Here is a 72,089-nt window from a genome sequence, read left to right as displayed (position 1 = left end):
ATATGAGTGCTTGTTGGACAGTAAAACCCGAGAAAAACCACCATGGCCACCAACCATGTTGGCTACCATCGTTAGCCGTTGTTGTTTCCTCCCTCTTAGGCCACTACCTTCGCCATACGCCACCAGGTGGGTGGTAGGTTTCATCCTCCGAGAAAAAGTCATGTGTGTGTGTTTTTTACCGAAAATTTAAAACTGAAGCCATCACTACCACCGTGAGGTGGTAGCTGCCACCTCCAACCACCGCCTGCCGCTACAATGGTGGCTGAGAGTGGGTGTGTGTGTTATTTTTTGTAGGTGTTTATTTGGATATTGTTGTATAATTGTATTTAGTGGCCGCAATAATCAAGGAAATTAATAACCACCAGCGTGAAGTGGTGGCTGCCACCTTTTGTCGCCACCAGCCACTGTGTTAGGTGGCGGTGCACATTGTGAGATTGGATTGCTAGCTTCGACGCTTAGACATGATTTGCATTTAAATCATAACCACCACCACGAGGTGGTGGCTGCCATCATCAACCACCACCGCCCAAGGTGGCAGTAGGTGGTGGCCGACTTAATAAACATTAATTAACCTAAAAACTTAACAAATGGACTAATTGGAATGCGATTGGGTTGGAAACCCTAATTAGGGTTTAGAAAACCCTAATTTTTGGATATGTTAATTTGGAATTGTCGGGACCTGCATGTTTGGACCATTGGATTGGAATTATGAATTAATCCTTACCATATTGTATGTTTGACCTAGTAGAGTGAAGGACTTAATGGGTTAAGTTCTTGATGGGCTAAGTAAGAACACTTAACCCTAATCGTCATTTTATGTGAACACCCTAATTTTGCTTGGGCCTTGGCCTTTCTATTGGGCTTTGGTGATTGGGATATTGATGGGCCATCTAAGAACAAGTATATAGACTAGAATATTTGGATAGGTTTTAGGGTAAAGCCCATGCAAGGGTTTGGGCCCAATTTGGAAAATTGGGCCATAACCAGGCCTTGATGATTATAAGACATTGGACCATCGGAATGCCAAGTATTGGGACTAGAATAAATGGTTAGGCCTTAGGGTAAGACCATGTAAAGGTTTGGGCCCAATTTGGAAAATTAGGCAATATGTTGGGCTTTGGTTCATTGTTTAACTTTTGGGCCTTTGGATTGGGCCTTGGGCTTGAATCAAGCTAGGTTGGGGACAAAGTAGTCTTTTTACCCCAAGCATGGACTTATGGTTATGCACTGGAACCTAATTATTAAGTGGGTGTTGTTTTGATGTTGACAGTTCGGGAATCTGTCATCTAGTAGCTAGAGTTTTGTTTGCTGGACTCCGACAGTGGGAGGTTAGTTACCTTCCTGTATGAGTGAGTCGAAGGCACCAATGTCGGCCCACTAGTAGTTGTAGAAGAGATGATTGTCTTTGTGATAATTATCTGTCTTGCCACTATCTGTTATGTTTTATGTGCTTATTTGTTATGATATTATGTGGTAGTGGTAGGGATGAAATAGACCTAGTATCCGGTTGAAATAGAGAGAAGGGGAGGCCAGCACCCAAATATGCTCGACAGTATCCAGTTGAAATAGACCGAGGGGGAGGTCAGCACCCAGATATGCTCGGCAATATCCGGTTGAAATAGACCGAATGGGAGACTAGCACCCAGATATGCTTGGCAATGTATTTGTTATATGGTATGTGGTATGATGGGGTAACTCACTAAGCTTTGTGCTTACGATTTTCAGTTTTGGTTTTGGGTACTTCCTCTTCAAAGGGAAAGGAGTCGGCATAATCGCAGCACATTACACTACATTTTCCGCACGGGAGATCTTTTGGATTTATACTCTGATGTTGTTTTACCATGACATGTTTTGACTATTGATACATGGGTTCTGATATGAGTTTATATTATGGATGTTTTCACACAAAATGTTTTTAATTATTTAATTTTAAAATGAAATTTTTGGTCGTAAATTTTGGGATGTTACACCTTAACCTTTTGGTAAAAGACAAAAAGTTTTTTTTGTCCAAAAAGTTGTACATGACTTAATAAATCATATCATATGATATATTATGTTACTTGCTAATGAAAATTATTATTTGCATGAAATAAATCATTTACAATTTAATTATAAGAGTTTTGTTGAATATTTATTAAAATCAATTTATAATAAATAATCAATTATATCAAGTTGTTTTTAGTATGACCTATTAGTATCATATGTTATTTAGCAATATTATTTTAATATAATTTTTCAGCATACTAGATCTTTCAAGGAGATGGTGGTAAAGGCGGTGAGGGTGTTGAAGATGGTGACCATCGGAGGTCGTGGAGGCAAGCGGCTAGGGTTACACAGGAAAATAAAGTACAATTTTTGGGTGACTAGTGGTAAGGCATAGAGGGTGTTGAAGAGATCATTAGATATGGGAGGAGATGTTGTCAGAGACATGTGTGGCGTTGGTGGTGGTGAGCAACCACCAAGTTTTTGTTAAGAAGGTGACCAATTGAGTAGGTGACCGGCTAACCTGATAAAAAGCCCTAAGTGACAAAATTTATCTAAATGTTAGGCATTAATGAACATAAATTTGAACTGTGGACATAACCCAACTGTTTTGTGTAAAATTTGGGGCTTTTATAGCAATAACCCCAAAAAATATTAAGCACCAAATGTGCAAAAAGAATATTAATGACTAAATGTGTACAAAGTAAGAAATATATTATCCTATTACGTCATTTTTTCCGGCTTACCTTGAATAGACGGTCATAAGGACTAAATATATACAATTAAACAAGTTGAATGGGCAAATGCGGACGAAAAAATAAAACTCAATGACCAAATTGGTTCAAATGGAAAAATATATTACCCTTTTAAGTTATTATCTCTTCAAAACAAGATAAATTATATTTTCGTTGATAGCTCGATAGCTCCCAAAATATTTCCCTAAAGATGTCGTTTCTTCATTTGCATCTTCAGCTCTCTGGCCAAAAGTAAGGGTCTGTAACAACGTTGCATGGGAAGTTGCTAACATTTAATATTCAGCCAACAAATAAAGGTTACTTCAAAAGTTATTGATATTCTTTTGAAAGAAAAAGCATATCCATATGGTGCTCATGTAAATTCCAAATTACTTACAACTTCATTTATATCTGATATTTGTGTTGTATATTTTACCTCCTAGGCTAAAACAAACTACCACCAAAAAAACCATTCAATAAAATTGTTTAAAAAATATACAAAAAAAACACACAACACACTCGAGAAGAAATTCAATTTAGCCAACGATATCAATGTGAATCGGGGGCATTTACGTCTTCTTTTTTTACAAGCTTGCCTGATTTTGTCCTTTCAAACAGTCTCTCAACCAAATCATGCCAATTAGGACTTCTCTCCACATCATCTTTCTGCTTCGATGCCAACTCATCAGCAGCTTCTCCTTCTTGATGTTCTTCACTAACTGCTGACGTGGACACTCGATCCTCGTTATCCGCCACGTCATCAGTGGTCTTGACAGCATGTGGTATGTTGAGGCTCACTGCTCTTTCTAATGCATCTTTATGTTCCTCTTCAATTGATTGCAGCCTACTGAATTTTTGTACCTTTGGTGCTGTTGTAATGCTTTCTGAACTGTTTTTGTTTTCCTTCATTAACTGCATTTTTTATACAATATCTTATTTACATGTCAAATGACAAAAACAGCCTTCTAACAGCATAATGATAATAACATGAGGGTAATTTGGTCTTTTCACATACTTGCACAGCCTTCTCTGCTTCTCTTAGAATCCAGATGATGGCATGATCAGATGTAGCATGTGATGATAAAACAATATGTTCAAATCTTCCATCAACAGGAATTGCAGTTCTCACCTCTGGAGGGTATCTGCCACATCTGTTTACAAATCCAAAACATGTAAAGATGCCATGAATTTGAAAGGTATGAAACTATTAACTGATTTACTACAACAATTCAAGGATAGAAGATCGTAGAAGTAATGAAATAGAAAAGTGTTAAACCTGCAAAACTTTCTTTCAACAATGTGGTACATTCTTCCTGGAGCATATAATCTTCTTGGATCTCTTAACTTCCTACCTTCTGGTATGAATGTATCCCTCAAGCAAACCATAAAGATTAAACATGGCAAACTGTTGAAATCATAAAAGAAAAAACATGGATCAACATTACGATCATCATCATCATCCATAAACCAAAATCAAAGTTTCACAACTTACCAGAAGATCGACTTGAAGATATCTTCCAATGGTGTCGCTGTTCTTGGTAAAAAATCATCCTAAACAAACATAACCAGCGGTTAGTAAATCAAATTCGATTCAAAATAGGCGATAACTAATTTCATTAAAAATCGCACCTGTAAAACAACTGAGTAGATAACATCGGCGTATTTCACGGCCAAATTAAGCGACATAGATCTCGCCGGAGCAAGAGCATAACACCGCACCAACTCCCTTGGTATCCCGCCGAGCATATCCCTATGATTCACGACTATCACTGTCATCAATGCCGCTACCCCTGACCCAAGTGAATGACCCACAAATATCATCTTGTAACATGACCCATTCTCAATCCACAATCGTTTCAGATTCTCAGACTCCTGATTCAACAACCAAATCGCCGATTGTAACAACCCATGATGCACATATCCACCATCGAACATCTGCATCCCTAATCGATTGTTGAGTAACAGTTTGTAATCGCTCTCTTTCTTCAAATTCAACCCTCTAATTGCTAATACGATTTCACGACGATCGTGGTCGAGATAAATCAAGTGCGGAGGCGCGTGGCCGAGTGTTTCCTGGTAAGTAACACGCTTGACAACGTAATCGGGGTTTAAACGGTATCCACCAAGTGGAGGGCATTTTGGGTGGTGGAGATCTTCTTCGTATACGGCGAGGATGACGCGGCATAGGTGTGGGACGGATTCGAATTCCTCGACGGTGGCTGGTGGCCAAGTGGCACTGTCGTCGCCGCCGACGTAAGTACACCGCTTCCATGCCCATCGAAGACAGCCTAAAGCAAAAAAACACTCAACTCCACAGCAAACAGACATGTAATTTCTATTGCAAAATCCAGAAAAAAAAAAATGGGGGAAAATATTACATGGAATTGGAGAATTGGTAGTGGAAGATTTGGGTGACGATGAAGAAAGGGATTTTGTTACAGAGAATCAGCGCTGTTAGATATGGAGTAATGGTTGTCTCAAGTAACTCTCACGTGCTTGTGTGTGCAATGACGGGTTGTACGATAACTTGAATGTTGGCTTTTTATTTGGGAAAAGAACATGTCGGATTTTCCTCTTTTTTCTTTCTGGATAATATGTTCGAGAAATTGAATTTATCAATTAACTTATAATTTTAAAAAAAAAAATTATAATTTAATAATGAAGAATGTATAGATTATTATTTCACAGGATATTCAAAAGAAAAACGTAACTCTAATGATAGGTAAGAGAATTATTACAGAGCGGGAGATCTATAATAAGAATATGATAAATGTTATTTTATGTTACTTAAAATACATTATTTAAGAATATTTGTTTTATTAAATTTGTTTATTACTCATCAACGATCATATGACAATATAATGATATTTATGGTAGAGCATAACTTTTCTTAAATTTACAGCTAAGTATTTATTAAATATATTCAATGAATTGCTTTTTAATTGAATATTTTGATTTTTAATATCTATTTCTGGGTGTGTAGGCAAGAGAAGAACGTCAGGTGTTAGGATGGAAAAGTTTTTAAAAAGGCTTTTATTGTGAATGTTTTAGATTATGATAAATAAATTATAGATCAGGGTAAATTACACCAATCGTCCCTCGTGTAGGTGTCGAAAAACACATTCAGTCCTTATTTTCAAAATTTAACTCAGACGGTCCCTTATTTGTTTTAAACTTACGCGTATCATCCCTATTGACATGAAAAGACTAATTTGCCCCTAGTTATTTCCTTTATCCTTTTTTTATTTCTTTATCAGTTTACATTATATATATATATATATATATATATATATATATATATATATATATAATAAAAAAAGGGTAAACAAATATCTCTCCCTCCCGTTCAGTCCCTATTTCTGCAACAAATCACCACCACCACCTATCACCGCTGACTCCCCCGACACCACCACATATCAGCGTCACCACCTGGGATACCACAACCTATCACTGCAAACATCTTCCCTTCCCTTTCCCTAATTTTCTTCTACCTTCGTCCCTCTTCTCACTCGTTCTTATTAACCATCCAAAACCCCAAATCAGTGTACAAAAATTAGACCCCAAACAACCATCCTTATCGTCGTTCTCTCCCTCTGCCTTAAGAACACCAACAACCATCGAAACTACCAATTTCAATTTATCTGCTTCGTGGTGAAACCCAATAATCAAATCGATCCCTCCACTACTCTAATCGAATGTTATTTCTCTGAGCCACAACCATCTCCATCGAAACAATAATTCAATCTTCGAAACCTTGAACTACTGACAAGATTTAATCAACACAAATGAGACCCAGAAACAATGACAGTCACAAGTTCACACCATCTCACTGCAGTCAAAGTCCTAACCTATATTCATCTTCAAAATCGAAACAAGTAACCGATTGAAATCAAGTCCAAGACAAATCCATCGAAATAAAATCAAACCAAACCTGAAACAAACCTCAAAATCAAAATGAAAACCTACATCAGTTTCAATTTCTAGATTTGATGACGATGAAGAAGGAGGAAACCCAAAATTACATCGAAATCAAGTATTTCTCTATCTTATCATGCTACATCTCCATCTCACCCATTTCCTATGGTCTTCTTTTTTGCTTTCATTGAGTCTGTGTCTCTCAACCTATTTCTCTCTCGGTATCATGCTATATCTCCATCTCACTTGACCTCTATCTCGATATCGTATCAGAACACATGTGTGTGTGTGTGTGTTTTGGGTTACTCTTTTATCTCCGATCAGTAACAATAGCATGAGGGTTTAGAAGTGAAGGGGTGGATCATGGATGGATTGGAAAAGATGAGAGCAGGTATCGAAGAAGAATGGGGAGAAAGAGTGAGTGATCGATCGGAGGAGGTAGTGGTATTTTCCACTGTAACTGAGAGAGATAAAGTTTATAGAGAGTTGTTATTTTATTTTCTTTGTTAATTTATAAATAATAATAAATAATATTAGAATAATCAAAAAAATAAATATCCAAGGGCATTATCGTCATTTCAAATGAGGCACGGACTACATTCGCAAGAAAAAAGCATATCAAGGACGAAGTGTGCAAGTTTTAAACAAACGAGAGATGGTCTGAGTTAATTTTTGAAAATAGGGACTGAACATGCTTTTTGGCATGTGCACGAGGGACGATTGGTGTAATTTACCCTATAGCTTATTTGTCTGTTTGAGCAACCTATTAAAATGGTAATTGATAAGAAATTGAATTTGGTCATGCATAATTTTTTTTTTTTTGAAACAGAAAATATACTAAACTACACCAAAATTATTTCACTTATGTATACTGCAGGACTTGAATCGTCAACCTCAAGAATGGATGGCAACATTAGATACCATTGGGCTAGAAGCCTTTTGGTTGGTATCCAACTTATGTTTACTTATTTTCTAATATAAATTAAAGAATAAAATGGATGTTTTTTCATTGCATTAAAGTTTTTGTTTTCTTTCTTGTACCCTATGTCATTATACAATAATACATAGATATTCTTTCATAAAGCTTTGTTAAAGAGTTATTCCTAAAATGATGGGAAATTGACTAATATAACCTTTTTTTGGTGTTTTTTTTAAATCTAACTTTCTTTTTGCAAAATAACCATATACTCCGGAATCGGCCATTTCGGACTCATTTTCGGATGTATTGCCCATTTCGATGCCTCCGGATTGCCCATTCTGGATTATCCGTACATGTTTCGGACCTAGGATTTGAATTTCAAAATCTGGAATATAATTTGAATAATCCGGACGCTCGACTTCATTCTTGATCTTGTTTCGACATTCTGAATCGATTCTGGCACACGAGTCCAATTCCGATTCCAACCTCCGACACACAACTCCGACATGGAAGACGACCATTATGACCCGGTTATTTTACGGGTATATGTTCTTCACTTCAAAAACCTATTTTGCTTGTTTGTATACCATGATTATTCACCAAGAACTACCGATCTGGAATGCGTAGAACATATTTGGAATGAACTGAAACCGTTCCGGAGTGTTAATTTAGTAAGTCATTGCAATAGGACCAACCCAAAACTAGTTTATATGCTTAGGTATTGCTACTTTAGATCGAAATGTGGTGCTCTGGTACTTAAAAACTAATTGATATGGTCTGGAATAAGTCTGGAACACGATGAACTATTCTTGAACTGGTCCAGAATATTGGTCAGTTTTCGTTCCGGCATGAAGTGTTAAAACATTTTTTATTTGGGCAGCACAACAGGGTTTTTGATGTATTCGTTACACGGTCATGTAAAACCAAAATCAGTGGGCAAATTCTTGAGGCATTCAAAGACAGACCGGAATGCGTGCATATGCTCTGGAATTCATGTTTTGGGAGGTAGTTAGACATTCCTAATGTAGATGGGGACCATTTTGCTTCTACCTTATGTCTTTTTCCACGAATTTATCATGGACCCCCAAAGCGAAATAGGTGAAATGGTTTTTGAGATTAGTGGTTACGAGTTGTCTTTCAGGAAGAAAGAATTTTGTCTTATCACGAGCTTCCGGTTTAGTGACTATTTTCCTACTTCTGTTTCGGCATCACCTTCCATTCCCATTTCTTTCCTATGGTCGCAGGTAAAGTCTCAGTGAAATTAGAAGATGTGATTAAGGTGTTTAAAAAAGTCACTTAATAAATTATCGGATAAGGATGTGGTCCGTGTATGTCTCATCTATCTGTTAGAGAAGGGTTTCAACGGTCGGTTGAAAAAAAAAAACAGTATGTGTCAAAGGAGTATTTCTCTTTGCTATCCAACCTTGATGAATTCAACAGGTATCATGTTGTTATTTTATAACTACATATTATAATTAATTATGTTATTACTAATATTTTTTTCTATTTTTTTACAATTTTAATAGGGAATTTTTTATGTCGCGGATATCCATAGGGGTGATAATTTGGGATCAATTTTACTCACATCTAATTATGGTATTCAATAAGGTTGACAAGCATCTACATCTAGTTGAACAGAAAGAAAAACAACCTGAAAAATGACATACACCATAAACGACTTTTTATACACTTTTAAGGTAAGTACATGAACAGTTTTTTATTATTATTTATTGTGTTTACTAACTTTCTAATAAATGATTATTTTAGATATGGATTCTCAAGACTTTTCCTATGAGCAATTTGTTTGGTACCCGACAACAGAATGTGATCCATCAGGTTATTTCATGGTCGAAATTCAGGCTTTTACAAAACCCTCAATGCAGCCAGTTTCTAAAAATTGACGACGTATGGTTACTTACATATTTTTAAATTTTATTTTGTATGTATAAGTTATGTTTATTTATTATTTTATAATTTAGTAGCAATATATAAACTTATACAGAAATTGGAGACCACAGAAGCTGAGAGTCATGTTGAATGGTGGATAGCTAGTTCCGTGTGGATCGATCCCCCTGATTTTCCCAACACAAAAGTTCACATGGCACATTCCCTAACACCATCACCCAAAAACTTCCCTACCCATGAGCCTTGAGAAAAGAAGCACTTATAGATGATCCATTTCATCCGGCACCACCATCATTGTTGACTGTCGAACCATCAACTCACAAGGACCGAATTATTAGTAACTTGCAAAACAAGATTTGTCACTTGCAAATGGAGCTTAGTGAATGGCGCAAGTAGTTAAGGACACGGATAAGCGTTTAGCAGAGCATGATGCTACTTTAGCCATGGTTCTAAAACTTATCAATAAGACTCCCGAAGATGATGATGGTACCTCGAAGAGGGTGGAAGTACATTGTTAATTATTTCACCGTTATGGGTCCTTATGTTTTTGCATCGTTTACAAGTAAATATTATCGAACCGTATAGGCACTCGTCGTGCCAGATGCTCGTACCACATACTACAATGACGATGACGATGACTTATGGATTAGGCACACCCATACAACCACTGAATGACGGCCCTGAGCAGCTGTCTCCATGTATTCAATCGTCAAATGTAAAAGAGATTACGCGGGATGAATACAAAACATCGTCGCTAGCACCTCTTAGGTGTTCTAAGCGCCAAAGAGTTATGTACATACGATATAAGTCCTCATAGATACAAATGAAGAGGAAAAGTGTTACACGATAACAACCAACATCATTGGACAATCTTTTAGGACCTACCATACACATTGTATATAAAAACGGGATGGTTCATTGCGTTTGGTCATAGTTATTTGACCGCTTTGTTGTTGGTGATTTGTTATCATCATTGTTATTTAAGTATAATAGGATTACTTTTTTGACTAAAAATGATATTGATAAATATTAAACAAGTAGGGAAGGTCTAGAGTACACACTTGTTTAAGTTTGATCAAGTATCAAAGTATATTGTCATTTAGGGGCGAAGCCCCTAAATAAACGGGGGTCCGAGGGCAGCGCCCCTGGCGGGTTCCAAGGGGCAGAGCCCCTTAATTGGGTTATATTGTTGTATTAAAAATGTATCAGAAAATCCAAATTTTGAATATTTGACCCGGTTTTGACTTTGCATTAATCCTTATACAAAACCCGGATTTATAATAGTTTTTACTGTTGAGAAAAAACTGTTATATGACAGTTTTGACAGTTTTTCAGATAAGGAAGGTTTATAACCAATTTTAGTCACTTTTCTGGTACTCACAAAATTACACCATCACATTCTCTCTTTCTTTTCTCTCTGATTTTATCCGAGTCTTATCCAATTGAGGATTTGGGAGTACCACCCAAATATTCGATTTGAAAGTGATTATCACGATTCTCATATTTCTAAGTGCCACTAAACCATATTTCTGACATTTGCTACGATTAAGTTTTATAAACGGTTATATGTAGATAGTCATGGAGGATAGTGGTCATGTGATGTAAGTAATATAATTATGTGCTCATTATATATTGTGCTTCTAATAACAATATATACTTTAATACAAAAAAAAACTGGCAGCACATCATGATGTGGATCTCATTGTCACAAGAGCGTAGAGCGGATGATGCTTGGTGAACGGTTGTGTCATCGGCTTCCAACACTGATACATTTGACTGGAGTGACATGGCTGACGGATCTGTTTACCAAGTTTTAGTAGACTGTGATATGGTATATTTGTGTTTGGATTACATTACCTGAGTATGTATATTTCTAACCTTTTTTGTAGCTTTACATCCCAATCAATATACCACATGCTCATTGTTGTTTGGGTGATTTAGATTTGAAGACATTCAAAATGACTATATACTATAGTCATTGGAAGGGCCGCTACTGTTCAAAAAATGATGATTCTTTTACAGGTATGAGAGCCCGCATCTATAGATTGCTAGTGGGTGTCAACTATTGGGGTACCGGACCAACTGATTCAATTTCACATGAGAGCTTCAGCATGACCCTAGAAAAGGCCCTATATGTACCACAACATATTGACAACATAGAGGATTGTGGGGGCTTTTGTGTTGGTTCCTAGAGGCGTTGATCACCAGGAAATCGATTTTTATAACATGTAAAACCGGTCCATGGGCTATGGTTTATCGAAAATGACTGGCGAAAATTTTTTGGGGTACAAGGTCAAAGATTATTTGAACATTGTATTTTTAATATCACTTAAAGACACATTCCTTTAGTTTATGTATTTATTAGTTGTTTGTTGATTTTAATTGCATTTTTACATTTTATAAAACCAAAATTTATGCATTTTATAAAAGCAAATTTTATACATTATATAAAACCAAAACTTATAATAAAAGAAGAATCACATGTTACATGAAAAAGCAAATAACAAAAAAAAATTAAAATGTATTCCGGAATCATACTCTGGAATTCTGGAGACCTCTCTGGGATAATGTGTTTCGGATAATATGGTTACTTAAAATGATTGTATCTAGAGGAGTTGTATCATTTATAAGGGTTAGATTACTCAATTTCCTTAAAATGATCATATTTAGAGGAGTTGTATCATCAAATCATCATCATTTTCAGATTTAAATAAAATAACCATGATACATGTAAGCATATCAACTAAATTTGTGGGAAATGCATTCTTTTGACAAAAGGTAAGTACAATAAACATCTGTGGGTTTGATTTATTTCTTAAAGAGGAGGGAGTCCTTCCCTCCTAACTCACTCAATTTACTGTCACATCAACGTCACATCAATTTTTCTCGCATCTCTCTTCCATCTTTCTCAACCCACAATACATGAGAATTCTATCTTTCCCAACTCACTCAACCCACTCAATTTTTAATTTTAAAATAAATACACACTAATTAAAATCATTCAAAATTAATTAACAAAAACATTAAAAACATACAGAACTAATCCATAAAGTAATTAAAACATACAAACATAATTTGGTACAAGTTTTAAAGCATGAGATACAACTAACTAATAGATAAAAAAGAGAAAGCTAGAGAGAGTGTGAGAAAGAGAGAGAGAGAGGAAGCAGTTTTACCAACCCGCCGAAGAAGAACAAATGTTTGAACCCACTTGACCCGCTTATTGAATGAATTGTATTTTGGAGGTACCATTGGTACCTCCCCCCTTTTTGTGATGACTCCTTCCTCCAATTGTGATCAGTCCAAACTTATTGGTACTTCTTTGACGGTTCGAGGAAATTAGGGGAAAGCTCATTGGGAAGTGGTCAAGTGGATAGTACAACACTTGAAGGAACGTTTGATGTTTGTCTGGTCTATGGTGTCAATGCACGACATCTGGACTTCATTGGATTGATAGAATCGGACCATGAAAGTGATTCAAAGATAAGAAGATTGATTGGTCTCGTTTAGAGCCTTCTTTTAAATATAGAGAACCCTATCATGTTCTATGACAGGTTATGCATTCAAAAATCTTGTGCCAAATATTATTGGTGATTGGTCTCATTCAGATGATGTTTAAGTCAAGGTGGAAATTATAAAGTGTAACTTGAACATTTGGAGCATACATATGGAGCATTTGATTTCAATAGAGCACTTGGAACTCAATGGAGCACTTGGTGTTCATGGATAAAGAGCACTTGGTGTTCATGGATAATGTGACAAAGGAACGGATCATCTGAGAATGGAATGGATCATCTAACAAAGGACAGGGTCTTTAAAATTGGGTATGGAGCACTTGAGAATGGAATAGAGCATCTTGGTGCATTGATGTGTTATCTATTATCTAGAAGTGTCATCCTATGCTTGGATGTGCCACTTTGGAGAAAAGTTGTGCTACTTAGAAGAAAAGTGTACCACCTTGAGATACAAGTGTGCCATTTGTAAAAAAAGGAGTGCTAAGTTGGAGGTAGGTGTGCCATCTTGGAGGAAATCTGTCACGCTTGGATAAGGTGTGACATTCCTTGCATAATATATGACATCTTGGTGCAAGGTGTGCCACTTGTGTTCCTTGATGTGCCATGGTATCTCTTGATGTGTCACTTATGTTATGATATTCACTATGATTCCCAAGATTGTCCAAGGATGCTCAAAAGTTGATGATGCTCAAGGATTATTACATGATGTGCCGCCATAATAGTTGATGTGTCATGGTGATCTTGATTTGTCACTCTTGCATCAAGATGTGCCACTATAGATCTTGATGTGCCACTCTTGCATCATGATATGCCCTATAGATCATGAAGTGTCATTATGATGTGCCACTAGGATGAATGTTTCAGAAGTTATTGCATGACGGATTGTGATTGTTGACACCATTCATGGGCCTATGGGCCATTGGACTTGGCCTATTATCGTTTTAGGTCTGATTTCTTCATTATAAATAAGGATGTCTACTAAGTCATTTGAAGTGTCGTTTGTATCCTTAGTGAGTAGGTCGAATCTATGTTGAGTTGTACTTACAACCTTTGTTTGACAACTCTTTAAATAAAGAATATTCCCCTCCTACCCGTAGACATAGGTCACTTAGAACAAACCAAGTAAATATCGTGTCTTTGTCCATTTTTGGTTTCGTGTTTTATCCGAATTACTTCCTAATAATAATCATCAGAACTTGGAAAATGACATATTTATTCTAAGTTTTGATTAGTATCGTCTGGTTTTCCTAACATACATACATATATATATATATATATATATATATATATATATATATATATATATATATAGAGAGAGAGAGAGAGAGAGAGACAGAGAGTTAGATTCTGAAGAGAACAATTATATAATAGAGAACGCGATAACAAATCTAGACAATATATTTTTTGCCGCAAAACTCTCCCGCATACCGGCGTGACAAAAGAATGTAATATTCATATTTGAATATAAACCAACTACACCGTAACTACCATTCGGTCAGATATTTCTTTTTGCCGCAAAACCCTCAAACGTACCGAAAGAGGTGTTGGTGACGATGACGGATATTCACATGTAAATAAGTATTTTCATATATGAATACATATGTATATTCATATATGATTAAGTATATGTCTATTCTCAACTGATTATACATATATGAATATACTTATATATTCATATATGAATATAATTTGTTCCATCGTCCCGGTATGCTGGAGCGCTTAAGCGGAAGATTTGAAATATGTGATAATAAACATACCTTTATATTCACAAATGAATACCTAAACCTATGAATTCAGACTCCACCATTTTTGACTTGTGTTGTCGCCATCCACGAACCACTTTCACAGTAGGAGAATGAAAAAGTTGATGGGTTTTAAGCACTATAACACTCATATGGTGCACATGCAACCCTAAATGCTTTAGATCTAAGTTTTCCCTAATTATACATGCAATTTCAATTTTCCAAAGTATACATCCTAACTAGCATATGATTGAGGATATACAACATAGAAACCAAGTTAAATGAATACCTCTTGATGTAGCTAGTAGTTCTTGGCCTTTGAAAGCTTTAGCACCTCAAGTGTAATGCCTCTAATGTGTCACAAACACCAAATGCAAGAGGAAGCTTATGAGAAGAGGCTATATAGCTCAAAATCGATTGTTACTCTCTTAGAATGTATGAGCATCAATTTTAGGGGCTGGGGGTTGCTTTTATAGTGTGGCAAAGACTAGGGTTTCATCCATGCAAACCCTAATGCACCATGACCCTTCATATTTCTTAGGCTCCATGGGTTAAAACTTCATGGACTATAATATAGGTTTAGCCCATCCTAATCAACCATGCATCATTAGGCCATACTATAAGTACCATTGATTTACTTAATCAGTCCCTGTAAATTTAATCAGTCTCTTTTGATCATTAAATTAATTCCAAATTAATTCTTGATCAATACTAATTAAATAATATGATTTCTCAATTAATATATTATACTTTAAATATATTAATAAATCACAAATAACCTCTTTCTCAAAAGTTCATCCTATCAAATTGCTCTGGTGAAGGCAACCCAAAAGGATCATGCTACTATCGGGTCAAGTACATACCAATTATAGTTATGGGCTTAGCCACCTAATCCGACAATTTCCCACGTAGATAAGTCTAATAACTATAACTGCCAATGCAACTTCAAAATCCGATTAGCAATCGTAGCTCTCAAAAGCCGCTGTCGAACTCTGATCTAGTCAGTGACGCGTCCTTTAGATAAGGGATCATATATTCCTCTGTTCTTCAAGATATCATGCGGACAAATGCGTGGAACATAGTCATACTTATTGTCCTGCAGTTTGTTTCCCGATTTCTGATTTGTTTAGCATAGAACATAATTGAACACATCAATTGAGTTCTGACCGGGCCCGACACATAAGCCAAAACAAAATCATCGAGGGGCCCAAGATATCGCTTTTAATCCTCTTAGGATAAAAGGAACAGATAAACTTCGACTTATATGCTTGTACTAACTACTAGTTAAATCATGCACAATGATACGGTTTATAACATCAAGTTACTGATGCATTTTCATACCATCAATGCACAACCAACTTGTAGTCAACAACTCATATATCTTGGTTTGAAGATTATATGATATTATCGTCTAACAATCACTCATGATAAATTCCATGAAGTGATTCATGTGAGTGTGAGTGTAGCAAACTTTTGCTATGTCTAACACCTTAGACAATCTACAAGCCAATTCATGACAGTCTAACCTCATAACCTACTTCCAAAGTATGATCGACTGTGGATAGTTTGAATAATCTTATTATTCTGGAAGTCAAAACATGCAAAGTGAAAACAATAGTAAAAAATTGACACAAGATAGTAACTTTACTTATAAATAAAACTCCTTTTATTCAATCATCAAATGTTAATTACATTTTAGCTATTACACGTTTCTAAATATTTAACTAATCACTAAAAATAATATCGTCCTTCAGCTCGATACTCTTAGCATGCTGCAAATGCTTAACCTTACGCGGTCCCTTCGTAAGGGGATCTGTTGGGTTATCCTCTGACGATATCCTCTTAACTACGAGGAGTCCTTCTTCTACTCAATGTCTTAAGAAGTGGTATTTTCTGTTAATATGCTTGGATCTTCAATGATCTCTTGGTTCCTTGGTTAAGGTGACCACCCCTTCATTATCGCAGAAAATCTCCACATGCTCCTTTATGGATGGTACAACTCCAAGGTCTCTGATGAAGTTTTTCAACCATATCGCCTATTTCGATGCTTCGCTCGCTGCTATGTACTCTGATTCACACGTTGAATCAACCATGGTCTCCTGCTTGGAACTTTTCCATGTTACTACTCCTCCATTTAGGGTAAACACCCAGCCCGACTGAGAGCGCAAATTATCTATGTCGGTCTGAAAACCGGCATCACAATACCCTGTCACTCTCAAATCATCACTCCCACCTAGGGTAAGGACCCATTCCTTAGTCCTCCGCTGGTACTTAAGAATGTTCTTTACTGCAGTCCAGTGAGCTTTACCAGGATTCCCTTGATATCTTTTGACCATGCTCAAAGCAAAGGCCACATTAGGGCGAGTACAAGTCATAACATACATGATCGAGCCAACTGTGGAAGCATAAGGTATTTGACTCATCTCTACTATCTCAGCCTCTGTATTCAGACTTTGAGTCTTACTCAATTTGGTATTGCTCTGGATAGGTAAGTCACCTTTCTTGGAATTCTCCATGTTGAAACACTTCAACACCTTGTCCAAGTAGGTACTTTGACTAAGTCCTATTAGTCTTTTACTCCTGTTTCTTAATATCCTTATCCTTAGAATGTAAGCAGCTTCTACAAGGTCCTTCATAGTGAAACACTTCCCAAGCTAGGACTTAACCTCCTTCAAGGTTGGGATGTCACTTCCTATGAGCAGTATGTCATCCACATACAATACCAGAAAGCCAACTATACTCCCACTAGCTTTGACATATATACAGGACTCATCTTCGCTTCTCGAAAAACCAAACTCTTTGACTTTCTCATCAAAACAAAGATTCCATCTGCGAGATGCTTAGTTCAATCCATAAATAGATTTCTCAAGCTTACACACTCTATTAGGGTACTTTGCATTGACAAAACCCGTTGGCTGAAATATGTAAACATCTCCAACCAACTTTCCATTAAGGAAAGTGGTTTTGACATCTATTTGCCATATTTCATAATCATGAAATGCAGCTATGGCTAACATAACCCTTATAGATTTAATATTCGCTACTGGTGAGAAGGTCTCATCATAGTCAACTCCAGGAGTTTGAGTAAAGCCCTTCGCAACCAATCGCGCCTTATATGTGTGTACTATCCCATCCATGTCGGTCTTCTTCTTGAATATCCATTTGTACTCAACTTTCTTGCGACCTGGTACATTGCCAACCAAGTTCCAAACTTAATTGTCATACATGGACTGAATCTCGCTATCCATCACCTTTTTCCATTTAGCAGACTCAAGGCCTGCCATGCATTCCTTGTAGTTAAATGGCTCATCCAAATTTACCAGTGTGCTATCACTGATAAACACATCACCTTCAGTAGTAATATGGAAACCATAAAACTCAGGTGTCATCCTAACTCGAGAGGAACATCGAAGAGCAAATGACTCGTCAATAGGTTCACCAGAAGTTTCCTCTTCTGGTTGAGTGCTAGTGTTTGCAATTCCTTCATCACTTAACTCTTGAAGCTCTTCAAGGTCAATTTGCCTCCCACTGTCCTCTTAGCATATGATTTCTCTCTCTCGAAAAATCTCTCTCCTTGAAATGAAGACAACATTGTCACTCGGTCTATAGAAGAGATACCCAAAGGATTTCTGCGGGTAGCCGATGAAAATACATCGCTCACTACGAGGTTCGAGCTTGTCGTGATTCTCTCGTCTTACGAAAGCCTTGCAACCCCAAACCTTGATGTGTGCTAACGAGTGAACCTTCCCTACCCATATCTCGTGAGGTGTTTTGGTAACCTTCTTAGTAGGGTCTAGATTAAGGATATGTGTGGCAGTCTCTAAAGCATACCCCCAGAATGAGATAGGTAACGAAGCTCGACTCATCATGGAACGAACCATGTCCAACAAGGTTCGATTGCGCCTCTCAGCCACACCATTCAACTACGGTGTCCTAGGTGGCGTCAGCTGTGAAACAATTCCACATTCCTTAATATAGTCATGAAACTCGATACTAAGTTACTCACCACCTCGATCGGATTGTAGCAACTTTATCTTCATGCCCAATTGATTCTCCACTTACTGCTTAAACTCTTTGAACTTTTCAAAGGTTTCTGACTTATGCTTGATTAAGTAGATATAGCAATATCTGCTGTAATCATCAGTAAAAGTCACAAAGAAGCGGTTAGCATCACTTGTAGCGTATCTGAAGGGTCCACACACATCGGTGTGTATGAGATCCAACAAACCCCCACCCCTTTCACAAGTACCATTGAAGGGTGACTTGGTCATCTTTCAAAGCAAACAAGATTCGCAAGTTTCATATGACTTTAAGTCGAATGACTCCAACACACCAGCCTTTTGGAGTTGGCCTATGCGCTTCTTGTTGACATGTCCAAGACGACAATGCCACAAGGATGCCTTCTCCAAACCATTGGACGAATCAATATTCAATACATTATTTCCTAAGTTATCTACAACCATCACAGTTTCATATATACCATTACAAGGCAATGCTTTAAAATATAATACACCATTATAGAAAGCATTTATAGAACCAATTTCATTATCAAATGAAAATCTAAAACCTTGTTTATACAAACCATGAAAAGAAATAATGTTTCTCGCCATATCTGACGAGTAACAATAATTATTCAAATCTAAATTTAACCCACTACTAAGCAATAAATAATAAACTCCAATCTTGGTCACATGCGACACTTTCCTATTCCCCATGATTAAGTTTATCTTCCCGTGCTTCGCATCCATACTTCCTTTTAGTCCCTGCAAATCAGAACAAATGTGAAATCCACAACCTGTATCAAGGACCCAATAATTAGTATGTGATGAGTTATTAAATAGAATAGTGTAAATACCTATGAAGGTGGGATTTATCTTCACATACTTAATGTTCTGCAAGTATTTGGAGAAGCTTCGTTTCTAGTGCCCTTTTTCATGACAATGGAAGCACTCTGCTTCCTTTGGATTGGTATAAGGATTAGCAGAACCAGCTTTGGTCCCACTGGAAGAGGATCCATCAAGAGACTTTCCCTTGCGGATCTTAGAAGGAGACTTCCTCTTCTTCCCTTTCCTATGTCCAATTGCTAGAACAAGGTCAGCAGCAGTGGGAGTAGGTACAACAACCTTGCCTTTCAAATTGCTTTTTGTAGTTCTTAGTAGGCCTTGAAGCTTGCTCACAGTGACTTCCTCCTTGTTCATATGATAATTCATTCTGAACTGATCATAACAAGAAGGCAAAGAATGTAGGATGATGTCAATAGCAAACTCTTCATCGAAGTTCACATTCAACTTCAACAAGCGGTCCACAAACCTCTGCATCTTTTGCAAGTGGGCCGTGATGGACTCTCCATCCTTCATTTTGGTTGTGATCATGAAGGTAATGATCTCATACCTTTCCTGCCGATCACTTTGATGGTACATTTCCATCAAATCTTGGTGCTTCTCAAAGGGCCAGAAGTCCTCATAGGACTTTTGAAGCTCAGCAGTCATTGTAGCAATCATAATGCACGACACCTTTGTCGTGTCCCTCTCATGTACCCTGTATTCCTCGATTTTCTCGGGAGTAGCAGTTTTCTCATCAATCTCCTTTAACTCTTTATCGAGGACACATTCCTTGTCCTCGTAGTGAAGGGCCATACGAATGTTTCGAATCCAATCGTTAAAGTTTGACCCATCGAAGATAGTTCTCCCAACCAAGTTCATGAGGGAGAATTAGCTAGAAGGGTTGGAGCCTGAAGCATTATTTGGGATAGACATCTGAAAAGGAAAAGAACAAATTTATATTAGATAAGAGTCCTTAATATAACACTCAAACGAAATATTAAGGCTAGGACCGAACACAATATTTTGCAATTCGGAAGAGGGATGCCGTAACCCAATTGCAAAATATTTGAAGGTAGGTAAATGACGATTTACCAATTTACACCATGAAAAACAAAATTGATTATTAAGTTTTAAATTGGATTGAAATTCCTAGATTCTTTTGAGATTCATTGAACTTTTCAGTGGCATGTTTAAATCTCGATTATGCCCTTCAAGTTTGTGACTGGGATACCGAGGATCACAAACAAGGTGTGAATAACCATACAAATTGCTTGGTACTCTTGATGTCACTTATCATGTAACGTCCCAAAAATACGAGCCAAAAATTTCATTTTTAAAACATATACTCAGCAAAACATTAGAAATAAAACGTTCACCGATTATATCATTTCATAAAAGATATCGTATGTCTGGAAAAACATTTTATAAAACATAATAATGTCAGAGTACAAATCCCCAGGAAGATCTCATAGTGCGGAATACAAGGCATGTGTGTGATGTGCCGCTAGCTCCTTCCCCTTCGAAGAAGAGGTACCGGAAACCAAAACTAAAAACTATAAGCACGAAGCTTAGTAAGTTCCCCCATCATACCACATACCATACAATCACATATCATACATACTGTCAGGCAATTCTGGGGTGCCCGACCTACCTGGTACGGCGATTCTGGGGTGCCGACCTACCCGTGTCAAGCCGTTCTGGGGTGCTGACTACCCATGTCAAGCCATTCTGGGGTGCTGACTACCCATCAGTCCTAACAACCGATCCTCGGGGACTATTTCACCTCCTACTGCTACTATAAAATATATCATAACATAACATATTATCAGACATATCTGGGGTGTCCGATCTACCCTTCGGTCCTTACGACCGAACTTGGGGACTATTCCCCTCCTACCACCCCTATTGCATCTAGCATATCATGCCAGCATATAAACATATCATCACATACTGTCAGACATATCTGGGGTGTCTGACCTACCCTTTGGTCCTAACAACCGAACTCTACTACTATCACATATACATATCATGCCAGCATATAAACGTATCAGGTAGTAGCAAACCTAGATGATATCACAAAGACAATCATCTAACAAACAACTCCTACTGGTGGGCCGGCATTGTGGCCGTAGACCCACCGCTACTGGAAGGTAACTCACCTCAAAGTAGATGTTGATCTGCGTGGGAACTGATTATCTTCTGCTGCTGCTGCCCCGGAAATCCTCCGGCTATAATCCCCACAAAACACTCAGTCAAATACTGCTAACCGACCTCAGGGTAAAATGACCATTTACCCTTAACCAAACCAAGAGTCAAAGTCAAATTCAACTTCCAGTTGACCCGACTCGCCGAGTTGGCTTGCCAACTCGCCGAGTCCCTATCCATTCGATTGACCATAATCTCGTCTCTACTCGTCGAGTTAGGCATTGACTCGATGAGTTTTCCTTCTAAACTGAAGTCCAATAGTCATTCATCCTACTCGTCGAGTTGTATGAACAACTCGTTGAGTTCATCTTCATCCGAAGAACATTCTATGCTGAGACTCGCCGAGTTGTATGAACAACTCGCCGAGTCTGTTCTTGAGGCAAGAAGATTACCTTGAACTCGCCGAGTCAGGGCATTGACTCGCCGAGTTCCTTCATGAGTGAGTCTGGCTTCCGACCCACTGAGTCACACCCCATGACTCACTACTCCACCCAGCAAACACGAAAAGGGGGAAAACTCGGGGACTCGCGACTCGACTCGCCGAGTCCGATGAACGACTCGCCGAGTCTTTCACTTGCAAATACTATATACTCGATTTTGCTTGAATCCAGCTCATGCCATTCATAGATCTGGGTTTCTAGGGCTTGATTAACACGTAAAGTTTCCAACTTTATGTGTAAATAAACACCAATGAAGGTTTTAGGGCTCAAAATGCACTAAAAGAGTAGATCTAGGGCTTTCATGCAATATGGCTCCATAAAGGTAGTAGATCCGAGCACCTAGAGCTCAATCATGCCTAGATCTAAAGGTTAATCAACTTATTACAAACCCTAACTCATAATCAAGCTTGGAAATGGCTCAAGAAGGACTTTAATGGAGCTATAAGGGACTATAAGCATGAAAACAGAGGGAAACTGAGTTATACCTCAAGGAAATCATTGAAATAACACCAATATGTCTGGCCTCCTTCTTCTCTTCTTGATCTACTCTCATTTTCTCTCAAAATCTTCAAGAAAACACACCAAAGCACTTCAATCTCATAAGGAACAAGGGTTGGACGATATAGGGAGCTCTGAGGGTGAAGGGGGCGAGCTTGGGGGCGCATAAGATGACTTAAATAGGGTGCAAACCCTTGAAATTTAGGGTTTCATCAGACAGCGGGGACTCGCCGAGTCCAGAATATGGACTCGCCGAGTCACCAACTTAAACGTGCTCCATATCCCATCTCTACTTGGCGAGTCGGGCCTACAACTCGCCGAGTCCAAGGCTAAAAATGCAAAACACTTAGATAAATTTTTACATACCAGGAACCAGGTGCTACATATCACCTAATCAATGTGTAGGTTAACCATACATGCTCCATTAATCTATGGCATACATCAAGCTACCCTTCGCCACCCTTGTCAGTCCCAAATTAGTGTGTCGGTTAACCACGCACGCTCCATTAACGACTTGGCAAGGTGCAAAGTGTAATTTCATGGAATAGCACTATTTTCACATTTTTCCTAAAGTAACTAAGATTGGGAATTTAGTAAAACATTTAGTTACTTTTATAATTATCATTATAATTATAACGAGAATTAATGTCCTATCCTACCCATTCAGCTAACGACTCTCCACCAGTCAAGGAAGCGGTGGGTGAGAGTGGACATCCATTAAACCACCATTTTATAGGCAATAACCTTATACCCCCCCCCCCTTATAGAACGGCTTCGTGAATGAGGCCTACTAACGGTAAGACTGACTTGTCTTATACATATATATAATCATTAAACTTATAATGTTATAATAGTATAAGGGTTGAATTTTAAACTTTTAAAATTGTAAGGTTTGGAATTAAATGTTTCATAAGTGAGACTTTACAAATTCCAAAACTTGAGGGCAGGTTTTGTAACTCTTCAAAACTTTTGGTTTCCATAACTTATGAAAACTTATGAGTTTAATGTTCATGAATGAGACTTTTAATATAACTTGAGGACAAGTTACAAAACTCACTTCAAGAACAATTTATATCAATATTAACCAACAACATTATCATATAATTTACCATTGATCTAATGTAACTCATATAGCAAAGCAATTCATATCAAATAATACAATAATCATCTTATTATCTTAAAATTTTACAATTATCCTTCAATTGGATGAGGATAATCATTACCAAATCAAAAAACTCGAATTTTATGATACAAAACAGTTTGTGGTAATGATCCTAATCCAATCCTGGCCAAAAACTTGAAATTCTGCAAAAAGAAGGTTCCACTCGACGAGTACATGAACTGGCTCGTCGAATTTCCCTTTTTGTGAGTAAACTCATCGAGTCAGATCATTGGACTCGGTGAGTTCATCAGTCAGAGACCAGAAAATCGATTTTTTCAGCTTTGAAAAATAACCAAGTATCAATATAACAGAAAACAATCATATGCTCTGATACCACTGATGGGGTTTAAGCACTATAACACTCTTATGGCGCACATGCAACCCTAGATGCTTTGAATCTAAGTTTTCTCTAATTATACATGCAATTTCAATTTTCCAAAGCATACATACTAAGTAGCATATGATTGAGGATATACAACATAAAAACCGAGTTAAATGAATACCTCTTGATGTAGCTAGTAGTTCTTGGCCTTTGAAAACTTTAGCACCTCAAGTGTGATGTCTCTAAGTTGTCACAAACACCAAATGCAAGAGGAAGCTTATGAGAAGAGGCTATATAGCGCAAAATCGGTTGTCACTCTCTTAGAATGTATGAGCACCGATTTTAGGGGCTACGGGGTTGCTTTTATAGTGTGACAAAGACTAGGGTTTCATCCATGCAAACCCTAATGCACCATGACCCTTCATATTTCTTAGGCTCCATGGGTTAAACCTTCATGGAATATTATATAGGTTTATCCCATCCTAATCAACCATGGATCATTAGCCCATACTATAAGTACCATTTATTTACTTAATCAGTCCTGGTAAATTTAATCAGTCTCTTTTGATCACTAAATTAATTCCAAATTAATTCTTGATCAATACTAATTAAATAATATGATTTCTCAATTAACATATTATACTTATAATATATTAATAAATCCTAAATAACCTCTTTCTCAAAAGTCCATCCTATCAAATTGCTCTGGTGAAGGCAACCCAAAAGGAACATGCTACTATCGGGTCAAGTACATACCAGTTATAGTTATGAGCTTAGACACCTAATCCAACAAAAGTATCGCCTCTACCTTTGCCACCATCATCGTCGATGATAGCCTACCCTCCAATAACATTTTCCATTACTCCATATCTTCTAATCAGTTATGCAGCCAAACCACAATGAAATAAAATGGAAGAAATTACTATAACACTCTAAATTTTTAAACAAAATTTTCATTTTTAAAACCACACAAAACACAGTTTCACATTTCTCAACCCAAGTTATAATTTGTTCAAAACACAAGCTAACAAAATATTTGACAATATCCCAGAACCCTCAAAACATAATCTCTAGCTGGTGTGTACAATCATGTCGGCGCCTTCCCGCGATCCTGAGATGTACCTGAAACACATTTCACACAACACTCTTAGCACGAAGCTTAGTGAGTTCCTTAAAATACCACATACACAATAATTAGCCTCTCATGGCTATATCTTAATAAGGACCCTCCGGTCATATGTCTCAATGAGGACCCTTCGATCTCACAGCACGGGTTGGACCCTCCAGTCCTGTATCTCAGTGAGGACCATCCGGTCTCACAACTCAGTTTGGACCCTCTAGTCCTATCTTGATAAAGCGCATAAATCACAAAGACAGAATGCATAATATATCACATAACTTAGTATAAGCACATAAGACCCTCCAGTCAATAACTCAGACAAGACCCTCCGGTCACACAGTATTACCATTTAGGTAAGTATAGTGAGAAGGCTCACCTCATAAAGTAAAGCAGTATATCCCATACCCGAACTGTCGGTCTAGACTCCGCCTAACATATATCACATTTCCCTCTAATTAATAATTAATATTAACAACTCCCAAAAGGTTTTAGGCTAAATTCCTCTACTAAACCCTATAAGGGTAAAAGACCATTTTACCCCCTCCATGGACTCCAAAGTACACAACTTGACCAAAACCCTAAAAGTCAAGAGAATTCAACACCCAACGTGTACGCTAAGCGTACGTCCCTCTACGTTGGGCGTACAGTCAGCCATGCATGCATCGGCGTGACTCAGGTCTACGCTACGCGTAGCTGGGAGTACGCACGACTTACTCCCCAGACTTCTTCTTTTCACTCTTTTAGTCTTAATTCGTTAAGACCATTGCTACTACTTCATATTTAGGTTGAATAAAGTCCATTACTCCATAAATTTGGTGACTTTAAGCCTTAACATTGTTGGACAAGTCTAAATCTCATAAACTCTCATCCTTTACTCACAAAGGTCCTCATATCTCATGCATGGAGAGATCTTGACAACCAATATCTCATTTTTATGAGTCCAAACAACTAGAAACACCTAAATAGACATGTATTATGCTCTGGAGTTCACAAAACTCATAAAGCTTCAAGCTTGGGACATAAAGCCCTAAGAATGGACCAAAAATGAACTAATCAAATAATGAGAAAGCTTTGAGCTTGATACCTCTTAATGATACACCAACCACAAAGAAAATCAGATCCAAAATCTTGGACACTAACTCTTCTTCCTTCAACTCCTTCTTCTTAAGAGAAATCCACAAGAACACTCAATAAGCTCACAATTGCTCTCACAAGCTAAGGAAGCGGGATTTAGGGTTTGAGGGAAGTTGGAGGCTGGAAATGGTGGTTGGGAGTGAGGCCATCATGTTCCTTAAATAGGGACATACAACACAATTAGGGTTTTCACTCTGAGCCTAGTACGCCCAGCGTACCCTCTTGCACGCCCAACGTACTAGGTGGCCTTCGCGTCCATAATACGCACATGAGTACGCTGAGCGTACACACACGTACGCCCCGCGTACTCATCTGCCACCTTTTTCTCAATTAAGGGCTAGCTTTGACAAATCAATAAAAGTAAGGGTTATTGATACATACCTTATTTCGGATTGTTAAAAAGAGGAAGAAAGTGATAAATCGTACAACCTTGTCTTCGTATCCTCTCAAATCCAATCAATGGCTATCATTTGGGAAGTCGTTGTTCCAATTCCTAACCTTAATCAATCTCTTCATTCCTTCTATTCGGCTACCAGAGTCATGTTAATAGTGATGTGATTGTGTTACGACGTTATTAGGGTGACACAAGGATCCAAGGGCAAACCTGGTGGTCGAAATTTTTGTTGTGTCCCTTCTGGATCTTTTTGCCCTAACCCTCAACACAGAAACATAACACTTTTGTATCTGGGTAATTTTAGTTACTATATGGTACATTTTTGAAACCTTTAAAATTGAATTCATTATTAGCAAAGAATTTTTAATTAAGTAGTCTGATTATTGTTTCTTTGGTGATTGATTTGTAGGGCATACAAATAATGTTTCTTATAATCATTTGTGATTACTAAGTTATTGTTTATGTCGTACAATTCCCTTTGTGATGCAAGTTTACTGTTGAATCGTTTCTATTTTTGTTTATGAGTCTTTTGTATTAATCATTGTTATTTTTCTTTTCTACAATGACTAATAACATATTTTAAATGAGCCTTTTTATTAATTGTTGCTATTTTGTGTTTGTAAGTGAGCCTCCATATTTATTTATGATTATTGATCATAAGAACTGATACATATTTCAAAGACCATAATTGTGTTTACATGATCATAAGAACTGATACATGACCAAAATTGTGTTTACAATAGACAAATGAAAATTTTATGAAGTTATGATTACATGATCATTAATTTTAGTTTATAGTAGTATTTTGTAACTTTTCATTGCTTTTTGGAAATTTTACTCGATACGTGTATATTTATTTACGAATATAACTACAAGCGTAAGCATTTAGATGTAATATTTATTTTATTCATGTGTATCTTTATATGATTAGACGCGTATTTTTCATTAATGATTAGAGGTATATTCCGTTCATGTTAATGTAATCTAATTTTTCCAAATTTTGTTGATTTAGTTAATGGTATTGATATTTATTTTGAATTTAGAAATGTCCATAGAAAATCAAGATAAGAATTTTGAACTCAATGTTAGAGTACATCAGAATTTTGAATGTGATGATAGAGTACGAATATAAAAGAAAACACTACCTAGTGGAAATGATACCACTTCTTTATTTATGATTAGAATAAAATTAAATTATTGCATTCTATTTTTTTATAATTATAGGAAAATAGCAAATTAATATATTGCATATTTTTTTTTATGTTATTCCTTTATGAATAAAGGTGTATTCTATTTATTAATGGAATATGCTTTTCATTTATTTGTGATTAGAATTTTATTGGTTCTTTTATTTGTAAGTTATATTTAATCCATTTAAAATTATCACTGTGTTATATTTGATTATAATAATGGTCGAAATAAATATATACGAACAATTATTAAAGTATTAATTATCAAATTATTGATATATTCATGTATCATAAAAAATAAAAAATAATATTGCAAGATCATGGTTTTCTTAATTTCTAATAAATTAATAAAATAAATGGAAGCATTCCTAGTTTTGTGGTAGAAAAAAATCAACTAACATTATTACTTTAGATAATGAATTCATAATCCTAAAATTTAGGAATCAATTAATTAGTCTTGATTTTTTCACATTTAATTTTAATATAAAATTTCATTTATACCCTTATATATTGATTGGTTCAAAACAATTTTTGTATTCTTAATTTTTTTGGTGTTCTCGATTGAACTTCTCTCTCTCTCTCTCTCTCTCTCTCTCTCTCTCTCTATATATATATATATATATATATATATATATATATATATATATATATATATATATATATATATATCTATCTATCTATATATATATATATATATATATATATATATATATATATATATATATATATATATATATATATATATATATATATCAACAATTGAACAAACTCAAATGACCTTACAAACAGTGTAGTGAAATTCTAGTTCCTTAATAAGGAACCAACAATGCACATACAAGTACGTAATATATTCTCCAAACTCTTAAATATATAGAAATATATCACATTGTGATTCTTAGTGATGAAAATCATGTTTACATGGCAAAAAGGAACATCAGGACTGTAGAAAACATTACTACTTGCAAAGAAATAGGTACACAAGCATGTTTATCGATTTTTATTTAGTAGGGACCGTTAAATCACCTTAATTATCTTTGCGGAGAAAAATATGCACGTAAATTTTTGTTGGTGGACATACATTTATTTGGAGTGTTTGTTGTTATTTTTTTGGACTCTCGAAATAAATGATTGTGTAGAAATACCTTCCACTTTATATAACTCTTTATGAAAACTGTTGAACGTCGCACTTACATCTACAATGACGAAATTAGAGGTCCCATAGTTTAAAGTTACATGCACGAGTTCATGTCAATGTCATATCAAACTTTTGAGTCGTCTCCACTTATCCAATGGATTTGAAGAAAAAAAAATTGTACCATTTGACTATTTGAGCGTTTGAATCCGTTTGAAGGTCTATTATTTAAGAGATTAATTACAGAGCATTAGTAATATTTTATGTGTAGGTTTTACCGTTTAATCTAGAGAATAGATCTCAAAAAATATATTTATAGAAAATCTAATTTCTAGTATTGTTTATGCAGGAAAAAGAAATACTACATTGAAAGAATAAACGACTGGGACATAAGGAAAAAACGTAAGGAAAACAGAGTAAAAGATGAAAATGGTGGTGGAACCCTATATAATACTTTAACATATAAAAGTTTAAAGTTTAAAATCATTAAAAAAAATGTACTATAAAGTTATTAAAGACGTGAAATTCTCTTAGAATAATACTAACAAGAATAAACTGTTTTGTGAACGACTTTATAATTTATGAACATAAAAATTTTGCTTTATGTTTTTTGCATGTCATTTTATCCTTATTTTTCATATTTTTTTCTCATTTCTTATGTTATCTAAGAAATGGTATATCTCTTTTAACCTTACCCTTTTAAAAATTTCAAATAGAAATAAAAATAATATTAATTTATTAAGTAAAAATAAATGAAATAACGGACTAAAATAGAAAGAAAATCAACATTAAAAAAATAAACATTACTTTAATTAAAACTTAAAATGTAAAAAATCACATAGCAATAAAATAAAAATATATATAAAAATCATTCTTCAAACTTCCTATAAAAGGGTATGATATTAATATCATCTTTTTCAGAATTATACCCATTTAATAACTATAATAACTTTAGGTTTGGTCTATTTTTTTATTTTTGTAACAACTTTTTTAGAAATTTTACCAATAAATACAAAATATATTCTTTTAACACATTGAATAATATTGAATAATGTGTGTTGGTGACCATAAACTCCTGACCAATGCATGTAAAGTTTTAAAAGGCCATCATATTTATGGTAAAGTTTGAAGAATGTGTTGCATTGAAAATTTACACAAATATAAATGCAACAATAAACTAACAATTTACTTTTATATAAATAAAAATAGGCATTTAACAATAATCCTAGAACTAGAAGACAAGAGGAGAGAGGAGATTTTCGGCCAAGGTATCCTTCTAGAAAGAATATGAATGAAACTGATGATCAAATGATCCTATTTATAGTTTAGGTAATTTAGAGACAAAATAAGATTTGAATAATTAAATAATTGATTTAATTCCAATTCAAATCATTTTTTTATTTTCATCTAGGAGGCTTTTGGAAACCCTAAGGAAATCCACAAAACTCTTCATGCCATGATGCTTCTAGAATTGCATCTTTTGCTCAACTATTAAATAATTACAAGTCATCCCTTGTATTTTTAATTAATTCCAATTAATCCCAAATTAATTCTAGATTAATTCTGATTAATAATCAATCAATTCTAATTGATTTCTCATTAATTTAATAATCATATAAATTAACAAATCAGTTATTAACAATTGATCTAATATTAATCACATAATAAATTAACAAACATATTGTCTATTAACAATTAATATATTAATCACATAATATATTAACAAATTATTTCCTCATAATTTCCAATTAGTTTATCAATCATATAATAATCTAATAAATTATCTTCTCTCTGAAAATGTCATCCTAACCAAGTTCTAGTTATGAGGACAATCCAAAAAGGAATTTGCTTCTAATTACAATAATATATCAATTTAGTTCCTAGCTTAGACACCTTAATCCAACAGTCTCTCACTTGGATAAGTCTGTAACTACAATTTCAAGTATAGACCTTGAACTAAACAACAAAGAGTGTTTTCCAAATCCACTATCAAACTCTGATTCAAATTAAACGTTGTCTTTCTGTGATGTCGAGGTTCTAAAGTCATAGAGAGTGGCCCTTCGATATTATAGAATGTTCCACTGGAACTTGTTACTTTAAAAAAATCCATGGTTATGTAGTCTCGGTTTAAGGTACATTCCTTAAACACTTCTCTTGCATTAAAGGTTCCAACTCACATTTCCATATTCCATATAACCAACAATTTTCTTACCAAGAATCATCACAATCCAAAATGTGTCACTATGGTCATTTCTAAATAATTTCATACTTCTAACTGTCCACAAGCAACCAATCTTTGGTAAAACCTCAGAATTTCTTGGCAATTGATTAACAACTTAGTCACATACAATTCTAATCCTTTTCACATAATGCTCTAGGAATTCGAAAAGTTAGAATAAGTGAACATTAGAGCATATGTGATCGATCATATATCCAAAGCATATGAGACTAGACTCATTATGTGCTATATACAAGGATTTAATATATCTTCAATTCCTTGTTATAATATTTTTATATATGGAATATGCTATGCTGAAACATTTCAACATGATATTCATATATGTATTTGACTAAGTTCTATTAAATTATACAATCTAAACTTTTAGATTTGTAACGAAGTATGAGTGTCCTATCCCTTATGTCCACTATAGCGAAACATTTTCCGAACTTTGCAACTTGAAAAAACAGACACATTGTTCCCTTTGAACAGTATTGTTAACATGCAATAACAGCATAACAATTATGCTCCCACTAGCTTTGACATGTACCCAGAAATCAACCTGACTTCTAGAAATCAATACCCTTTTGAATTTCTTAAGGAAGTGCAGATTTCTGTTATGCGATGCTTCGATAACTCTCTAACTAGACTTTTTAACATAATACACCTTAGTTGGATAATTTTTGTGTGTGTTTTTAAACCCTTTCAAGACAGATAGATATATCTCTCGAAAGTTCAAACAATTCCTTTTCATTCCTCACAATTCAAAATATGAAGAGGTATGTCATAATCTTATTGTGAATTTGATAATGCAATTTACACAACCAATATATAGATCAGATTTTCAAAATCTATTAGCGATAGTATTTCCTCATAACCATTTTCATGAATTAGAGCGAAACCTTTTCTACTTAAATTTTATGGTGCATACGTTCCCATCCAAGTGAATCTATCATTTTCAACATACAGTCGTAAGAAAAGGTTTGGGACAAACCAAAATCAAATTCTATGGAAAGAACTTCGCTAATTTTTTAATTTATAGTTTCTTACCTCCTGGCTGCTCAAGGGCCTACAAGTGCTTCCATGTTGTTAGTAGCTCACCCATATTGACTAATGTACTTTCACTGACCAACAACTTTTGCTTTTGTAGTTAAATGGAAAACATAGAACTCATAAGTATTGTCAACTCAACTGGAAGTGCACATAAATAAGAAAGTGTCAATACAACAGGTTATCAACCTCAGGTCACGTACTAGTGATAACTAAAAGATTTATAATCGATTGACTCTTAAAACTATTAAAATTAGTACGACTTCCACTGACTTCTTGACATATGAGTTTTTTTCTCTAAATGAACATTCTTTGCGAGCTAAAACAAATATTCAAAAGTTTGTGTGGATTCTATACAAGAAAACACTTCATAGAATAGTTCTCAGATTATCTTTTGTTTCTCGATTAACAAAAACATCACAACTCCAATTCTATATGTCCTAGACTAAGAAAACATTTTGTGACAACCCGATATTTCGAATCAATGTAATGACCTAAAAAGTCAAGAATTGTAATCTCTTTTGATATAATGAAATTAGCGTCAAAAATAAAATGTTCAAAAGTCTCTATTGGGTTGCCTAAAATGATAGTTATCATGTCAAGGTTTTCAGAAATATAAAAAACACTAAAATCGGAGTTATAACAAAGAAGTTATGACCAACCTAAGATTTCACAACAAAACCGTCAATACGATTAAACGTAAAACGCAAAGTTTTAATAAAATACTTTTTAACCTTAAGTATCTAAATGAAAGTCGTAGATATCATTAAACCGTGAACATACATAAAAAGAACGTCCAAATCTGACTTCGTATGAGAAAGTTATGATTTTTCCAAGTTCCGGATATAGCAGCAGACAACTAAAATACTCGAAATAGAGATCGATAGATTTTTAGCCGATACAACCTAAATGAGAATCGAAGATCTCAACAATAGTAGCACAACGGTATAAAGTCTGACGAGGACGGACATCACATGAAGAAGTTATGGATTTTTAACGGACTTTTCGTGTCCCGGCCTGTTAAAAATAAATAATAAAAATTAAAGTTAAAATTTGCCGACGGAGTCTAAACGAGAGTTGTAGAGCATAATCTCACCTACGCGTGGTGAAGAAGCCCACGATGTGGTATTGTGACTGATGGGTTCCAGGTGCGTCAGCAAACGTCTCATCAACGGAAGAGGATAGAATCCCTCACCACGACGTGGTGAGGTGTACCACGACGTAGCGCCCAATTTGGGGTTATAAATAGCAGCCGAAGGTGTTGGGTTTCATTGCTCATTTCTTCTCTCTCTCGTGCCGAAGCTCTGCGTTTAAACCTCCCGAAGCCATCCCGAAGCCCCGATCTTCATACCCAAGTTCCGAAGGAAGGTTTTTCACTCCCGAGACACCCGAGATTCCCGAGAATCCCAAGAAATTCAACTTTCCCTAGTCGAAGTTCTGCTCAGTTATCGTTTCACCTTCTTCTATCTATCAAGTGAGTTCATACCCCTACAACTACGTTTTAAAACACTTTACAAATGCTTTTATATGCTTTCAAAGGGGGGGGGGGAATAAAAGTAAACACACGGTTACTCTCGTGTGGAAAACAATAAGCTTTTACTACGCTTATCTTTATATAACAAATCATATGTGATTCTTAACTATCATATGAAAACGTTCTCATGCAACACCTATTCAATAACATCTTTTCCTTTAAGAATAAAAACCTGTTGTCATACGAATATCAAACACTTTATTTATATTTTGGTGAATAAATGTTCCATAGGGTTATTACAAATGTTATACTTACATACCAAGCTGATACTGCACTACGGTTTATCATACAACGAATCATACTAATAGGCATAGTTTACTAGATATTCAAGAGGTTTTACATAATATAAGTACTATATCAAAGAAATAATTTCATATACAAGAACAAATGAGCTTTTCATACGTAAATCTATTTGATACTAAGTTTTGTGAGACGTTCAGCTTCATGTACTTTCGAGTATGCAGTTAACGTCCTGTATTATATACCATAATCTCTTGTAGGAGAGCGTGATACTTGTGTATAGATCTATACGGGATTGACAATCCCGCACCTAAACTGTTAGCTACAGCTAGACTGGCAGGTCTGGGGTGACAAACGTCATAACACTCCAACGCCTGAAGAACGTTGTTACAGGCAGTCTGGGTCAATAGAATGGTTGTAAAACTCACATGGAGTATTAAAAACACGTTGATTTATGGGGTTATCAAATGCCTTAGCGATTTTATACATACGTAAATCTACTATTCTAGGCATGAAAAACACTATTGCATTATAGTTTTGGAACTTTTAAACTATCATACACTTATGGAAAAATATTGGAATTTTAGAAACGACGTTCAAAACCGTCGGGTCTTAGTAGAATACTACTTTTATATTAGTAAAAAATATGGGATTTTCTAGGAGTTTTCAAACATCTATAAACAAATTCATTCAAAATTATACAAACATTTACATTAAATACTTATGAACTCACCAGCTTAAATGTTGACCTAGTCTTTCAAATCTACTTGTAATTCTCGGGGATTCGGTAATACAGGTAAACTTCAGCTTTTTGGAGAAGTGATGCTAAGGCGTCAATTTTAAACTCATTTTGTCATCATATTGTAATTTGTTTTTGAAACAAGTATCATCCAACAATGTAACTTTTAAATTATATATATGATGGTTGTGTTTACTTTCTATACTATGTATTCAATTGTTTCGATACTACATGAAGTCATCCGCCCTCGAATGTTTCCGTCGTTCTGGTTTGGGGGTGTGACACATTTTTACTCCACATATTTCAAGGTGTTTTCAACCTTTTTAGTTCGAAATGATTTTCAACATACGATTTATAGTTACTAGAGTATGACTCTAAAACTTGATTGGAACAAAGTATGACTCATATTATGATCGACCCATTTCCAACAACGTTCGATTCCTCTTCTCAGTCATACAATTGCACTAAGATGTTCTTGGAGGATTAATTATGATACAATTCCACAATTTATTAAGATGATCATAAAACATGATACTAAGGCACTCTCCTTTTTTTAGATTATAGAATATTTTATCTTTATGCCTAATAGATTCTTCTGTTCATTCTGTTACTCTTTGAATCTTTTGAAAAGTATCAAAATTATGCTTAATGTTATAAACATAATCATGTTTGTGGAAGCATCAGTAAATCATGATGAAAAAAGTTATCATCCCTTGTGGCAGATATGAATTGTCCATATTAACATATACTCAGGGCCGACTTTATGTGTATATGAACAAAGTTAGGGCTTAGGGCCCTCACTTCTGGAGGGCACACTTAACCCAAATACCCAATACAGTCTAATGTCCAATACAGTCCATATTAGCTAAATCGTTGACCTGATGTGCACACGCCTTAAAAATTTGAGTCATCAGTTCTTCTTCTACAAGCGACGATCACACTCCTCTTCTTCTTCTTCTTAGAGGCAGCTCAAAAATTAGACTCTGATTAACGATTCAGAACCGCTAAAATACACACATCACCTTCTGTTCTTCTTCTTCCTTCTCCATTCTCGACTTCTCCATTGTCAGACTCTCAACTCTGATTAACTAATAACTCCACTCCATTGTTCAAAAATTTCTGATGAATAATGATTCAAGGTTGTCACTGAAAACGGTATGTCCAATTTTTTCACTTTTCAATTTTATTTTTTCATTATCTATCATCTGAATCTTAGAATCTGATTATCTAATTAGGGTGTGTCACTGTCACACTGTGTTGTTGAAATCGTTTCTGGAATCGGACATACTTATAATAGAGATATCAAAACTTATTATCTAATTAGGGTTAATAGTTAAAGTTGATTAGGGTTAATGTTTTTCAGTTTTTATTTTTTCATTTATCTGATTTTTTATTATATTCTTCATTGATTACAATAGATTACATAATTTATGAATCAGGTTTGAACGAATTTCAGAATTTGAGATTTAGACTTCAGTTTCCAGATTTGAGCTTTCCATTATCTTCTAAAGTTCTATAATAAAATCCTAAGGTAGCAGGTATAATCACAGATTCATGGCTAATCCATATATTCTATACTTATAGTAGTTGTCTTGGTGATTGTTCATTGTTATTATTAATAAAATAATTAATAATCATGCCAAAGGGCCCCAACTTTTTCGTTCGCTTAGAGCTCCCAAACTGGTTGAGCCGGCCCTGCATATACTAGATCTCTTAGTCCTTCACTTGTGACACATAAGTGTGTGAACAATGAATTAATTCATAATTTTCCAATGAAAAAGATTTTCATATATTATACAATTCACCTTGTACAAGACCAAGTATCTGTCCAGATGGCGATGATACATCTTTTCACTTGGTCAATTATGACAATACCACAAGCGGTATCATAAGAATCAAATACATAATTAACATTTATATTATTAGAAACATTACCAACACTTCCATTAATGTAATCGCAAGGAAATAAGGTGAGGCAACTACGTAAACCAAAATTTCGCTTTTATTGAAATAAAATGAAAATTGGAACTTGTCCTTACAATGCATGAAATAAAAACTATATTTCTAAACTTGTCCCAAGAGTAATAGTAATCTATTAAATTATCTTAACTCTCGAGTAGTAGCTCTAAATTCTGACCATCGAACCATGTGACCAAAGTCCATCTTTCACGATCAGATTTAGCTCACTTAAGCTTCCTTCTTCCTTTTAGATCCTACAATTGTGACATCCCCAAATTCACGGTCATTTTAAAAATTGTATTTATGTTTATTTAAAATCAGAGTATCCATTTTGAAAAGTAGTATTGCGGAATTTGTTCCCAGAAAAACATGATAATAATATTATCATAGAAATATAAACAAATTAAATAAAAATAATAATAAATAATAGACAAAGTTACATAAATGGTCCTTGTGGATGAAACAAAGTACATAAACGGTCCTTATGACAGGAAGGGAAAATTTGTCATTTCACAAGCAACTTAACTGAAAAAGTTAACATTGTTAGCCAAGAAAGACTATCTTTGCAAGATTTTGAAACCATAAGGACCATCTATGCATAAAATTTGTCATAAGGACCATAGTTTGTCAATTGTGTCAACCACAAGGACCATTTATGCAATTTTGTCTAATTTCTTTGACGTTTTTATGTAGTGTTGTAAATGAACCGAACAAACACGAACAAGAGTTTGTTTATGTTCGTTCGTTTAAGTTAGCCGAACAAATGAACGAAAATGAACGGATCAACGAACGAGTTTTTTTGTTCATGTTTATTTGTTTAACAAATTTTTTGTTCATGTTCGTGAACATGCTAAACGAACTTAAATGAACAAAGATAAACAAACACAATTGAACATATATGAACAAAACGAACATATAATATAGTAATATAATAAAAAACGGTTGAACATATATGAACATAAATAAACTTAGACAAACGAACATAAACAAACAACATAACTAAACGTTTATGAACATAAATGAATGAACAATATCATTGTTCATGTTCGTTCGTTTAACTAAATGAACGAAAATTTGTGTTGATGTTCGTTCATTTATTAAATAAACGAATATAAATGAACTTCCCGTCAAACAGTTCATAAACTGTTCACCGAATATTCGATTCGTTTACAACGATATTTCCATAACATTGAAAGACTATGAGGTGATTATTTTGAATGGTTGGACCCACGAACAATGATTATTATCGGCTGACACTATTTGGTATCAATTGTGTGTTGAATTGAAGGAGGACCATGATGGGACGACTAGGATTGACTTAAAATTCAAAGAAATGGAGCTGAAAATGTTCGAATATAAGGAAATTTTGCAAAAGGAAGTTATATTGATGAAACTTATTTTTGCAGAAGGAAGTGGTATTAATGGAGTTGAAAATGCTTATTTATACTCCTAAAAATGTATTCATATAATGTTTAGTTAGTTTTTTTCTCGTGTATAAATACTTTTTTTCGCATGAATACGTATAATATTTATAAAAAAAATACTTAAGTTAAAAACATAAAATATTTATAAACTTTAGGGTTTGTTCTGCAAATTTGATTTCATTGTAACCCGAGGTTATTACATGTTATAAGGGCGAAAATTTAAAAAAAAAAAAAAAAAAAAAAAAAAAAAAAAAAAAACAAACAAACAAACTTTGTACATTAATGAATACAAAATCATTATAAGGATAAATCCCACAAGATTTAACAAACTTTAAAGACTTTTATATCAAAAACACATCTTCTTATTTTTCTTTTTACTTTTTATTTATTTATTTATTTGTAATGGGATCATTTATAATGGAAACTGGCGGCATGTGTTTTTGTTTGTTGTACTTACATTACTAAGTCATAGTGATTCTATTCAATCGACCACAAATGGAATCTATTCGTTGACCATAGATACCAAATAATTTCCGTAGAATAAGCAAGAGAATATGCTAGTGTTCATTTTTATTACCCACATGGGTCATGTTTCCATAAACAGAGCATGATCACAAACAGTCAAACACGTAAATAACATATTACTAAGGTCCTAATTTAGGTTGTCTTTGACGGTCACAGTTAGTTGATAAATTAGTTTATTTTTTTGAGCTTTTTTAAATTAACATGTTTAACAAGTCAAAAAACATTTGGTAGTTTTTTAAAAAGCTAGCTACTCAAACTAGTTTTTCAAAAGCTTTTTTAAAATCCTCGAATATACCCTTAAATAATTATAAGATATTCCTTTAAATGTCTTTTTATGTCATTTTATATCTTTCAGCTAACTTATCAACTACTTTTTACCATACGTCGTTTTTTTAAGATAGCTTATATGCTAACAGTAGGGTTGTAAATGAACCGAACGAACACTAATGAGGGCTTGTTCAGTTAACCGAACAAATGAACGAACACGAACGGACAAACGAACGAGTTTTTTTATTCATGTTCGTTTGTTTAACAAATTGCATTGTTCATGTTCCCTCATTTAGTTTATGTTCGTGAGCATTCTAAACGAGCATAAACAAAAGAACATAAATGAGCAAAGATAAATAATCTTAATTGAACATATATGAACACAAATAAACATATAATATAGTAACGTAATCAAACACAATTAAACATATATGAATATAAAATGAACTTATATTAATAAACATAAATGAACGTAAATGAACAACATAAACGAACATAATTGAACAAACGAGACCCTTGTTCATGTTTGTTTGTTTAACTAAACGAACAAGAATTTGCGTTCATGTACGTTCATTTATTAAATAAATGAACATAAACGAACTTTCTATCTACCTTTTCAGCTAACAGCTAGCTTTTCAGCTACTCTGCTACATATAGCCTTAATGGTTCCATTCAGAGACAACCTCTAAATAGTTCACTTATTAACAACATTTTATTCATATAATTTGAACATCTTAATCGATGAGAGACATTTGAACCAATCAACTATAAAATGAATATGAACCATTTAGAGAGTTATTCCTTTCTCTCTCTAGATAACAATCTCCCTCAACTTTTTTAAAGAAGCCTAGAAAGTAGAAACATCCACTCCACCATATTGTTGTCCTCACCATCTCTACCATAGCCGCTACCCTCACCACCAATATACTTGGCCACTACCCTTCGCCACCTCCGGTGGCGGATCTATAATCAACACCAACCGGGGGTCATTCATATATAAATGATAAACATAATGCAAATTAAATTTAAAATTTGAGTTTTTTTAGGTTTTGTTGGGTTTTATCAACAAGAATGGGTGCAAAAATAAAATTAAATGGGGCCAATTATACAATTTCATATTATTATTATTATTATTATTATTATTATTATTATTATTTTGCTAAAATATCATATGGAGGCTATTTTTAAGTAGCCCTTCCATCTGTCGTAAGTTTCTTATTTGGCTTTCCGAAAGCTTGTGAACTTTGATACTTCTTTGTGAAATCGTTTTGTTTGTGAAATCTGGTTTCTTTCCGAAAGTTCTTAGATTCACAAGTTCTTAGAATTATTTTGATGCAACTATGATCAGATACAGTTCGCTTTGGGGTTAACCCTAACGACTTTACAAAACATATCTTATTAATAAGCCCATAATATCTTCTGTTTGTGAGCGATATGAGATAAGCATCAATACACCCTCTCACATAAAGGTCCTTCTATAAGGAACCGACATATCATATTTTCTTATCATTTCTTAATTATGTTAGATTTCTTTTGTTGTTGAATCATCAAGTTCAAGCAGAAGCCACCGAGTTCAAGCCTTCCATCAGATTCACAAGTTCTTAAAGATGGAAAACAAATATATAACATGGCATCCGAATTATGTATCCATCTTCATGTTTTGATTTGGAAACTACAAAAATTCAACATATTACGCAAACATGAACAAAGGAAACCAGTTGATAATGTGCGAATTTCCATTATACAAATTAACCCGTATAATTTAAAATTTTGGCAACACGTAAGATGTAATGTAAATCAATGGCATTTGGTAGACTTGGAATAAAAAAATAGCATAAATGTTACACCAAATTAAACTACTCTGATACCAAAATTGTTGATTGGAGGAACGACAAACGCGTTTTTGTCAGATTCAATTTTTCTTCTGCCTCTGATGCTTTTTCACGGACCCCACGAACAACATCCTCTGGAGCTTTCTCAACAAACTGTATCAAATACACATAAATTACATAAAGGTTAAATGCAAGAAATATCAACTTACTTTGGTTTTTTGTTTATTAAATAAAGAAATAAACGAAAGTAAGTTGCTATTTGTTGCATACTTACATTAGGAGAACTCAATCGAGCCAAAAGTCCATCATATTCATTTTGCATTTTTAAAAGTCGCTTTGATAGCCTTTGAACTTCTGCTGATATATCCACCATGTCTGCAAGTGGAAGATACGCCTCTAAACCCTCTCCAGCAACAAGATGCACACATTGATTTGCATCCTCTGAACACCATTTCAAAATAATTAAATACATAAAAATATAAAATATTTATTTAGTTAACAATATACTTCAAAACATACACACACCTGGGGGCGAATCTGTAAAATGGATGCTTTGTGTATCGAGTCTCGAGAGAAGAGCTAATACATCCTTTTCTTTCTGCAACATAAAATATTTATGAAAAAAAAAAAAAGAAAGAAAAAGTAAAGTATGTTGCTATTTTGTGAAATCAAAAAAGAGTTGGATGCTTACAGAAATATATTGAATGACATCAGGATTAGCAACGATGTTTGCAGATATACGTTTTGCGGGCTCCACGGAATATTCTGCTCTTGCGTTTCTTATTGCACGTGTCTAAAAAATTATGAGATGATGGATTATTTAATTTTGAGTAAATTACACGAATGGTCCCTATGGTTTGGAGTAATTTGCACATTTGGTCCCTAACTTATTTTTTTAACTCGAAAGATCCCTACAGTTTGTTTTTGTTGCGCGTTTGGTCCCTGTATTACCTAAAAGACTATTTTGCCCTTGATTTTTTAATTTATTTAAATAAGGTGAAGTAGGTAAGGTAAGGTAAAGTAAGGTGGAAGTGGGGTTGAGGGTGTGTTTATTCAAATAAATTAAAAAAATCAAGGGCAAAATAGTCTTTTTATGTAAGACAGGGACCAAGCGCGCAACAAAAACAAACAGTAGGGACCTTCCGAGTTAAAATTATAAGTCAAGGACCAAACGTGAAAACTACCACAAACCATAGGGACCATTTGTGTGATTTACTCTTTAATTTTTATAAAAGTAAATATGAAAATGATGAGAGCTCACCAAAGCTTGCAAGTTTTCAAATCTTTTTATGGAAGTTAGATTCCTTGGAAGTGAAGGAAGAGGCCATGGAGATATTATTAGAGCTTCTTTCCTATTTGGCAGTGCCTTCAAGAAATAGCAATGTACTTTCATCCATTTGTTTAATAAATTATAGAAACTAATAGAAATCAATGTAAAATGACTATTATACCCTTATCTGTTATCTGTTTATTACTACTTTTTTACTATTTGTTTAAAATAACAACTCTAAAACAATAAACAAATAGAAAAAATTCAGACAAGGGTATAATAGTCATTTTGCATCGATTTAAAAAACAGTACCTGCCATAACTCTTCAGTGACAAAAGGCATGAAAGGATGGAGAATTTTTAATATGTTTTCATAAACATATAAAAGAACTGCTTGTGAAGTAGAGGAAACTGCTTCATTTTCTGATTGGTAAAGATGAGCTTTGCTTGCTTCGATATACCTGTAAAAGAAATATAAAAATAAAGATTTTTATTTTCCAATTAGAAATTTTTAATAAAGAAATATAAATTGAGAAAAAATTTGTACATACCAATCAGCAAATTCGCCCCAAAAGAACTCGTATATTTCGCGTGCAACATCATTATAGAAATATTTATCATAACTTGTTGTCACTGCATCAATAAGCACATGCAGTTTTGAAACCTGAATTTTAAAATTAAATTAATCACCAAACATTATAATAATAAATAATAATGTAATAACAATAATAATAATAATAATAAAAGAATCTTTCTTACCACCCAACACTCTGGTAAAGGCAGTGTGAGAAGGTACTCTTCTTTATCAAACTAAGAAAAAAGTTAAATGCATGAGTAGACAGAGTAAATACATGGTCAAAGTTTTAAGGTGGTGAAATTACTAAAATAACCTTATGGGCAAGTAGCCTCTCCCAAGCAGATTCATCACTTCTATTTGGTAAATTTTGTAGAACGAACTTTCCAGCATTCCATAATTTATTGGTGAATGCCTTGTTTGATGTTAGTCTCTCAGTTGATAAATTTAAATCCTTGAATCAAGAAACATAAATTAATAAGTTACTGAAATATAAAAATACACTAGATGTAATGTAAAGAGTAAATTACAAAAATGGTCCCTGCACTTTCTAACTTTTATCCTGTTTTGTCCAGAATTTGAACTTCTTTTTATTATTTTTGGTCCATATTTCAAGGTTACAGTAACAAAAATCGATAAATAAGGAGCAAACTTGAAATAGATTTCTATTTTGGACTAAACAGGGTAAGAATCAGAAAGCAGAAGGACCAATTTTGTAATTTACATAAATGAAAAAAAAGTAGAAAAAGAACAAACCTGGCCCACAGTTCCTAAAGCAAGAGTAAAACGCAAAGCATCAGTGCCAAATTCTTTTATTGTGTCTAAAGGATCTATGACATTTCCCAATGATTTAGACATTTTTCGCCCCTGAAATAGTTTTTTTATAAAATATAAACTTAGAAATGATTATTTTATAACAAATACAGATCATTCAAGATGCTCATTTTTTATTTTTTTTTTTATAAAAAGTTGTATCATGCTCACTTGAGAATCCCGAATAAGTCCATGTAAATATACATGTGTAAATGGGACACTTCCTGTGAACTCAATCCCCATCATCACCATACGTGCAACCCAAAAAAACAATATGTCATGCCTGTTTAAAAGTTATAAAAAAAAATTATTTTTTTTCTTTATAAAAAAAATGAAAGAAGTAGAAAAATACTAAATGTCTAAATACATATCACATACCCTGTTTCAAGAACTGATGTAGGGTAGAAGTGTTTAAAATCCTCTGAAGACACATCAGGCCATCCCAAAGTGCTAAAGGGCCATAAAGAACTAAAAAAAATCCAAAAGGGTATTTTAGACATAAAAAATTAAAAGTAACGAAAGTGAATTAAGCATTAAGGTTTGTTATGTGAACAAACCTTGAAAACCAGGTGTCAAGAACATCTGGATCTTGATATATTTCGACATTTTTTCCATATTTCTTTTGAGCTTTTTTAAGAGCTTCATCTTCATTTTTTGCAACTATATAATCTTCTTCACAATCTTTTCCTACAATATACCAAACAGGAATCCTGTGTCCCCACCATAGTTGTCTGCTTATACACCAATCTTTTATATTTGAAAGCCAGTGATTGTATATCTGAATTACCAAAAAATACATATTTTATATTTAAATTCAGTCTTGAAGTTTTTTAATCCAAGATATAAAGGAAATAATATATTAATAACCTTTTCAAATCTCTCAGGCATAATGGTCAATTCACCTTTTTTCACTGCTTCAAGTGCCTTTTCAGCTAAAGGCTCCATTGTCACAAACCACTGTTTGCTCACTAAAGGCTCTATGATCTGATTCAAGAAAACAAATTTACATAAAACCCAGTTGCGAATGAATAAAAAGATCGTTAAAAATTAAAAATTTTAAAAATTTAACTCACTTCTCCACCTCTTTGAGATCTTGGAACTCTTGAAGTGTGAGCTTCTTTCTTGACACCTAAGCCTGTTTCCTCAAGTTCTGCCCATAATTTCTTTCGGGCCTCAAAACGATCAAGCCCACTGATGTAAAATATGTTAAAAAAAATTATTTTTTTTTAACAATTTTAGAAATGAATTTCATAACTCACTTGTATAATCCAGCAACCTCATTGAGTGTTCCATCTTTGTTCATGACATTGAGTATAGGAAGACCTAATTTTCTTGCAAGAAGGTAATCATTGTGATCATGTCCAGGGCTTATCTTTAATACACCAGTTCCAAAGTCTTTATCTACATACTGCATATAAATTGTATCAAAACATGATGTTTTTTAAGTTTTTTGAAAAGAAATAAATAAATAAATAATCGTTTGTTTTAAAGTAAAATTAGTACCTTGTCAGCAATAATTGGGACATGGCGACCAAATGTCATTGGAACAATGGCTGACTTTCCAATATATTTAGCATATCTTTCATCCTGTAGATAAAAATGACCAAATTGACCACTTTTTTACCCTTTTAACAAACTGAGAATTATAATTTTGTTTGATTTAAACGTTTATACCTCAGGATTAACTGCAATAGCTGTATCACCAAATAAAGTTTCAGGCCTTGTGGTTGCTATTGTTAGAAAGTCACTCCTAAATGTAGAAATAAACAAACACAGGATGAACATTTTAATTCATGGAAAAAAAACTTTTTAAATATGATTATTTAATAAAAACATTTACCTTGATCCACCAGCAACACGATACTTGATGTGATATAGAGAACCAGGTTCTTCAGAATATTCAACTTCCTAAGAATGCATGGATGATGATGTCATGTTAATTTGGAAGGTTGTGCAGGAAGAGAAAACCAATTGAGGTCAATATACCAGGTCAGAAACTGCAGTCTGTAAATTTGGAGACCAGTTGACCATGTAAGACCCTGAAATATGAAAGATCAATTGACTTAGTGATATATTTTATCCAAAAGGTCAAATGAATTTGATTATGTTTTCATAATTTAAGAACATGGAAGTGATCTGTGATCAATACCTTGGTAGATAAGCCCTTTCTCATGAAGCTTAATAAAGGCCTCAATAACAGCTCCTGCAAAAGTCAAGAAGAAAGTAATTCAAGAAATGTTAGATAAATAATGTTATGATACAGATACTGAGTAAACATGTAGAGTTCAATACACCTTTAAACCAAATAGTAGCATACTCAAGTACTCAACATTTATAATTAACTATTTAAAGTTTAAACATAGTTTCAGAGATTATTAGGTTTATAATTTGATGGAATATCATCTTACGACTTAGCTGTTCATCAAGTGTGAAATGTTCTCTGGTCCAATCACAAGAAGCACCAAGTCGCCTTATCTGATTTGTAATGGTTCCTCCATACTTCTCCTTCCATTCCCAAACTCTCTTTGTGAACTCTTCTCTACCCAATTCAACCCTCTTAATTCCTTCAGAAGCCAACATTCTTTCAACAACCAACTGAAAACAATATCTGTTAGATATATAATATATTAACTAAGTAGACTAAGAATACAATAATCAGAAATCCATTTGTGGAAAAACTCAAACCTGAGTTGCAATGCCAGCATGATCAGTTCCAGGGAGCCAGAGTGTAGGTCTGCCCTTCATCCTGTTGTATCTGATCATAATATCCTGGAACACAATTGCAGATATGAATGATTTGTTTATTTACACATTGAATGAAGAAAAAATGATGAATTTTACGAAGTTTTTATGTGAATCTATGTTGTTAGTAAACATTTACCAAACCTCAAGAGTTACAAACATAGCATGTCCCATGTGCAATGAACCAGTCACGTTTGGAGGTGGCATTGTAACAACAAAAGGTTCACTTCCCTTATCAAAGTTTGGCTTGAAATACCCTTGGGAATCCCACCTAGAAGCAATCAATGGTTAATACATAGAAATGATGATGTGAGAATCATTTTTTTCGGTTAATACGAAACATGGCACATTCGATCAAAAGTAATACCAGTTGTATATCCGTTCCTCGGAAGTAAAGTCAAAAGATTTTGCTATCTCGGGAGAAGTAAATACGCCATTGTCTGATGCAGCAGCTGAAAATTTTAATTAAACAAAAGAATTACATACAAATTAGCACATTCCGATGAAACTATGCCTTCTAAAAGCTCAAATTATTGATTTTTTTTAAAGAACAGTTTTCGAAGTAAATTGAAGGGCGGAAACCGAGATTACCTGCAAAAAACCTTGGTTTGAGGATACGAAGATGAAACCGAGATAAAGCGACACTACAACGCCGATGGGAGAAAAGAACAGGATTCAGTTTGTATAAAGAGGAAGGAGATAAGAGATAGGTATTTGAGAACGCCATTGAAGCGTGACAAGAAACAAAACCCCTTGCACAGCTATTTGGGGTTTTAGTGGCAGGGAAGTGAAAACAGAGCCGCGGGGAAGATAAAGTTGAGCAGTATATATTTTACATAATCGCCCTTTTAAATACGGTATATACCACTTGCCCCCTCAAGGTCAATCATCTTAAACAAACTAAAAATGAAGACACGCATGTCTTGTTAGGAGACGGGGAGAGCCAATGGTATCGACTATGGAGGGAACAGGCCCGGACATATGGTGGACAACATGGTGGTAGTTCAGGGTCCATGTCTCTAGGGTCATTCGGAGTGGCTTCGGCAATGAGCTCGGGCAAACACTAGGCGAGCCCTCAACATGTCGACTTCAACTCGTCAACTTGGCTAAAACTTTAAATTTGAGAGAGGGTATTGGGTTTAAATGTTTGTGAACGTTGGAAAGGTCTTTTTACTGTGTTTAAAAAAAAAAAAAAAAAAAAAACAGGTCAAAAAACTCCTCACTTTTTACCAATGTTGTAAAAATCCCGATTAGGTCTTAATTAATCTCCGATTAATCCCTAGGCGCTACTCGACCGATTAGAGAGCGTCTAACGATTAATCTATGCATACAAAATGACTGAAACAGTAAAATCCGGTGAAATTTTAACACTTTGAAGAAGTTATATCTCAATAGAAACTATTTGAGGTATGTTTACTGTTGTATTTATCATATTAACCTATTTTGTTATGATATTAGTGATATTTATGAAATTTTATATGATATTAGTCCTATTTAATTTTTTAAAATCTAATAAATTAGCAATTAATGGTCCCCGATTAATTTCCGCCTAGCCGATTAATCCCTTAACCCTAGTCCACCGAGCAGCTAACGTCGAGCGATTTTTACAACCTTGCTTTTTTACCTTATATAAATACCAATATAAATTCTATTTTATCCCACTTTACCGTCTTCATTTTTCACTCAAACAATACAGTTATTGTCAAAAAAAATGATTTCCCCTTCCAACTCAAAAGCTCAAAAAAGATACCAAAAAAAAAAAAAAAAAAAAAAAAAAAAAAAAAAAAAACTCCAAACCCAAACATCTCACATTCTTCAACAAATTTCGTTTAAAATCAAAATGATTGGCCAATTTATTTTCCACCAAATTTACACATTGGAGGTATTTATTACTCATTTCAATCCCAAAACCAACATCACTACCAAAATCAAGTACAATCCAAAACCAACCTCAATCCCAAAACCAACCACAACTTCAAAGACAACCCCAATTTCAAAATCAATCACAAATGAACTTCTCATCCCAAATAAAAAATAAATTACATCCATTTGATGATCTTCCCGACTCCCAAATGAATTTCCAAACTCAAGGGGAACCCTAAGTTGTCCCAAAATGGAATCAGAGTCAGAAGAGAATCCACCACAACCCAAAAAAATTAGAATGGAGAGTGGATGATTTTGAAGATACGGTGGTCGAAAACAACCAAGATTGTCCAACTTTTTTCCGAAAAATTACACGGCGTTTTCTCACGGAGATGAATCATGGAGAGTACCTGGAAAAAGACCAAATTTATTTCAAGTGGCAAAATGTCAACAAAGTGGTGACGGAGTTTAATGTCGTGTTTTTGAGTCTCAAACGACAATGGCAAAGTGGTGCAAACAACGAAATTATTTTGCAAAAAGAACTTGAATTGTAACAGAATTAGAAAGGGGTCAATTTCAAATTTCTACACGTTTAGAATATTTTGAAATTGTCAAAAAAAATGGCAAGAGGTCGACGATTTTGAAACCTTTACGGGTGGTTCTTCTAAAAAAAACAAAACATCTGAAACGATGCATAGTCAATCGTTCGATGTGCATGTTGGGATTGACCTCAATGACGAGGATCATTTTGAGGTTCCAAGAGTCACACATCCCATAGGAAGAGATCGAACCAAACGAAAGGAAAAAGCGATGGAAAGTGGTCCGGGATGTGCTTCGGGCGACATCGACCAACCAACAACCAAAATGGAAAACTTGAAGTCATCTTTGGACAAATATTCGGCGGTCGCACAAGAGAAAGAAAAAAAATGTGCCATGATGATCTTAACAAGAGGCACTAGCGCTCTCACCAGACGTGAAAATGAAATTACGATAAAAGAAAAAGAGGAGGTTGCGAAAAAAAATACAGCATCTAGGTTTCGTTATTTTAAGTTTGTCGTTTTGTTGTTTAAATTTTTATGTTTTTTTGTGGTCTCTAGCAGGGTTGTTAATAGCGATCGCAACCCTCGCTATATCGAATAGCTTAGCGTAGCTCTGTTAGGTCGCTACATGCCTGTAGCAATGAAATAGCGTGTGTAGCGATCAGGGCAAAATTGATTTTTTTTTTGTTTAAATCGTTAAGATACATAGCAATTAGGGTCGGAATAGGGTTAGGCTGGGTATCATACTGTCAATTCGGTGTTTTCCCCTCTAATCGACTAAGATTGTACGTATGGCGCCAAAGTCACCAAAATCAGTTTTGGCGGGTTATTTCCCACTCCTGCGACAGTAGCAACAACAACACATCTCCCCTTCTCCCCAGACGACTCCAACTACTCTAGAATCCATCTCGATTGTTCAACTTCAAAAAGGTAAGACTTTTAAATTCATCTGTTTTTTTTCTAACTTCTCGGTTTCAGGCTTTAACTGATTTCTTCCAATTTCAGCTTTTAACTTCTATCTTTTGATCAATTCTGCAAGACTTCAACTTCAAAAAGGTAAGACTTCAACTTCTATCTCTTGGTCAATTTAAGCTTTTAACTTCTATCTTCTAAATTATGAGATTCTTTGAATTCTATTGTATGATCTTTGATTATGTGATTCTTATGATATTGGCTTCTTTCTATCTTCTGATCAATTCAGGCATGCCTCCTGGTGTAAAAGATGATGATATTGGCTGGAAACATGGCAAAAGAGTTGAAGGAACTATAAATTGGGTGTTGTGTAATTATTGTCCAAATGTTGCCAAAGGTGGGATTACAAGACATAAACATCACCTTGTTGGTGATTCCATTTCAGTTTGCAAATGTCTTAGAGCTCCACCAGATATTAGGAAACTTTTTAAAGACATTTTTGAGAAACAGAAACAAGATAAAGTTGAAAGGAATCGCATTCCTCACTTTGATGATGATGTGGCGGATATAAATGATGAAAATGAAGAAGAAGCTGGTGAGGTTCCTTTCTCATTAGGCAAGAGGGCTATTTCGTCCTCCAAGTCAAACCTACACAACAAGAAAGTAAAAGGCGCTTTGGATACTCATTTTAGGTCATCCACTGAAACAGGGAATAAGAAGGGGTACTTGGTGGGAACCCCCGAACATAACCAGCTTCACAAAAAACTAAGAGGTGAAGCGGTTCAGGAGTTTGCCCGTTGGATGTATGATGCAGGTCTTGCATTCAACGCGGTGAAGTATGATAGTTTAGGGTCTGCACTTGAAGCCATTTGTAACGCCCGGGTTTCAGGACTAAGCATTTTTGTCAATGTAATAGTCTAGGTCAACTCTTGTAACTCTTTTTGAAGTAATAAAGATGAAATATTTGAGTATTATGTGAATTATGTGTATTTATGTGCTTATAATTTAATTATAAATGTATAATTAATAAATAATAAAAATAAGCATCAAAATTAAAGTATAAGATAATCCCGATATCTCTACATAAAGTTGTAGAATATGTCTCAAGGTTTCCGTACATATAAAGAATGCCGAAATCCGAGTTATAACGAAGAAGTTATGACCCGTCGAAGTTTTACGGTAAAACCGGCACGGCACCGGGAAGCGTAAATAGTGAATTTATGATAGAGCGAGATTTAGCCTTAGCGATCTAAACGAAAGTCGTAGAATATGTTAAACTAAGAACATCGATAAAAAGAACGTCCAAATCTGACTTCGTATGAAGAAGTTATGATTTTTCGAAGTTTCGGACTAGTAGTGTACAACCCTAAATTCGAATATTTGATCGAGCGGTTTTTAGCTGACACGACCTAAACGAGAATCGAAGATCTCGTTGAGAGTAGCGTAACGAGAAAAAGATGGGCGAAAACGGATGTCGGATGAAGAAGTTATGAGGATTTAACGGACCAATCGTGTCTCGGCCCGTTAATAATATAAAATTTAAAATCGAGCCAAAATTAGCCGACGAAGTCTAAACGAAAGTTGTAGAGTACGTTCTCAACTTCGCGTGGATATAAAGAACGTCAAAAACGGAGTTCGTATGAGAAAGTTACGAATTTTTAAAGTTTGTACTCGTTTTTGCGAGATCTGATACGAATTCGCTGACGTGGCGCTTTCCCAGCCGTCCGATGATGATCGCTGAAGTCGCCTCGGATGAGTGACGCGTCGCCCCTCGCTACGCCCAGCGTTCGGTCTCGTACGCGCCGCGTTCGCTTAGTCGTTCTCGGTCCAGAAGAAGCCACGTCGCACCACCGAGCCTTCGCCACCTGGAGGTCTGATCCGAAGCTACGCCCCGCGTCCGAGGACCTGTACGCCCAGCGTACGTCCGAGGACCAGGCTATAAAAGGGGACCGAGGCTGCCCACATTTTCACACCAAAAATAACTTCTCTCTCTAGTTTCTTTCTCTCTCTAGAGTTCCAAAACCCCCCTAAACCCTAGTTAAACCCCTAGCACCCTAGGGAAGCCCCGAGGCTCCCGGAGTCCCGAGAAAAAGGAGTTTTTCGGTTTCGAAACGCTGCTCCAATTAAGTTCCGGTTTTCGATAAAATTCGCTGTAAGTGTGCTACGCTTACGCAATTTTTAACATAGCTTTCAAATAATTATAGGAATGTTATTAGGTCCTTAAAATAATTATTTGGGCTATTATTATGAGTTATATCGAGTATTATTAACACTTAATAATACTCGGACTAATTAATTTGTCGCGGTTATCGTTAAACTAAACCCTAGTGGTATCGATACTAGGTTTTATCGAAGGAATATCGTTTTGAGAGTATCGAAGCGCTGTCCGAGTGCTGAGTCACCACCTACTCAGGTGAGTGCATAGTTACTTTCAGCTTACACATAGATATGAAGTATTTTATATAAATTACGTGCTATGTGTGCATATTATCTGAATACTTGCTATCTATGCTGGATGAACATTGTTATACATGTTTTCAATGATTTAAACTGTATATGTATTTTATATCTACGAAAATGTTGGGGTAAAACATGGGTAGATGTAATAGCTGATGTGTGATAAAATGATGAGAGGCCTCGATGTTGATGTTGTTGTTTCTGTCATCTAGCGGAGTATGGATGACGACCACGGACTCTTCTAGACAGTCCAGTGGAACACTAGCAGGCTCGCAACCTGTAGGTGTTTGTGAACGATGTGTTCACCGGTGTACTCCATCCCCCACATGGTTGCCTTTAGGACATTTATTGCTGAGGAATCCCCTTAGCAGTAGTGTCCGTCCCGATGATGATCCTTAGGCTAGGTCCCTTATGATAGATGTTTAGGGACGTAAAGTGAGGATAACGGGAACGGGTAATCGGGTTATTGTTGATCGATGAAATTAATAAACTTATTTATTGTGGGTTGAAAACCCTATGTGCTCACCAGGATCCCAAGCCTGACCCACTCAGTTTTATGTATTACAGGTAGTGACGCATGAGCATAGAGGTGATGTTTTGGACGAGGGATTACGGATATAGGCCTGTAGATATGAAATAATGTAGTAAGGCTTATATTGTATTGTTTATGCTTTTGATCTGTACGAACATGACATCCCAAGTCTTTTAATGAAATACATTTCTATGGAATGCTTTTGATAAATCTTTATCATATTTTGTTTTGGGACAAATTCCGCAACACTTTCATTTAAAATGTAACTCTGATTTTTAAACAAAGCATAAACAAACCGGTCTTTTCTGGCTGTGATTTTGGGGATGTCACAGTTGGTATCAGAGCATTAGTTTAAGCGAACTAGGAATTTGTAGGATTTCTAGACTTAAACTTAGAATGCTAAGCGATGATTGTGAGGTGTGAGCACTAGCTTATTTTAGGAATTGTGCCTAAAATGCTTTTATGTGCTAAATGCTTTGTGCATGATATGCTGTTATTTGTTCGGATCTATGGTCTGTTGCCGACCGGATCTGGAAACCTTATGTGTTTAGGATTCTAAACGTACGACTACGATATTAGAACTAGCATGTAAACGTTTCGGAGTGATAAGGACGATTTAAACGTCTATCCTAAATAAAGATCTAAATTCACCTTATTCGGTGTATAGATCAAGATGGCAAGGACTCGTAGCGGAAACGTAAACGCGAATGGAGATAGGAACCAACCCCCAGTGGTTCAACAAATACCTGTTGTAGAAGAAGTTGCACCTGAGCCAGTCATGATGGCCGGAGTGCAAGCGATGATCCAGGCTATGTTGGATCGTCAAATGGAGGAAACTAGACGTTTGCTCTAGCAAAATTGAGAGGAAGAGACTATTCAGATTGAACAGCCCGAGTTGAACGAAGGGCAGACTGAGGAGGGAAACTATAGTGGGACTGTTGGTCAAGCCAACCCACCGATAGTTAGGCAAAACCACCAGGATGGAGGAAATGACGGACGTGGATGCAAATACAAGGATTTCATGGCATCCAAGCCACCGAGTCTATCTGGAAGCCCGACGCCGGTGGAAGTCATGAATTGGATCTCTGAGATGGAGACAATGTTTGAGAGTTGCGAGTGTAGCAATAGGCAGAAGACCGCTCTTGCGGTTCCTTTGTTGAAGTCTGGAGTACTAAGCTGGTGGAAGCTACTAGCTGACTCAATGCCCAAAGGTGAAGCAAGCAAGATGTCGTGGGAGGATTTTCTGGTACAGTTGAAGATGCAATACTTCTCTGAGCAGGATCTTCTAGAAATCAACAACGAATTCCAAAATCTGAAGAAGGGAAGAATGAGCGTTACGGAATACGCTGCAAGCTTTACTGAGAAAATGAAGCTTGTTCCTCACCTCGTCCCAACTGAACTCTCCAAGGTTAACAAATTTGCCCTCGGATTACCAGCGGACTTCGGTCCAATGGTCAAGCAATCTACCACTCTAAAAGCCGCCATCTGGGCTGCTAAGAATGTGGAGACCCAGATACGAGAAAAGGGTCTGGAGAGAGCGGAAGTGGGAGAGAAAAGGAAATTCGACGGATCCTCAAGGTCCGGTAAGAAGGGTAGATTCTCGAAGTTTTGTTCGAGAGGAGGAGGATCAGAAGCGAAGTGGTGTGACAAGTGCAAGATAAAGCACTCTGGGAAGTGTGATGGAGGGGTCACTTGTTACAAATGCGGAAAGCCTGGGCACTATGCCAATGAATGCACGTTCACTAAGAAGGTCTGTTATGAATGCAACGAGGAGGGGCACATTTCAAGGGATTGCCCGAAGAAGAAGGAGACGGGAAGACCCAACATACCACCGAAGCCGAAGGCAAGAGCCTTCCAGATGACGCTCGAGGCTGCAAAGGAGGCAGCAGACGTCGCTTCAGGTACCTTTCTTGTAAATGGTTTGCCTGCAAATATACTATTTGATTCCGGAGCCAACTACTCCTTTGTATCGCATAAATTTGGTGGGAAATTAGCATTGCCTGTAGAAAAACTAGATAATGCCCTGATTGTAGAAGTTGCCAGTGGCAAATTCGTACCTGTTAGTAATCGTATTAGGAACATCGTCATCGACCTAAACGGAAACGAATTCAACGAAGAGCTATTACCCATAGAGTTAAACGGTTTCGACATCGTTTTGGGTATGGATTGGCTTAGCGCCAACGATGCTGAGATTCAATGCCGAAAGAAAATAGTAAAGGTGAACCCACCCGGAAAGGAATCATTTATGGTGTACGGGGACAAACGCAGAGTGAATTCTGGAATCATCTCCCTGATGAAAGCCAGGAAATGTTTGTCCAAAGGGTGCGCATCGTACTTGGCATTTGTAATCGATGCCAAGAAGGAGAAGAAAGAGGTGCAGAATATACCGGTTGTGTGTGATTATCCGGAAGTCTTTCCCGAAGACCTTCCCGGATTACCACCTGATAGACAAGTGGAGTTTCGTATAGACTTGTTACCAGGAACAACACCAATAGCAAAGGCACCTTACCGATTAGCACCGACGGAGATGAAGGAGCTCATGACGCAACTTCAGGAGCTGTTGGACAACGGTTTTATTCGACCTAGTTCATCACCCTGGGGAGCTCCGGTGTTATTCGTAAAGAAGAAGGACGGAAGCATGAGGATGTGTATAGACTATCGAGAGCTGAATAAGGCAATGGTGAAAAACAAGTATCCATTGCCGAGGATTGACGACCTATTCGATCAGCTGCAAGGTTCGAGCTACTTCTCAAAGATCGATCTTAGGTCAGGATATCATCAGCTGAAGGTGAGAGAGCAGGATATTGAAAAGACTGCATTCAGAACAAGATATGGACCCTACGAGTTCTTGGTTATGTCATTTGGACTAACCAATGCTCCTGCAGCATTCATGGATTTGATGAATAGGGTTTGTAAACCATTCCTCGATAAATCCGTGATAGTGTTCATCGACGACATTCTCATCTACTCGAAAAGCCAAGAGGAGCATGGCAAGCATCTACGTGAAGTATTAGAAGTGTTGAAGAAGGAGAAGCTTTTTGCAAAGTTCTCCAAATGCGACTTTTGGATACGGGAAGTCCAATTCTTGGGTCATGTTGTTAACCAGGAGGGAATAATGGTTGACCCCGCAAAGATCGAGGCTGTAATGAAGTGGGAACGTCCAAAGAGTCCCACAGAGATTCGAAGCTTTCTAGGATTAGCCGGATATTATCGACGATTTATCCAAGGCTTTTCTTCGATAGCTGCTCCATTAACAGCTTTGACTCATAAAGGAGCCACATATACATGGAGTGAGAAACACGAAGAGGCGTTCGAGAAGCTAAAGAAGAAGTTATGCGAAGCACCAATACTTTCTCTACCCGATGGAGTTGAAGACTTCGCAGTTTACAGTGATGCATCTGGAGTCGGGTTGGGTTGTGTTTTGACCCAAAGAGAAAAGGTGATAGCATACGCATCTCGACAATTGAAAGAACACGAAAAGAACTACCCCACTCATGATCTGGAGTTGGCAGCGGTAGTATTTGCCTTAAAGATATGGAGGCATTACCTCTACGGCACAAAGTGCAAGCTCTTCACTGATCATAAGAGTCTCCAGTATCTCTTTAATCAGAAGGAGTTGAACATGAGGCAACGACGCTGGCTAGAACTTCTCAAGGACTACGACTGTGAGATACTTTACCACCCAGGTAAAGCAAATATTGTTGCTGATGCTCTCAGTCGGAAAGTCAATCTGGAAAGGAAAAGGCCAAGAGCGTTAAGAATTGAAGTCGTTTCAACGATTGTCGAAAGTATCAGGAAAGCTCAAGAAGAAGCTCTAGAGAAAAATGACCGAAAGGAAGAACGTTTGGGAAGAACATTAGTGTTCGGTACAAACAGTCGAGGACTGAAGGTATTCCAAGATCGAATTTGGGTACCTAAGACGAGAGGAATAAGAGATCTTTTGATGGAAGAAGCACACAAGACCATGTACTCGATTCATCCCGGTAGCACTAAAATGTATAGGGACCTAAAACCCTACTACTGGTGGCCGACGATGAAGCTCGATGTTGCGAAGTATGTGGCCGAGTGCGTAACATGTGCGAGGGTTAAGGCACAACATCAGAAACCGTATGGGAGTTTAGAACCTTTACCTGTACCCATGGGTAAATGGGAAGACATCACCATGGATTTTGTGACTAAACTGCCCAGGACGAAGAACGGTCACGACATGATTTGGGTAGTCGTGGATCGTTTCACCAAGAGTGCACACTTCATAGCAGCCAACGAGAAGTGGTCTATGGATAAGCTCGCAAATGCTTACGTGAAGGAAATTGTAAGACTTCACGGTGTTCCTCTTACGATTGTATCAGATCGTGATAGTCGTTTCACGTCAAGGTTTTGGAGGAGTCTACAAGAGGAGTTGGGTACAAAGTTATGTTTGAGTACTGCTTACCATCCGCAAACTGATGGCCAGAGCGAAAGAACGATTCAGACACTGGAAGATATGCTGAGAGCATGTACCCTCGAATTCCAAGGAAATTGGGACGAGCACTTACCTCTGGTAGAATTCTCCTACAACAATAGTTTTCACTCGAGCATCAAGATGGCACCTTACCAAGCCTTGTATGGACAAAAGTGTCGTACGCCGTCTTGTTGGCTTGAAGCCGGAGAGAAGCAGTTTATGGGCCCCGAGATAGTCCATGAGACTGCCGAGAAGTTGAAGGTGATTAGGGAAAGAATGTTAGCAGCTCAGGATCGTCAGAAGAGCTATGCTGACAAGAAAAGACGACCGATAACCTTCGAGGTTGGGGATTCCGTTCTGCTTAAAGTCTCACCATGGAAGGGACTTATACGATTTGGGAAACGAGGAAAGTTGAGTCCAAGGTTTATTGGACCGTTCAAAGTTCTTCAGAAGATTGGGAACCAAGCTTACAAGCTGGAATTGCCCGAAGAACTCAATGGTATTCATAACACTTTCCATGTGTGTTATTTGAGGAAATTCACGGGAGATGTTCCCGACATAATTCCAATCTCAGAGTTAAGGATGGATGAGAATAAAAGGCTGATCGAAGAGCCTGAGGCAATTGTTGACCGTAAGACTAAGAAGTTACGACGTAAGATGGTTGACTTGGTGCTAGTCCGATGGAAACATTCGAATGGGCCGAATCTCACTTGGGAAACAGAGGATGACATGATGAGTCGCTATCCACATCTGTTTGCTGATGCATGATTCCGGGACGGAATCATCCTAAGGGGGAGAGAATTGTAACGCCCGGGTTTCAGGACTAAGCATTTTTGTCAATGTAATAGTCTAGGTCAACTCTTGTAACTCTTTTTGAAGTAATAAAGATGAAATATTTGAGTATTATGTGAATTATGTGTATTTATGTGCTTATAATTTAATTATAAATGTATAATTAATAAATAATAAAAATAAGCGTCAAAATTAAAGTATAAGATAATCCCGATATCTCTACATAAAGTTGTAGAATATGTCTCAAGGTTTCCGTACATATAAAGAATGCCGAAATCCGAGTTATAACGAAGAAGTTATGACCCGTCGAAGTTTTACGGTAAAACCGGCACGGCACCAGGAAGCGTAAATAGTGAATTTACGATAGAGCGATATTTAGCCTTAGCGATCTAAACGAAAGTCGTAGAATATGTTAAACTAAGAACATCGATAAAAAGAACGTCCAAATCTGACTTCGTATGAAGAAGTTATGATTTTTCGAAGTTTCGGACTAGCAGTGTACAACCCTAAATTTGAATATTTGATCGAGCAGTTTTTAGCTGACACGACCTAAACGAGAATCGAAGATCTCGTTGAGAGTAGCGTAACGAGAAAAAGATGGGCGAAAACGGATGTCGGATGAAGAAGTTATGAGGATTTAACGGACCAATCGTGTCTCGGCCCGTTAATAATATAAAATTTAAAATCGAGCCAAAATTAGCCGACGAAGTCTAAACGAAAGTTGTAGAGTACGTTCTCAACTTCGCGTGGATATAAAGAACGTCAAAAACGGAGTTCGTATGAGAAAGTTACGAATTTTTAAAGTTTGTACTCGTTTTTGCGAGATCTGATACGAATTCGCTGACGTGGCGCTTTCCCAGCCGTCCGATGATGATCGCTGAAGTCGCCTCGGATGAGTGACGCGTCGCCCCTCGCTACGCCCAGCGTTCGGTCTCGTACGCGCCGCGTTCGCTTAGTCGTTCTCGGTCCAGAAGAAGCCACGTCGCACCACCGAGCCTTCGCCACCTGGAGGTCTGATCCGAAGCTACGCCCCGCGTCCGAGGACCTGTACGCCCAGCGTACGTCCGAGGACCAGGCTATAAAAGGGGACCGAGGCTGCCCACATTTTCACACCAAAAATAACTTCTCTCTCTAGTTTCTTTCTCTCTCTAGAGTTCCAAAACCCCCCTAAACCCTAGTTAAACCCCTAGCACCCTAGGGAATCCCCGAGGCTCCCGGAGTCCCGAGAAAAAGGAGTTTTTCGGTTTCGAAACGCTGCTCCAATTAAGTTCCGGTTTTCGATAAAATTCGCTGTAAGTGTGCTACGCTTACGCAATTTTTAATATAGCTTTCAAATAATTATAGGAATGTTATTAGGTCCTTAAAATAATTATTTGGGCTATTATTATGAGTTATATCGAGTATTATTAACGCTTAATAATACTCGGACTAATTAATTTGTCGCGGTTATCGTTAAACTAAACCCTAGTGGTATCGATACTAGGTTTTATCGAAGGAATATCGTTTTGAGAGTATCGAAGCGCTGTCCGAGTGCTGAGTCACCACCTACTCAGGTGAGTGCATAGTTACTTTCAGCTTACACATAGATATGAAGTATTTTATATAAATTACGTGCTATGTGTGCATATTATCTGAATACTTGCTATCTATGCTGGATGAACATTGTTATACATGTTTTCAATGATTTAAACTGTATATGTATTTTATATCTACGAAAATGTTGGGGTAAAACATGGGTAGATGTAATAGCTGATGTGTGATAAAATGATGAGAGGCCTCGATGTTGATGTTGTTGTTTCTGTCATCTAGCGGAGTATGGGTGACGATCACGGACTCTTCTAGACAGTCCAGTGGAACACTAGCAGGCTCGCAACCTGTAGGTGTTTGTGAACGATGTGTTCATCGGTGTACTCCATCCCCCACATGGTTGCCTTTAGGACATTTATTGCTGAGGAATCCCCTTAGTAGTAGTGTCCGTCCCGATGATGATCCTTAGGCTAGGTCCCTTATGATAGGTGTTTAGGGACGTAAAGTGAGGATAACGGGAATGGGTAATCGGGTTATTGTTGATCGATGAAATTAATAAACTTATTTATTGTGGGTTGAAAACCCTATGTGCTCACCAGGCTCCCAAGCCTGACCCACTCAGTTTTATGTATTACAGGTAGTGGCGCATGAGCATAGAGGTGATGTTTTGGACGAGGGATTACGGATATAGGCCTGTAGATATGAAATAATGTAGTAAGGCTTATATTGTACTGTTTATGCTTTTGATCTGTACGAACATGACATCCCAAGTCTTTTAATGAAATACATTTCTATGGAATGCTTTTGATAAATCTTTATCATATTTTGTTTTGGGACAAATTCCGCAACACTTTCATTTAAAATGTAACTCTGATTTTTAAACAAAGCATAAACAAACCGGTCTTTTCTGGCCGTGATTTTGGGGATGTCACACCATTGCTATACATGGTCCCGGTATGAAACCCCCTAGCTACCATGAGGTGTGTGTTCCTCTGTTGAAGCTAGAGGAGCACACAAAGAAACTTTTGATACTTAATGAGACCGAGAAGAAGGCAATCGGGTGCTCTTTGATGGCTGATGGGCGGAGGGACCGGAAATGAAGAGCACTTATCAACTTCTTGGTGAATACTCCTAGAGGAAGCATGTTTCTAGAATATGTAGATGCATCTTCTTATTCTCATACAGGTATTCATTGTTTTTTGTTTTTTACTTATGTTTATGTTCTATGTTGTTTATGTTATGTACTTTACTTATGTTTATATTCATTGTTCTATTTTTTTTATTTTATGTACCATGAAAGATTAATTTGTTTATGTTTTTTACTGTTATTCACTCTTGTTTAGACTATTATTGACTATTTTTGTTGCTGTTTAATCAGGAGAGAATTTATTTAAGTTGTTTGACTACTTCATCAAAGAATCTGGACCCGATCATGTGGTTCAAATTGTAACAAATAGTGCTGCCAACAATGTTTGACTACTTCATCAAAGAAACTGGACTCGATCATATGGTTCAAATTGTAACAAATAGTGTTGCCAACAATTTTTTGGCGGGGAAAATGGTGGAAGCAAAATATCCACACATCTATTGGACTCTGTGTGCTGCGCATTGCATTGATCTCATGCTTGAAGACATCTTCAAAGTGACTCATCTTAAGAAGACACTAGACAAAGCAATTGCGGTTAACACTTACATTTACAACCGTACATTGCTCTTGAATATGTTGAGAGACTTTACGGGTCAAAGAGATATGATTAGGCCCGCAAAGACCCAGTTTGCAACCGCCCTCTTAACTCTAAATTGCTTTAGGAGTCATAAGACAAGTTTGAAGAAGTTGTTCATGTATGAAGCTTGGAACAAAAGCAGGTTCAAAGGGGAGGAAGGAGGAACTCAATGTGTCGCAGCAAATTTTTCACCTAGTTTTTGGATTAACATTGATATTGCTGTCAAAGTTGGTGAACCATTACTAGCGGTGCTTCGATTGGTAGTTAGTGAACGAAAGTTGGCTATGGGGTACATTTATGAAGCCATGGATAGGGAAAAGGAGCAAATTGCATACTCATTCAACAACAAAATTAACAAATACAAAGCTTTCTTCAAAATAATTGATGACAGGTGGAATTGTTAACTTCACCAAGATTTGCATGCGGCTGGTCACTATCTGAATCCAAGTATTTTTTTACAACAACCCAGGAGTGAAAGAAGATAGTGAGGTGATTAAGGGCTTGATGGCATGCATACATAAGATGTCATCAGAAGAAGACGAGACCAAGATTCACCAAGAGCTCTCTATATATACCGGTGCAGAAGAGTTATCTGCGCAACATATGGCTGTTAAATTAAGAACAACACTTGCACCAGCGAAATGGTGGATGCAATATGGATCATCAGCACCAACACTTAAGAAGTTTGTTGTGAAGGTGTTGAGTCTTACTTGTAGTTCATCAGGGTGTGAGCGTAACTAGAGCGTAACTAGAGTGTTTTTGAACATGTAAGTTGTTCATTTTTTTAAGATTAATATCCTTTGCACTATTTACTAATGGTTTAATTTTATTTTTGTAGATCCATTCGAAAAAAGAAATCATCTTGAAAGACAAAAACTAAATGATTTAGTTTACATCAAATATAATCGAGCATTAAGGAGGAGGTATGATATGCGGGATATGATCGACCCGATCATCTTGGAAGACTCGCACATACATGACCCGTTTGAGTGGTTGGCGAGTGATGATGATGGTCTCGTGTTTGAGGGTGATGACTTGAGATGGGATGTTGTGGCAGAGACTATGGGGTGGATGAGTCGGTTCATCTAACTATAAGAACAACAACACCAGGTGGGAGGCAAAGGGGGATGCTAGGGGCTGTTGGGGTTGCTGAGTCAAGCTCACAAGGTAGAGCTAGAGCTAGACAACCCCATTTGGTAGATGAACCTGAAGAGGAAAATGATGTTGGGGTTTATAAGGAGTTTGTTGAAATAGAGGGGGAAGATGAACTCGTATTTGATGAGGATGAGGATAACGATTAGTCGATTAGTGGTATTTTAGAGTTTAGACTTTTAGAGTCATAACACTCTCTTTTGTGGTATTAAAACTTAATTTTAGACTTTAGAGTCTAAAACTAACCAATATTTTGTGGTAAAAATCTTTTGGAACTTAATGTTAGCTTAATAGAACTAGTACTTTTAGTTCTCTGTGTTATTTTTAATTGTTGAATAGGTGCAGGTAAATATAGTGTTTAATTTTATATAAAATCACAAAACATGAAATAGATGTCGCTATTTCATCGCTATCGCTACGTAGCATATAGTTGGGTTGTCGCTATTTCCTCGTCATCGCTATTGATAACCTTGGTCTATAGGTTCCTAATTTGAAATTCTATGTTTTTTTTTTTCTTTTTGTGTTGTAATTTTATTTTCTAGTTTAATGAAATTTTAGTTTAAAAAAAAATAGTATATTTCAAATGTTTATTTTTTTTAAATTAATTTTTTTTTAAATATCATGACAAGTCTGGCAACCCATGACATGTAAATGGCAAAAATTTGAAGGAGTGTGGAAAATCTGACATGACGCCTACATGGACCGTGATAAATGTGACACCACTCCCAGTAACTTGAGGAGTCCAAAATTTCTAGAATATATATGGTGTATATATAGAAGAAATTAAATTATGTATGTGTGTATAAGAGCCCGAGTAAGCCAAACTTTAAATCAAACCAAGAAAGTGGATTTAATAAGCCTAAGAAATAAAAAAAAAAAAATTGCACAAAAACGCCAAGGAAGTCTAGGAACTAGTGTGTGCTTTTCACGAATCAACATCTATAGAGGTGGGAGAATGAATTAACGACCTCAAACTTTTAAATTGACGTCCTACTTGTTATTATCGTTAATAAACATCAAAAGGGCAATATTGCATCAATTATCTCTTACTTGCTTCTCAATTTCGATCTCACCTTCCTCCGTTTTCCTTATTCTGTTTCTCACTCTCGATCATAACTCATAAGATGAGTAATACATAAAACAATTTATGGCTTCTGTTGCGGTTGGCAATTTAATATCGGTTATGTTGGATTAAGATGTCTAAGCAAATCACTAAATTGGTATACTCTTAAATTAAGAGCAAAGTGTTTTTTGGTTGCCCTCATGACTAGTAACCGAATATAATAACTTTTGGAGAGATGCTAATTAGTTAATTTGTTATATGATTAATAAATTAATTATAAATCAAAATAAATAATTTATTAATATATTATATGATTAATATATTAATTATAAATTATATTTATTGATTTAGAATTAATCGAAAATTAATTAGAATTAATTTTGTGATTAATTAGATTAATTGGAAATACAGGGACTAAATATGACAATGTTCAAAAGTTGAGCATTGAAGGATTTTGGAACCTTCCCACATGAGGGCGACGATTTTTGGATGTTCCTAGGGCTTCTTGGAAGCCTTAAGGAGCAAGAAAAGGGATAAGGGTTATCAAAGGAAACTTCCCTTATCCAAGACTCCTTACTCACCTATATAAACCCCCTATGGGGTTCATTATTTTGGTCTATCCTATAACCCTCTCTAGAGCCGAAATTTTGAGTTGTCTTTCCCTCTCCTAAAAGTATTATAGTTACTAAGTTTTGGGTTCAAACCATTAGAGGCACGATATTTCTAATGCTTGCTTTCTAAAGTTGTTCAAGAAGGAATTGTTGATTATTTACTACAATAATCAAAAGGTATGTAAACCCTAAAACCCTTTATGAATTTCAAAAATTGTAGGGTATTCCTATGGTTCTTGATGTTCAATTGTTTGTTGCAATCAATAGAGAAAACTTAAATCCAATAGGTTGCATGTGAACTTAGGGTTAAGTTTTTCCACCACATATTTTTTTGTAACCTATAAAACCTATTAGTGGTATCAAAGTCATAGTTTTCAATTGATCTTTCACAATTTTGAATATATCAAAAAAAAATTAGGGTTTATAGAAATTAAACCCTAAGGGAGGAATTTTCGATTTTTGTTAGGGTTCTTGAAACCCTAGCCTCCACCTTAGAAATTTTGAAATATGCTAGGGTTTTTGAAACCCTAGCCTCCCTAACCCTTTTTCAAAAATTAGGGAGTCCTTTTAAGGTTTATCTTGTTTTCTCAATTGTTATTTTAAAAGCCTTAAAATTTAAATAATTAAAGCCTGATAAACTCAAACCCTATTTTCGAAATTTATGGGGTTTTAGATTAGGATCAAATTTGATTTTTTTTTATTAATTTGTTAATTATAAATAATTATTTAATCCATAATGTTTTAACTAATTTAATTAATTGTTTAAATAAAAAATAAAGACAAATTATATATGGTTTAATATTAAGTAATTAAAATATTTAAATTTAAATAATTAATGTTTAAACCTCATATTTTGAATAGTTTTAAAATACACCTTATATATATTATTAAAAGTTAATTACTATATGTATAAGAAAAGCCAGTCAAATCAATAGTAGGTCTCGTTCACGAAACCATGCTGTAAAGATGGTATAAGGAAGCGACCTATAAAATGGTCGTTGAATGGGTGTCCACTCTCACCCATAGCTCTCCTGTGTGGTGGATGGTTGTTAGTCGAACGAATTTGATAGGACATGATCTCATTAAAAGTATAATGATATAAAAGTACTAGAACCTTCTTTAAAAAATCTCACTCTAGTTACTTTAGGAAAATATGAAAAGTATGTTAATCCATGAAAACACAAATGGTGCTTTATATGTCATTAGTGGAGCGTGTGTGGTTAACCGACACACTAATAGGGACTATAAAGAGATATGATGGACATCTTGAAAAGTATCATTATTGATGGAGCATGTGTGGTTACCCGACACAACAAAAATGTGACATGATAAATGACCTTGAGGGTGCCAAGCGGGTTTTCATGGTTATTCACATCTCGTTTGTGATCCTCAGCATCACAGTCACAAAAGTGAGAGTATAATTCCATAATAAACATGACATTGATAAGATTCATTGAATTTCAAAAGATCTATGAGTTTCATAAGATTGGGATTTATAAAAGTCTTCCCTACCTAAAATAGATTCGAATTTGATTATGGCATCCCTCTTCAAAGTTCGAATAAAAAATATGGATCATAGCCTTAATTTAAAATTTGGGTTAATAATTAAGGATTAAAATCAACTAACTTGAATTATAAATGTCGTATGAAGATAGAAATGGTCTTCCTCATTCTGTTGGAAATGCTTTTACTCTTCCTTCTGAAGATGATCTTCCATATTCTGATCAAGGTGAAAATGTTTTCACTTCTTTGGGAATTGGTGGAACTTGATATCATGCTTCTTTAACTCTTCCACCTCCTATTTATGTGACTCTCCCAACGTCACGTTGTCCTCAAGTTGAAAGATATGAGACAACTCAAGCCCTATTGGCACGTAGACATCAAGAAGGATATTATGTGTGTATGCATGTTCTACAAATGAAATCGTATATTGACGAGTTGGATCGAATGGGTGTCGTTTTCCTAAGGGAGCAAGCCATTAATTTGGTTCTTTTTTTGCTTCCAAAGTCATATGACCAGTTCATTGAGAACTTTTACATGAGGAATATCGACGTGACCCTAATTGATCTGACCCAAATGTTGATTGTTGCTGAAGTAGAAATGCTTAAGAGCACATTTAAATGTAACATCTGTTCCAGGTATTATTTAATTTATCTAATTTTTAGGTTTTTGTGCATGGACTCGGCGAGTTGGGGAGCTCCAACTCGTCGAGTAGAGACCGTTATGAGGATGCGAGATTTAGATCCTACTCGTCGAGTCGGAAGGCCCCGACTCAACGAGTAGGTGTTGTAAAGGAAAACCCTAATTTTTAGGGTTTGCACCCTATTTAAAGAACATAACCCATCTCTTGTGGCCTCCCTTACCACTTCATTAGCCAGAGAAAACCCTAGTTGGACCTTGCACCTTCTTGAGTGAGAGAGAGAGAGAGCTTTGTGAGCAATTTTATTGTGGTTGTGAAGGATTTTTGAGCTTGAAGAAGAAGGAGCAAGGAGAGGAGTAGTAGATCCATCATCTACTCTGTTTTGGCGACCATCTTGTGGTATCAAGTAATTACCTAGTTCTTTAGTTGCTTAGATTCCTTTCCTTTGAAGTAAATGGCCACTTTTGGTGCAAAATGGGGTCATACTCGGATTTGGACTTATCCTAGGGATATGGTTCCATATCTGGACCTCTCAAGGTCCCTAATAACATAAAATTGCTCACTTTATCCAGCTTAGACCCTTTCCATGCACTAAAATCTTGTAAGGAGTTTAGTTTTGATGTTTTAGCATTGTGAGGCCTTGTATGCACGTAAAGTTTGCAACTTTATGTGGTAACTACACTAAGGAAGGGTGGATCTGGAGTTTGGGACCTTAGATCCCACTGAAAAGGGCTAAACACAAGAGGGACTGAAGGAACTCATCGAGTCCCTTAGTTGACTCGACGAGTCGGGTAGGGTTTACCCGTTTTTGAGATTCTGAATGAGTGCAATGAAGGATTAGGGTTTTGGGACTGCATAAACTCTTAGTTTATGGACATTTGATGAACTCGACGAGCCATTTAGGTGACTCGACGAGTTGACATGGAATTTAGTGGAATGGACTTAGGAGGAACTCGACGAGTTGCTAGGATGCACTTGACGAGTCGAGGTCAACATGGACTGTTGACCTTGACTTTAACCAGGGTTGACTTTGAGGGTATTTATGGGTTTATGGCAAGTTAATCACATGTTGATTATAGACAGTTGAGGAGGAGCAGTGCGTGGGATATATCTAATCTTGGCTTGTCAGTTCAACATTCGAGAGGTGAGTCTCCTCACCATACCAACGGGTCTAAGGCACCAAGGCCGACCCATTTTGTAGTATATGGTACATTGCTGTAATAGAGATATGTGATATGATATTTAGCTATATGCTAAGTTGTATATTAGTGATTATATGATACTTGCAGGGAAGACCATGGGGGGAGCCCATGGCACTTGGATAAGACCATGTAGGGGAGCCCATGGCAGTCGTATGAAAGACCTTGTGGGGGAGCCCATGGCTTGTCAGTTAAAGACCATGGTCGGAGCCCATGACACTTGGGTATAAGACCATGTGGGGAAGCCCATGACATCCTTATATGTTTGTATGCATGGCTTATGTGATATATGTGGCTTTTATAGTTAATATGTTATGTGATATGTGGATTGTGTGTGTGGTATGCTTTGGGGTACTCACTAAGCATTAATTTACAGTTTGTGGATTTCTTTCAGGTACATCTGAGACCAAGGGCAAGGGCAAGGCTTGATGGCGCGGTGTACACTCTCTCTTAGGAGTTTTTATGGGAAACTCTGATGATTTTAAATAAAATTGTATATATGAATTTTGAAAACAGTTGTATTTGAGAATTTACGGTTTATGGAAAGTCTTTTGGGTTAATGAAAAATGAAAATATTCTTTTGAAAATTTGGGTCGTTACATTAAAGTAGAGATCCTTATTGGGTCTAATTCCTAGGTTTCCATGGACATTAACATTGCGACAATGGTGGTCCAGAAAATATTTCTCTTTCGAATGGAAAGGGGTCGTCCAAGGTCAAACCTTTTGATCGTATGGTAAAAAGAAAAGGTAGTTATAGGATTATTCCATGTCTTAACCCTAAAGAGTCCATTTGTTTCAATTGCCAATTAAATGGACATTTGAAACGAAGATGGCAAAAATACATGAAAGATCTTAGAGATAGTAAAGTCATGTCGTGTGACTCTACTTCAGGTACATCCATTATTTGACTTTATTTTTTTATAAGTTCCTATTTATTGACTCTTAATACATGATGTATTGACCATATTTTTATGGTATTAAATGAGTTAAGAGAAAGAAGAAAGCTTGGGCAAGGTGAGCTAAATCTGATCATGGGAAATGGACTTTAGTCACATAGTTCAATGATCAGAATTTGGAGCTACTGCAAAGGTGATGTGTGTGAAACAAACTACTTTTAATCCTACTAACTTAGACACAAAATAAACACATGAAAGGCAGTGTACCTATCGATTAGTAATATAGTTCAAGCAAGTAGGGTATCGAACACAGGGAACAGTAAACAATTAAAATAAATGCTAATATTATCTAAATAAAACAAGTAATAAAAAGGGGGGTTTCTCTAGTTTTGCAAGACTAGAAACTTAACAGTGAAATAAAACTCAAACTCAGTAACTAACAGCTAAAGCAAATAAACAAACACTAATTCAATAATGGAGAAGACTTATGTTTAGGTTCCGAATCGTCTATTCCTATGTTTGATTTTATGACAAGTGCAATGGATTAACTGGAATTGGCTACCGATTAGTGTGATTAGGTTCAGGTTCACTATTACTAATCCTTAGAAAATAGATTAATTTAAACAGTGGCCAAGTGATTAAACTAATAGGTTTTCTAGTTTATTGATTCGGATTAAGTAAGACTTGTAGTAGCTAATCAAATTACTAATTCAATTAGCCTCTTGTTGATGGTTCGTCACACAAGCTCACACATTAACTTACCTATTTTCTAGTTAACCCTAGTTTCACGTTCGCTATTCCTAGGCATATAACAATGTTTTCACACAAATCATACGAGATTAGCAATTAACAGATGTTCATGCAACTTAATATGCTAGTTAATTAACATAAAATAGTTGTAATTAACACATAAGGTTCTTTAACAAGCTTAACAAAACAGACTCACCAATTTCAGTTAATCTAACCACAAAAATCAACACATAGTCATAAATTCATCCACCCTAAACAGAAGATACGAGTTTTAGCTCATGATTACAGCAGAAAGTAGCTCAAAAACGAAATCTAATAATTCACACACAGTTCAAACAAAAGATTAAGTAAAGAGTAAACCTAAATTGCCTTGGATCTTCTCAAAATTGAAAGCTAGGGTTGAATTCTCGAAAAATAGAGCTCCAAGAACCCTTCTGGCCTCCAAAAATCGTCCAAGGCTTCCCCCATTCGTTAGGGTTTGAATGAGAAGTGTTTCTATATATATTCTGAAAACTGCAGCGACTCGGCGAGTCCAGTGACCTACTCGACGACTCCATCACTTAAAATCCCATGTATGGCAAGTCAGCGTCGAGAATCGAGAACTTTCTGATCAACTCATCGAGTTGAGGCCCAAATCGCCGCGTCCGTTTGGAATCAACATTTTCTCAAAACACGAAAGTTGTCCAAAATTGTGTATAGTTTTCAGAACATTTTGAATCTCGTCAATCGGAGTTACGGTTCATGAGATATGTCCAAAACACAGACGAGGGGTCAAGCTGTCCAACAACATCCTTCTTTCTTCAAAATCCAAGATCCAAGCTTCCAATTGTTAAATCCGCTTCGTTTTCCATACGAGCATATCATTGTTGCTGAAAAATGAAATTCTAAACTAATTAAGCACCTTTTGTTCATTAAATGAGATAAAATCAACATAAAGTATTAAGATAATATATAAATTATATGACTAAATATACCCATATCAAAAGGACTTGGGATAATTTAATAGATTGATATTATTCTTCGGAGATATCTAGAAACATAGTTTTCATTTTATGCGTTGTAAGGACAAGTTCCAATTTTTCGTTTATTTTCAACAAAAGTGACATTTTGGTTTATCTGGTTGCCTTATTTTATATTTCCTTGCAATGACATTTATGAAAATGTTGGTTATGTTTCTAATATTAGCAATATTAATCATGGATTTGATTCTTATGATATTGCTTATGATATTATCATAATTGACTAAGTGAAAATAATTCTCATTACCAAGTTTCAAATTGGATAGAAACTTGGAGTCATGTAATTCGAATTGTGTGATGCATGAGAATCTTGGAAAATTATGACCAATTCATTGATCACATGTTTATGCGAGTCAAACGAAGAACTAATGGGACTAGTACATTTTAATATGGACTATTCAGATCCACCAAAAAGGATGATAACTCTATTCGTCATGATTTTCTGATGTTTTAGTAAATATGATTGTGTTTATAAGATTAAGCATAATTTTGATACTTTGAAAAAGTAGCTGAACGAATAAGAAAAATTTATTAGGTAGAAAGATAAAAGTTTCTCTAATATGAAAGGAAAAGAGAGTTTTAGTATCATGTTTAATGATCATCTTAGTGATTGTGGATTTATATCACAATTAATCCTCGAAGAACATCTTAGTGCAATTGTATGACTAAGAAGAGGAATCAAATATTGTTGAAAATAGTCAATCAAGATATGAATCACACTTCATTCCAAATCAATTTGTAGAGCCATGCTCTAGTAACTATGAATCATATCTTGAGACTCATTTAAAACTAAAAAGGTTGAAATACACCTCGAAATATATGGAGTAAAAATGCTTTCTTACTCTAACACATATATAATTGGAGTTATGATGTTTTCGTTAATCGAGATACAAAAAATAAATTTAGACCTATTCTTTGAAGTGTTTTCTTGTCGGGAATCCACACGAACTTTTGAATATTTGTTTTAGCTCGTCAAGGAATGTTCCATGAGAGAAAACTCGTATGTCAAGAAGTCAGTGGAAGTCATATTGATCTTGAGAGTTTCAAGAGTCAACCGACAATAAACCTTTTAGTTATCACTAGCACGCGATCTTAGGATGATAACCTATCGTATTTAGTTGACACATTCTTATTTTTGTGCATTTCTAGTTGAGTTGGCAATGTTGATGAGTTCTATGTTTTTCACTTAACTGCAAAAGCAAAGCCCGTTGGTCAATGAAAGTGCATTGGTAAATATGGATGAGTTACTAACAACATGGAAGCACTGGTAGGCCCTTCAGCTACCAGAGGCCAGGAAATTTAGAATAGCAAAGTTCAATCCATGAAGGAAACTAAATCTGTTTTTTGATTGTAGGATGGAAATGATAGATTCATGTGGATGGGAACGTATGCACCATAAAATCTGGGTGGCAAAGGTTTCACTCTAATTCATGGAAATAATTATGAGGAAACACTCTCGATAGTAGATTTTAATGATCCGATAAAGATCAAAATGGATATTGGTTATATTAATTGCATTCTCAAATTCACAATATGATTACGACATCCATCTTCATATTTCAAATTATGAGGAATGACAACGGATTGTGTAGACTTTCAAGAGATATGTTTATCACGTATTGAAAGAATTTGAACTCATACTCTATCCTGATAAAGTGCATAAGCATAAGAAGCCTAATTAGAGGCTTGGCGAAGCATCATGAAATAGGAAGTTACGCTTCCATGAGAAAGTCAAAAGGTATTGATTTCTAGAAGTCCAATTGATTTCCGAGTACATGTCAAATCTAGTGGGAGCATAATTGGTATGCTAGTATTGCATGTTGACAATAGTGTTTGTATGGAACAATGTTTCTAGTTTTCAAGTTGCAAAGTTAAGAAATTGTTTCGTTATAGTAGACTTAAGGGAGATGACACTCATACTTCTTTTCGAATCGGAAAGTTTAGATTGTATAGTTTAATAGAACTTAGTCATATACATATATGAATATCATGTTGAAATGGTTCAACATAGGAAATTGAATATATAGAAATATTATAGCAAGAGATTAAACAGTTATCAGATCCTTATATAAGATATAATGAGTCGAGTCACAAATGTTTCGAATATATGATCTATTATGTATGCTATAATATTCACTTATTCTATTTTTTCA

At 35.7% G+C, this 72,089-nt stretch overlaps 2 protein-coding genes across 4 annotated transcripts; both read right to left on the bottom strand.

The window, feature by feature from the left end:
* Window positions 1–3,035: 3,035 nt before the first annotated feature.
* Window positions 3,036–5,273, bottom strand: LOC111906170 (uncharacterized). Its single transcript, XM_023901900.3, has 5 exons — window positions 4,347–5,273; window positions 4,210–4,268; window positions 3,994–4,122; window positions 3,733–3,868; window positions 3,036–3,629 (listed from the first exon to the last, which is right to left on the bottom strand). Exons 1-5 carry the CDS (start codon window positions 5,043–5,045, stop codon window positions 3,267–3,269), a joined length of 1,386 nt encoding a protein of 461 aa, XP_023757668.1. The 5' UTR covers window positions 5,046–5,273; the 3' UTR covers window positions 3,036–3,266.
* A 35,534-nt stretch (window positions 5,274–40,807) lies between these two features.
* Window positions 40,808–47,126, bottom strand: LOC111906169 (valine--tRNA ligase, chloroplastic/mitochondrial 2). Of its 3 annotated transcripts, XM_023901898.3 has the most exons (26): window positions 46,911–47,126; window positions 46,687–46,771; window positions 46,464–46,590; window positions 46,263–46,346; window positions 45,986–46,172; window positions 45,727–45,780; window positions 45,564–45,616; window positions 45,418–45,485; window positions 45,252–45,327; window positions 45,081–45,164; window positions 44,837–44,985; window positions 44,651–44,768; window positions 44,445–44,561; window positions 44,135–44,355; window positions 43,956–44,045; window positions 43,749–43,860; window positions 43,521–43,631; window positions 43,081–43,218; window positions 42,950–43,000; window positions 42,742–42,854; window positions 42,504–42,651; window positions 42,183–42,287; window positions 41,613–41,714; window positions 41,447–41,519; window positions 41,196–41,362; window positions 40,808–41,074 (listed from the first exon to the last, which is right to left on the bottom strand). In XM_023901898.3, the coding sequence occupies exons 1-26, from the start codon at window positions 47,044–47,046 to the stop codon at window positions 40,946–40,948; spliced, it is 2,898 nt and encodes a 965-aa protein (XP_023757666.1). In that variant the 5' UTR covers window positions 47,047–47,126; the 3' UTR covers window positions 40,808–40,945. The 3 variants fall into 3 exon arrangements, with proteins under 3 accessions (XP_023757666.1, XP_023757667.1, XP_042756162.1); XM_023901899.3 differs by lacking the exons at window positions 46,687–46,771; window positions 46,911–47,126 and having other exon boundaries at window positions 46,459–46,591; XM_042900228.2 differs by lacking the exons at window positions 46,263–46,346; window positions 46,464–46,590; window positions 46,687–46,771; window positions 46,911–47,126 and having other exon boundaries at window positions 45,994–46,132.
* Between the last annotated feature and the right edge of the window lie 24,963 nt (window positions 47,127–72,089).

This window comes from Lactuca sativa, chromosome 3, assembly GCF_002870075.4.
Source record: "Lactuca sativa cultivar Salinas chromosome 3, Lsat_Salinas_v11, whole genome shotgun sequence".
Taxonomy (NCBI): domain Eukaryota; kingdom Viridiplantae; phylum Streptophyta; class Magnoliopsida; order Asterales; family Asteraceae; genus Lactuca; species Lactuca sativa.
Note: the sequence above shows the minus strand (reverse complement) of the source record. Positions and strands in the feature narration are given on the sequence as shown.

Bases quoted from the DNA above. Each gene is read 5' to 3' on its own strand.
- LOC111906170 (XM_023901900.3), bottom strand. From the start codon at position 5,045: ATGTCTGTTTGCTGTGGAGTTGAGTGTTTTTTTGCTTTAGGCTGTCTT. The intron at 4,123-4,209 runs GTAAGTTGTGAA...TGATTTCAACAG, and splicing joins ATCTTCAAGTCGATCTTCTG to TTTGCCATGTTTAATCTTTA. The intron at 3,630-3,732 runs GTATGTGAAAAG...TAAAAAATGCAG, and splicing joins AAGCAGAGAAGGCTGTGCAA to TTAATGAAGGAAAACAAAAA.
- LOC111906169 (XM_023901898.3), bottom strand. From the start codon at position 47,046: ATGGCGTTCTCAAATACCTATCTCTTATCTCCTTCCTCTTTATACAAA. The intron at 42,855-42,949 runs GTAAGAAAGATT...TTTAAAATTCAG, and splicing joins CTTTACCAGAGTGTTGGGTG to GTTTCAAAACTGCATGTGCT. The intron at 41,075-41,195 runs GTAAGTATGCAA...TATTTGATACAG, and splicing joins CTCGATTGAGTTCTCCTAAT to TTTGTTGAGAAAGCTCCAGA.